Raw genomic sequence first — 72,089 nt, forward strand, 5'->3', positions numbered from 1 at the left:
TGGCCTTTGTTACTCTATCAATAGTGCTGGTCACCAAACCCAGTGCCAAACTAGCCTTAGGCCAGAAACCCACTAGGAGCGATTTCTAATCACTAGTGATTTGAAAAAGCTCTTGCTAATGCAATGCGGGATTTTTATAAAATTACATCGCTCAAGTGGGATCATAGCCATAGCATTACATTAGCAAGAGTTTTTAAATTTCAAAGCGCTCAGAAAATCGCCTAGTGGGTTTCTGGCTTTATCCTCCTTTCAACCTACCACCCTTTTCTTAACCACTTCACATCCAGACCTTGTTTCCCCTTTATGGACCAGAGCAGTTTAGCTATGTCCCTATTTAATCAGCAATAATGATGATATCCCTACTTAGGACACTTAAAGGGACTCCCAGCAGTGCCTGTGGGTATGCCTTTAAGCATACCCACAACTAATTAATTATATCCTCACACCTACCGGCATGATGTTTGTAATTATATCCCCCTGGGTTCCTTGTATTTCATTGCATTGTGCTGAATGGAGCAGTCAACACTGGGGAAAGTGTCGTCCTGTGTAATACAATGCTGGACTCCAAAAAGTGCAGTAACTATGGAAAGATGCATATCATTAACCGCCGTCCTACGCCTTTTAGTTTTCGCGATTTCGGCGTAGCACGATGGTTTATATATCATTGGAAAGAGGAGAAAGAGAGCTTCAAAATGATATGCATCTTTCCATAAGTACTGCACTACTCGGAGTCCCTTTAAATGAAATATATATATATGTTTTCAAGACTAAGTAGGCTTTTATATGGCATTTTTTCCCTCAAGCAATTTTGTTTTCTATGTAGCTTAACAGGAAAAAGAGGACAAAAATAGAAAAAACACATTATTTCTCAGTTGTACCAATTCCAGTTTAAATATAAAATGCGCTATTGTACATAAAAAAAACACAAATTTTGTTTGGCTGTTTCTACAGTTTATCACAAAACTTAAATTACGTTCCTGTCACAATTTATGGTGAAGATATCATGAAATAGTGCTACAGTTTGTATTTTTCACCATGAACTGAGAATATAAAATAATTTGTAATGGTAAAAATCAATCTTATTGACTCAGGAAACATATTTTCGCTTTCACCAATTACTGCTGCAGCAGATAGTGCCGGAGGTTTTGCACGGGAGCAAGCCCAATTGTGCTTCAGCTACATGACTTATATCTACATCCTCGTGGCTTAGATGAAGTCACAGAGGATAAAGATATACTGTAGTGGTGGAAAAAGTGGTTAAAAAAACAATTTGCCAAAGCTTTTTTAAGGAAGAGCCTTCAACTTTCTCTGCCCGAGGCCCCACTAATATTTAAGGATTACACCCCTAAGGGCCTTCTGCCTCCACTTTAAGTGTTGTTGAATGGCAAGATAGCTCCTTCATCCTTGCTTTATGGTAATTAGTTACAGTATGTCTGCCAAGCAAATGGGGTGTCACATGGTACTAAACTCAAATCCCAATTTCTTAAAGCAGTGTTTCTCAAACCTGACCTCGTGACTCCCCAATGGTGAATGTTTTGCAGGCAACCTCATCTATGCACAGGTGGGGTAATTAGTGTCTCAGCTATGTGGAGACAGCTGAGACACTAATTACCCCACCTGTGCATAGGTGAGGCTGCCTGCAAAACATGTACCATTGGGGAGTCATGAGGACAGGTTTAACCTATTTTGGTTCCTGGACGTAGAAACTACGTCCAGGAACCATGCGCGCTACCGCGCGCTCCCGCGGCCGATCGCGCACGTGCACGCGCACTCCCGGCTGCGGATTCGGTAGCCACGGAATCAATGTATTGGGCTATGGTGCCCGATCACTAATTCCTCTCCCCCGCTGAAAAAGCGACAGCTTCTCTCGGAAGCTGTGCTTTTTCTGGCTGTTCCCTCCCCGATGCATCACTCTAAGCGTGTGTTACGCTTAAAGTGACGTCATGTAAACAAACTCATGGCCGCCATCTTGTGGCCAAAAAGTAATACTACACCTGAAAATAAAAAAAATAATAATTAACACACATTTACATTATAAATCTATTGTTTACCTCCCACCCTCCCAAAACTACCCAAATAAAATGTTTACTATAAAAAAAAAAACATTACAATAAAAACAAACAAACATGTAAATATTTACCTAAGGGTCTAAACTTTTTAAATATCAATGTAAAGATAAAATATTTCTATATTTTTTTTATTTTAAACTGGTAAATAGTGATAGATGCAAAATGGAAAAAATGCACCTTTATTTCCAAATAAAATATTGTCGCCATACATTGTGATAGGGACATAATTTTAACAGTGTAATAACCGGGACATATGGGCAAATACAATACATGAGTTTTAATTATGGAGGCATGTATTATTTTAAAACTATAATGGCTGAAAACTGAGAAATAATGAATTTTTCCATTTTTTTCTTATTCTTCCTGTTAAAATGCATTTACAGTAAAGTGGCTCTTAGCAAAATGTACCCCCCAAAGAAAGCCTAATTGGTGGCGGAAAAAAACAAGATATAGATCAGTGCATTGTGATAAGTAGTGATAAAGTTATAAGCTAATGAATGGGAGGTGAACATTTCTCACGTGAAAACGACGGAACGCGAATGGGTTAAGAAACACTGCAATAAACCCCTTTAATCACTTGAAGACCGTGGTCTTATACCCCCTTAGTGACCAAGCCATTTTTTACAAAATAGTCCACTGCAGCTTTAAGGAGACTCAGAAATGAGTCTTTCTGCCTTTTTTTTACTTACCCGGGGCTTCCTCCAGCTCCATAAGCATGGCTGTGTCCCTCGCCATCCTCCTACGATGTCCCGTCCCGTTCAGCCGCGGTGAGCCTCGGTAAGTGGCTCAGTGACGTCAGCGACGGACGCAAGCACAGAAGGCCCCGGCTGACATCACTCAGTCAGACTGAGTCAGACTGAGCTGCGTACCGGGAGTTGATGGCAGCTGAACAGGACGATGGCAAGGGGCACAGCCATGCTTATGGGGCTGGAGGAAGCCCCGGGTAAGTAAAAAAAAAAAAGGCATCTCTGAGCCTCTTTAAGGGCTTGCTGCAGGGCCGTACAACTCAGCACACAAGTGATTCCCCAACTTTTCTGCCCCCCAGAGCTTTCTGTTGGTGGGCTGTGATCACTCCTCCAATGTTTTTTTTTTGTTTTTTTTTTGCAAATATGTATTTGTTTAATTTTATATTACATTTCACCTTTTTTTATTATTTTTTTCCCTTACACTCCCACCCTACCCCCCCCCCCCCCCAGCCAATCAGCATGATCGGCTGTTTTAGGCTTTAGCCTATGACAGGGGATCACTTCCCTGCCACTCAGGGGGACAGCCGTGTCTGGCGTGGAGTGGTCCTGGGGCTGCTGCTCCGAATTTAAATACTAGACCCTTTCACCAGCGATAAGGTCCTTCTATGTATCTATACCTATTATTGTATGTTTTGCACTATGTACAGTGTTATAGAAGATGTTGGTGCAATCTAAATAAAAAATAATAACAAACACAAACTGTTGTTGCTTGTAATGTGCAGTAATTGTCACATGACAGTTGTGTAAATACATATCCACTTTAAAGTGGTCTAACACCCAGCATTTCAACTTTGCTTTAAAAGATTGCTTACAGCTTATAAACTATTATGCCAGATTTTTTTTTTAGCAGAAATTCACTGAATGGATTAAACATGACATTTTAGTGCTGCATTTAGCTAGAAATGCTCCTCGTGCTTGCTTGTTTAGTTACAAATGTATCTACCTACAATGTAACAAACAAACACTGCTCTAAGAGAACAAAGAGGGCTTCCCCGGCAGGCTTTTCAAAGGTCTATTTGTATTCCAAATAAAGATACATTTGTAACTACAGATAAGAACGGATGCGGATTCCTAGTTAAATCCAACACTAAAATGTCATGTTTAACCCATTCAGTGAATTTCTGCTTAAAAAAAAATCTGCCATAATAGTTTGTAAGCTGTAAGCAATCTTTTAAAGCAAAGTTGTAATACTGGGTGTTAAACCGCTTTAAGGAAAAACTTAATGTTTATAGTATTGTCATGTTAATGGTCTTTCCTTTGAGCTTTGCCATTTTTTTCCCAGTGACATCACAACAGCACTTTGAAACAGGAGACCAGGGTTTGAATCCTGTCTAGAGCCAGTTACCTATGCAGTAAGGAGTCCTTGGGTAAAATTCCCTAACCCTATGTAACGATTGTGGAATTCTCTCCGTGATCAGCGCACAGGATGTGCGCTGACACTGCGGAGATCCTCCACAAACGTATAATTTGCGGGAACCCAGCAGAAGGTGCAATGCACCTGTAGAGGGAAATTCCTGTCGGCAGGTGGAGCTGTGGAGTGCAGAGGAACAGCTCCTCTGCCCTACCACACACGCCAGACAGGAATTGTACAAAGGGAAGAAACGCAATCGCAAGAGAGGCGATTGAGAATGAGCACAGAGACAGATTGTATGTGTGTGCACCAAACTAGTCGCCAACCCACGACGGTGCACACACCATAGCAGATATTAAGTAGGAACGCGATCGCGAGAGGTGCGATCGCCAGACGTGAAACAAGGATACAGCAAGGCGGAGCACGAGAGTAGCAAAGGCACAGCAAATCATACAATGAGGAGATAAGGAAAATAAACGCTAACTGAACGCGAACACCGCGCTCATTCGCAACAGTGCACGCGTTCATGCGCAGTCTCCACGTGATAAGCACAATAGAGACAAGCACGCCTAACTAACCACCGACAGACAAACATGAAACAGAAGACGCGAGCACTTGCTTAATGGTTACATCACCGAGCCTCCAGCAAGCGTTCGTAGCAGACAAGACAGACACACGAAAACAGGGACAAGCGAGAGATAGGATCCACAGCACTAGCGAAAAGAGGCCAGTGCGATCCAGGGAGACAGAGAGATGGAGATCAGATGGACCCACAGCACTAGCGCTAGGCGAGTGCGATCCAGGCAAGACAGATAGAGGAGATAGCTGGTAGCAACCGCTGCTCCAGCTATACTCCAAGAACAAAGATCAGAATGACCTCCTGTCGACCACCGCAGGGACAGGACAATCGCCACAGACAGACAAAACAGATATGCAACCCTAACTGCACTAGGGAACCTGCCGAGTACAGTCCCAGCAATTACTCTTAAGCTAAACTTTCAAACAATGAGCAAGGCTGACACTCTCCAGAGTGTTTCACAGGAAGAATCCTTATGACCAGCCATTTACTGTGGGAAACATAGCTCCTTATAAAGCAAGCCCACAGGGGATGTGGCTAGGCAATCTGCATGACCAACATATGCAAATTCCTCAGCAGCAAGCTGCACAACTGACAAAAAGTCTCTCTTCCAGAGACCTGCAGAATGCAGACCTGAACAGTGATCAAAAGGCTGCCTGCCTGCGCAGGCAGCCACACGGATCCTCACACCCTACTGTTCAAGTGTGGCCTACTGATATTGAGTCCTTAATTGGCTGCAGCTCTCAAGTGCTTTGAGTCCAACAGGAGAAAAGCACATTCACATTTTAATATTATAGTTATCTTACAAGATGCTGGCTGCATTCTTGAACATTGTTGTCACTGCAAAATAACAAAAGGCCAATAACTTCTTACTCTTCATATATGCTATCTACTGTGGTTTCAGTAATGTATGGTGCTGTTCTTTACTTCTTTTAAGACACTTATGTGAAAAATATTTCAAAACCATGAAAAAATAAAGAAAGTTGGGATGAAGACAACAAACATTTTTTTTTTCTTAAGCAAAAGTACAAACAACAGTTTGACTATTTGGCTCAATTATAGAAGGAGTAATATTTCATTAAATGGTCTATTAACATAGCATGTAGCACAATGTTACCAGTTAGCAGTGAGTCACATATAATGGAACCAGTAATGTGTGACGTTACAACTCATAGGAATTAGGCTTCAGATGCTTTTTCATTGCCAACTCTAAATAGGTTCAGTGTGAGAACATAATTTTGTAATCTGATTGCAGTTCTTAGAGGGCGTCAGTATTAAGATAGCTTGTGAGTTAGTTCAGTTTTAACCACTTAAGTACCAGAAATCTCTGGCCCCTTAAGGATCAGAGACTTTCTGGTACAAAAAACGGGACTCACACACGTCCTGCCACATGGACCCGTCTCTCTCGCTGTTCACGCCACTCTCTTTCACTGAAGCCTACTTGCTCTGCTGTCCCTAAGACAGCAGAGCTTCATGAGGTGGTCAGGAGACAATTTCATTGGTTCCTGACCCTGTGATCACTGTGAGCCAATCACAGCCAATCACAGTCGTCACAGGGTCAGGAGCAATGAAATTGGCTCCTGAACGGCTCATGGAGCTCTGCTATCATACTGACAGCAGAACAAGTGGACTGTACTGCAGCGACGGGAGAGTGGCACGATCAGTGGTAGCGGCAGGACAGTGTGGCATGATAATTGAACTCTATGCCCTGGCAGGGATAACGGTTTCCAAATTTAATTTCAATTACCTGTGTCCAGAAGCGGCTAACAATGTCTAGTCCTTAAAGAGACCCAGAGATCAATAAAAAGACTATTGTTTACTTACCCGGGGCTTCCTCCAGCCCCATAAGCATGGATGCGTCCCTCGCCGTCATCACGTGTGCTTCCGCCAGGAATTCTCCATGTAGCCACAATGAAACCCCAGTAGACGGCTCAGTCGGGCTCAGTCTGACTGAGTGTTGTCAGTCGGGGCCAACTGTGCTTGCGTAGAAGGTCCGCGCATGCGCTGAAGGCCCCCTGCTGACGTCACACTCAGCAGTTTCTAGGCAGACATCACCTCAGCTGGTAAGGCATGGGAAACTTGGAATTCATGCCGTTAAAGGATACCCGAGTTGACATGTGACATGATGAGATAGACATGGTTATGTACAGTGCCTAGCACACAAATAACTATGCTGTGTTCCTTTTTTTTTCTTTCTCTGCTTGAAAGAGTTAAACATCAGGTATGTAAGTGGCAGTTCCTATTTGAGTCAAGACTGGGTCAGACTACAGTGTGATCCGCACTGATAAGAAATTACACCTATAAAACACTTTCCTAGCAGAAAATGACTTCCGAGAGCAGGAAAGGGCCAATAGTTCAGAGATAAAAGGGCCAATAGTTCATAGATTTTAGCTCTAGCATACTTCAATGAATGTGTCATTGACAGGGTTGCTCATCAGGATTCCGGATATCCGGGTAACCCGGATATCCGACCATTTTTACGCTATCCGGATCAGATTCCGGATTCCGGATTTCTCTAGAAATCCGGTTAGCTATCTGTGGATATTTGGCCGCATAACGTGGATATCCAGATCTGAAATACTATAACTAAGTAGCTGACGTCGTGGAGCCAATCAGAGGGCTCCCAGCAGAAGCCCTAGCAACCAATCACAGAGGGTAACCCTGGCCAGCCCCACCTGACCTCATTGAGCCAATCAGAGGGCTCCCATCCTAAACCCTGGCACCCAATCACAGAAAGGAACACTGGCCAGCCCCCCTGTATAATAAGGAGGGCTGCCATGATGAGACATATCGTATTAGCTTGCTGAATGCTCACTAAGAGACATGCTCCAGTGCTGGTGGCCTAGCAAGTGGGCTGTACACAGTTATAAACCTAAAGCTGTTCAGTGATTAACCCCTTCACTACTATCACTACACTATTGTTAATTCGTTAATTAGCTTAATTGATGTCATAGTGTGACAGTCAGTGTTTGCTCCAGTGCTGCTGGGCCAAGGGCTGTACACAGGGATAAGCTGTTCAGTGATTAACCCCTTCACTACTATCACTACACTATTGTTAAATCGTTAATTAGCTTGATTGATGTCATTGTATGACAGTCAGAGTGTGTGCTCCAGTGCTGCTGGCCTAGCAATGATAAACCGAAAGCTGTTCAGTGATTAAACCCTTTATTATCACTACACTATTGTTAAATCATTAATTAGCTTGATGTCATTTGTGTGACAATCAGAGTGTGTGCTGCAGGCAGCTGCTATGTGTCTGTGTGTATGCTGTGCACAGACCAGGCCAGCTGCTGCCTGCTGGCCAGCTATTAGCCTTAGGTATAGGTTAGGTTAGGGATTAGAGAATAGGATTACTGTGTTATTGTGTAGTTAGTACTGTAGTACTGCAATCAGTGTGCTAGTAGTAGTTAGAGTAGTAGTACTACAGAACTGCTGTGCTGTGAGCAGTGGCAGTGTGACAGTTAGTGTGCACTAGTGTCTTCTCCTCTGCTGTCTGACTGTCACTCGGCACTTGGCACGTGTCACACGGCACTTGGCACGTGTCACGCGGCACTTGCCACGTGTCACGCGGCACTTGCCAAGATTTTAAGTGTTAGTGTTCCCCTTTACAAAATAATGATGCTACATTGCTCATATACCCTAAAAAACATTTATAAAGCAATTTAAAGTCCACTTCCGGTTTTTCTATCCAGATATCTGAATTTGCCTGGATATCTCGGATAGTAGGGTCAGATATCCGATTCGGATTGGAAAATTTTGAACTTGAATATCCGACCCGGATCGGATATCTGGGTATCCGGATTCGGATCCAATCCAGATTTTGAAAAGGGGTATCCGAGCAGCACTGGTCATTGAGCAGGAACAATAAACACAGTTAAAAAGTAGATTGAAATATAAAATAAAACTGTGGAATATTTTAAAAAGTCATTTTTAGGAGAAGTAGGATAGATAAAATTGTTTATTTTCACCTCGGGTGTCCTTTAAGTTTAGCGTGAGCAGACACAACAGAAAGTGAAGTCATAACAGCAGTAATTTTGGACACTAAGATCAGGACAAAATGAGTCTTACCAATGGGAACAAGGCTATAGGAACATCAAGTCAATGTTCTACAGCTTGATAATATAATCTAGGTGCACAAACTTATTAGGAGAATTATGGCCAAGGATATTTGGCAACAATCAGTATGTGGGACCTTAGTAAGGAGATGGAATACAGGTCTACAGCTGCAAAGTAAAGGGACATGATCCTGCATCAGAATCAAGGTGCAAGGCCACAGCAGGAGAGCCAGAGTGTGTTACATTGGTTTAAGCAGGATCAGAATCTGGCCCAGCTTCTAAAATAAAGCAAGTCGGAACATAAGGTAAAAATATAAACTGGATAAACCAGGTTCCTTGTAGAACCTTAGAAACATAATCAAGCCAGGTAAAGATAAGTTGAAGACAGAGATAAAAAGTTTGAGATGTATGCAGTCTGGCAGACAACAAGAAAGGCTTTTTGGGGAAAGTTCTGGACTGGCCTGACAACTGAAATAGTGCAAATAACAGCACAGGTCACTGGATTAAATCCAGCCAGGTTCTTTAAAATGGCAAAATTCTATGCCTTTTGTTAGGAATTTATTTAGACACAAGAAATTGAACGCATATGGTTTAACACATCTTGCACTGATTAATAATGGACAAATATTTTTCATGGAAAAATATCAACATGGATTTGGCAACAACGGTGAAGACATTTCAATCAAATCCATCATATGAAAGCACTGTAACAGAAGTTGAAAGCTTTGAAAACAAAAGCAGAGATATATGTACAATTTAACAGTATAAACTTAGCCCCTAGATTTTAGTTTGCAAAGCCATCTTCATTAGCGTATTTTCTTATTGTAATTTACTTAATTTACATTAAATACTCTGTTTAAAGCCTTTAGATTTTGAAACTAATGAAGTTGCCTACCACTTCCCCTATGCCAATTAACCAAATTAACCACATTTTTATAAAACAGTTATGCTATGGGAGCTTTTTGCTTTTGAGGTGCACATAAACATCACTTAAAGAGGCCCAAGGGACTGCGACCCTGATGACACGGAGGATCCCGGTGACAAAGCGCTATTGACTAACCTAACGGTGGTCATCTAACTTTGGTGAGTTTGTTCCCCAAAGGGTGCCCTGGTGTTGTTGGATACTCATCCCATTGCATTGAAGTATCACTGACTGCATATTAAGAACTGGAGCTGATTCAGAATACTGTGATTTGCGCTTTTACAAATTGGGAACATATCACCTAGGAGAAAACTCAAGAGAAACTCAGGACAAAAAATGTATTGCATTTGGGCCACTCTGTTAAGCCTTAACTGTTTGTCTACAAAGGTTATGATGGAGTGGTTAATTTCTTAGGGCGGGGAAGACATTTTTTACTTTAGTTCCTCTTTAAGATTGACCCTATTGTGAATTGTGTAACAGAAATCAAGAAGGTCTTTTGACAAATATTTTGTCCAAATATTCATATACAATTTCTCATGTTTTCATGGAAACTGGATTGATCTTCTAATGTAGAAGGACAACAATAAAGCCCTGATAAAACCTTCTAACGTTTTCAAATAAGTCAAATAGAAGCTAAAGATTTCAGCTTATATTTCAGAATCAGTTTCAGTGAAAATAATAAAACTTTTCCCATCGATGCTTTCAAAGGTTTGTAGTTCCCATATGGGAAATAACCGAATAACAGATGTTCTTCTTCCATCACAAACTCATATTTAGCTATATACTTTACCCAAAGCATTGACTTATTCAAGGATTTTTCTACTCTAACAAAGGTGTCATTTTATTTATCAGACTTGAGCTCCATTGAGAAATTTCCAAACATATTATATTTTTTCCTTATAGCAGACATGCTGCCGCTGCTGATGAATGGCGTGCCTTTATAAATTAGTTTTGAATCATATTCCTAACAGAAAATAAGGCAGTTTATACTGAAAATTTTCTGTTTCTTTTTAGTATTTTACTACTTGTTGATGATTAAGTTCTTCAGATGTAGGAACAAAGCCGGTTATGGAACCTCCATGCCTGGACAAGCTTCAACAACATAACGCAGTGGCATTTTAACATCATTACCTAGGAAAAGCTAAGCAAAAATTCACGCCTCTGGCTATGTAGCTTGACCAATTAACAACTGCATGATGTACCTCATGCTCCTCAAATAAAGTTTATGAATTAACTAGACCTAAGTTCCATTACAATAACAGCACTAGGCCTCTGCCGCTACACCCCTCTTCCCTGCAGCCTGTCACCGCCTCTGCATCGCCTGCCGGTAAATGTGCAGCATTGCCTTCTGAGTGGAGCAGCTGCAGTGTAGTGCTGGCTGTTATATGCCGGGAAAAGTGCTGTTAAACTACAGTTCCCATGATGCCTGCAGCTTTGACATCATGAGTAACTGAAGCACTTCTCCGACTGCTGTTCAATCCTAGCTAGGCTAAGGATGATGCATGTCAACTGACACGCTGGGTCCAATAGTGAGGTTCCCAGGAAGCGGTCAGCTGACTCCCTGCGCCCAATCACATGCCACCAATGCGCCCAATCATGCGCCCCTCAATGTAGTTTATATGGGGTCCTCTGCCGCTACATCCCTCTTCCCTCCTGTCCCTGTCACCGCCACTGCCACCACATCGCCTACAGGTCAGCACACATGCGCGTGCACGGTCGTGACGCATACCCACGTATGCATCGTGGCACATATCCATGTGCGCACACACCCATGCACCACACGCGCAGGGCCTCATCATCTTGTACAGCCCATTGTCCGGCCGTGTGCCGCGCATGCACGCTGGGCAAAAAGCATGGACACAGGAGTCCACAGGGACACAGGGGTTTTATTATAGAGGATAACAAAATGTTTCACATCTCTATGTAACTCAGTTTAGGTGCAGCCAGGCATCAGTGTCTGCATGTGATTTAATTACCAAAGTACCATAAAAGTAAATTTCTGTGTATTCATACATCTTATTTGAACCGAGAAAGCCACTTGGATGTTTTCTTGAATACTGTACATAAAAGTAACTTAATTAAATGATGAACATTGTGTTAAGTAGGTTGTTATTATCATCATCATCATCATCATCATCATCATCATCATCATCATCATCATCATCATCATCATTTTAACAGCAGTTGGAAAAAGTTGTATATCTAATGTAATAAAATAAACCCCAAAGCACATATCAGTGATGATGATTATGATGATGATGAAAATTATAATCATAAGTTAAAAGTAGTTTCGGCTCTATGCACACAAACAGCAGTGCTGCTCTGTATCCAGTGTAATATGCTGCAATTTCAATTCTAGTAGAATAAGTAGCTCACCAAAGGTGAAAGCAATAACGAGGATGGTGAATAGTTAAACGTTGTTAGGCTTATAGAATACAAACAAGAAACAATGGCGCTCAATGCTTGGTTTACTGTGCTGCAGTAGCAAATCAAGTACGATAATTCCCCCAGACGCATAGTGTAATTAAGATGCCAGGTAACTTACACTAATGCAAGAGTTTCAAACAAACGTAGCAAAAACTCCTTGCGCTCCTCTCCGGAGGCTGCAGACACTCATACACAATGGTGAGTCTTCCTTGTTGAAAAGGGTAATGTACTGTGCTGCTCCAGACGGTAGGGTAAGGCAAGATGTCTATGAAGAGAAACGGAGCGCACAATAGTGCATTACCTGTGTTTATTTATAGTGGTGAATTAAAAGTTATACTCACAAGGTATCAAAAGTTAAAACGCTTCTCAGCGGTAAAGCCAACCGCTTATTATCCTAGGCAGGGCGGCAGCAGCGCACTGTGGCCAGCAGCGCGGGACCCGGTGGTTGGGAAGAGCCGAAACACTATGCGTGCAGCGTCATTACGCGTTTCGGCGCTCTGCGCCTTCGTCAGATGACGCATGCACGCTACATGGAAGGTTATAAGCCAACCTCCGTGTGTTACCATGGTGAGAATACACCATGGAATCAATAGGAAAGAAAAACTTTATTCAGCCGTGGCTGGGGCGGACAAAAACCCGTGTAGCAATGTTAAAAATGCCTTGTATCAAGATAAAAAAACACCTCGTCATTGGCGGTGTAAAACGACATAAAAATAAACACAGGTAATGCACTATTGTGCGCTCCGTTTCTCTTCATAGACTAATGCAAGAGTCCCTGCCAGCAGTATGTTTTAAAACATTACTCCTCTGGTATTAAATTCAAAATTAGTATATGTTTCTTTAAAAATCATTTAAATCTAATTTTTAACATTTGACATGTTGTCATCATGTTCTTTTCAATAATAATGTAGGGTTTACATGATTTGCAAACCTTTGCAAACAGTTTTTTTATTTATAGTACATACAGCATCACAACATTTATAGAACAATAGAAATAAAAAAGAGTGGGAAAAAATACTGTTTTGCTTTAACAAATCTTATTAGTTAAACTATACTTTAACAAGTATGTTATAATATGAGTATGATTTTAGAATAAACTCTTAGCATATTATTTGATACCTCCCAGTTGCTCCTTTACACTGCCAGAGGAAGTGGATTACAAACCTATGAAAAGCGCCGCTGTTTCCTGAATAGGAAACATTGAGTCATCTATGGGGAGGTAAGTCCACCACTACCTCTCATTTCTAAACAGTTTAGCGTGTTTTATCCTTCCTGGCGCCTCTATTTTTGTTGCATTAACAGCTACAGAATCAAAATGGTGCTGATTTAGGATATCTGCTATTTGTATAACTATATAATTTATTTTATGATATAGCCCCCAGCCTTTGAATTGTGCCAGAAAAGGTAGTCAGTCTTGGTATGATATCAAATCAAATTACTGATATCAAACAAAATCTGATCTTTTTGAATCAGACCGACTAGCAACACTACACAAAATACACCACTTTTAACAGGATACTAAGGGAGTAAATGCTAATATTCTGCTGACATTTCTGGCTATCAGAACAAACAAAATTAACATTTTTAACAAAACAAACAAAACATCAGAACAAACAAAATTAACAAAATTAACATTTTTGAAATGTATTATATTGATTATATATTATTATTGTTAGTCAATCCTTGCTTACACCCTGCAATACATTTTCTAAATTAGAGACATTGGGTTTGATTCACTAAAGCGTGCAAAGTGTTAGCATGCCAGTGAAAAGTCACTTTGCACGTGCTAACATGCGCGTAAGAGTTTGCGCGTGTAAAGTTTTGCGCGCAAACACTTTGCGTGCAAAGTACAGTGAACTGCACTGACTTCACGTTATAATGACAGTTAGCATGCAAAGTCAGTGCAGATCAAGTGAGTGCAATGTAAAACATTGATTATTACTGTATATACTTCATTATGCGACGCACATGTTAATGTAACCACCATTCATATTTACATTAACATACTCTATTTTACTGTGGCATAGGTAGAGAAATAGGTAGGCACTTGCAAAAGATTCAGCATAAAATTAGCTGTAACGATCGGTGTAACACAGAGAGGGTCTGATTACCGGTGAATTGAAGTCTCACCAGGAATACAGAATATACCCGATTATTGGTGATCTGCAGTATCACCAATAATCAGATATATCTACTAACCTCTGGACACCAGGGAGAACAAGAGAGTGTATATGCAACAGTATACTTTGAGCACTTCTCAGAAGAGTGTTCCTTCCTATGGCCTAGACTCTCCAGGAGGAAGGGGCTAGGCAGAGGATAGGAAGGTCAGAGCGTGAGTGACACCCAAGAGGGAGGGTGTCACTAACAGGTCTGGGAACTGCCTCTAACAGTAAGGCCAGTTCTCGTGGTCGGCAAGCCAGGTCGTTAACACACAGACAGATAAAGTACAGAATCAGGATGCAAATACAGAGTCAGGAACGAGCAGAGTTTGGCAACAGGATATCAGAAATAGCAAGGTACAAGATCAGAGTTCAGAGGGATCGTCAGACAGGCGGAAGGTCATAACAAATAATACAATGCAATGTTCCTAATGCTAAGGTGTGAACGCCTTGATGTCAACACCTTTGGAAACTATGCTAGAACACAGATACAAACAAGGTCTGAGTGCTACCACGTTGTGATCGCAACGGCAGACAACCAGAGAATGCCCAGCACCCAGTATATATAGTAAGGTGCTCTCCGGCGCCTCCTCTAAGTGCTAGACCAATGGCAAGTGGTGAAATTGTCAGCTGACCAGCCTGGTCAGCTGACCCTTTTCTGGCTGTCATATAAGCTCTGCCTCTCAGCGCGCGCGCGTGTCCTTCTGAATCTGTGTGGACTAGCAGTCCCAGCCACACCAGACATGTCTTGCAAAGTAATCCCTGATTCAAGCGCGGGGAGCGCCGCCCCGCTCTCCAAGGGAGCGGCGGTTTCCCCGCATCCGGCTGCACTGTCAGTCGCTCTGCTATCTGTGCAATCTGCCGCCTCCAACGCGGAATCCGCCGCTCTGTCCATGCGGCATGCGGCGGTTTCTCCGCATTGTGCCGCCTTGTTGGACGCGAAAACAGCCGCCTCACTCTGAGCCCTTGCGGCGGTTTTTCTGTGTTTCCTCACATTAGCTTTATTTTTCTGGCTAATAATAATAATAATTTATTAATAATAATAAAATAATAATAATTTGAACTGTTTTGTCTCTAAGGCCAGAGCACGCAACATTTCAGCTTATATACCAGATATTTCCTCCCTGAAAGTATCTTAATGCTGGTGACACTCTTACACTGAGCTCTGCAGTGCCGGTTCTTTGTATCTACTTTGTGATTGACTCTATTTTACTGTGTGGGCGAAGCTCCATTGATTTCAAGGCTTTGCACGTGCAAACTAGGGTGCTAAGTAGTTTACACGTGCAAAGTAGGGAGCTAAGTAGTTTGCATGTGCAAACTACTTAGCACCCTAGTTTGCACGTGCAAAGCTTTTAGGCGTGATAACTGAGTTATCACACTTTTGTGAATCAAGCCCATTGCGTGTGCTTCAGATTTAACTTTTAAACCATTCAGCAAGTGTCCAGCATAAGAAACAAATCTTTCTAACATGCATATGTATTTCAGTTGCACCTGTTCCCTGCAAACTGGCAAACAGGAAAATAAACGGAAACTTTCATGATGTGTGAAAAGCAGCCAATGAAATTTTATTTTACTCATGTCCCTAATAGATGCGTTCATTTTTGCACATTCATTTTGGACTCACTGTATATACTTATTTGTGTTGTAGCTGATTATGCAGAGCTAAAAACAAGTCAGGTTTGGTTTAAGTAATGTATATTAATTATACACAATAATACAAAACACATTAGTTCACTTAATAAACATTTAAAATGTCAGCTGGAATAACTAACAATACATAAAGCAGGATATTCACCATTGTGGGAGGGTTTAGGCTTGAGAAGATTTAGGGGAGATTTTCATGCCATTACTGCAAAGTCTTCGTTATCCGGAACTCAGGCGATCGGAAATCTCAACTAACTGGCATGCCTGAGTGGGATAATGGGGCTGAGCTTTGGGGAATTTGGAGGCGGTTTGAATGCAGGAACTACTCACCGATCATCTGGCTGCCTTCTTCAATGCATCCTGCACCTTCCCGCGGCTTTCCAATATCCATGCTCTACTTCCTGCCTGTCCCATGACCCAATGTGGGTATGGAGATATACGCCGGGAGCTGTACACTGAGGACACAGGAAAGCCACTGGGAGCTGCATGATACATAGAAGAGGGCGTCTGGACAATCGGTAAGTAGTTCCTGTTGCTCCAGGGGGATGGAGGGGAAGGTAGTGCTTTTAGCAGCAGTTCAAGCAACTGGCAAGCACATGTATCTGGTATCAGGCAATCCTCGCCTTGCCAAACCGCTGTATTTTAATGCATTTAGTTGGCTGGAAAAGAAATTGTGTAATTTAAAAAAGCCAATGAAGTAGTGAAAAGTCATAAACCACTAACAGTTGGAGAGGCCAAGAACACCACACAAATAAATTTAAAGTTTTTCTCAAAGAAGCACAAAGGAGGGAATGCCCCAGGTGACAGTCGAGGTGAGTAGAGTGCACTCTGCTGCAACTACTCTGCAGGAGCACCGCTAGCAGTTTTTACTGAGGGGATACCTGCAGATGGCTCTAGGCCCCAGGCATAGATGCCATTGCACCCCCTTTGCTCCCGAGTCCTTCCCGATATGTAATTTCATCAACTTCAAGCAGAAATCAATTGGACAACGATTTTGGGGCATCTTCTTTAGATTTGATCACAGTGATCAAATCTGCTGCCAAAATTACATAGTGTTTTAAAGGGCAGCAGTTTCTTACATAATTGTTATACAGCTTGTTGCTGTTTGTTACTTTCTTGTTTTATCGTACCTGTCATTATTACTCACTTTGAGGAAAGTGAATTGCTTAATTCTATCAACATAATACCAGACATGTAACAACTTTCTGTAGTGAAAATGCTATCATATGCTTGATATGTATATTGTTGTCTAATTGCAAAACATAATTGTATCAAGGTGTTAATTACTGTTTCAATAAAAATTTTAAGGTTAGGGTTAGGTGAAAGAACAGGGTTAGTTCTTCTGCACAGAGTTACATCACAGGTATCTTAGTGATTTAGGATCCCTCTCTCATGCATAGCGGCTATGAGATTGTTGTGCTTGTACACCTCCACCTTCTTCAAACCATGTGGACAGCCCGAGTCCTCCAGGCTTTCTCAAGGCTTGCACAATGGCAAGGGTGAGTGGGTGAGGGGTGTTTTTTTTTTTTTGAAATTTTTTTTATTGAGTTTTCAGTATACAACCAGAGGTAAATATAAAAGATACATAAATTTATGACCAGGTCTAGTACAAGAGAATTATACAAAGTGAGGATCAAGAGGACCTTTCAGATATCAGTAGAGCTCAGGTCTTAGCTAGATGCACATTCCAGTCTCAACTACACAGTGGAAGCAGATCCAATTTAAGAGAAGAATAGAAAAGGAGACAGTGCTCCTAGTAGCTTAACAGCCCTGGGATCTACTCTATCCTGAGCAATTGAAGGCCTTTCAAGCCCTCTCTGATAGTTGAGGTAGCATACTTCGAAGCTTGTACTATAGATTGTTTTTGTTTTATACATACAACCTCATATCTCCCTTAGATAACTACCCATAAGGGGTCTAACCCATGTCCCTCCCGCCCCCTCTCTTTGCTCTCCCCCAGGTCCCAAGGCATATAAATTAAGATGTTACATTGGCTTTAGCTGGAATCAGGTCTGACCACGGTTGGAAGTGATTTCCAAAGTCCCAAGTGTCCCCAATAGTTGGTTGTAGGCGTACCATTCTGAGTACTTGAAAGGTTCCATAAAATTATTGAGATCCTTCGAAGGGACTACATGGAGAATGTATGGTTTCCACATCTTGAAAAAGCGTTTCGTGCCTTTCGATATATTTAAGATGGCATCTAGTCTCTCCAGTTTCATTAAGTAAGAAAGTTCATCATGAACGTCCTGTATGGAGGGGGGAGTTGGATAGATCCATCGATTGAATATGGATTTTCTTGCCGCCAGTATGATTAGGTGTGCAATGTCCGGTACTGAAGTTCTAGGGCATCCTTGTTGAGAGACATCGACATAGTTAAATAATAAAAGTGCTGGTTGTTGTGGTATTGATTTTTTGCAGATGATTTTTAAGAGAGAGTCTACCTCCTTCCAGAAAAGTTGGATCATGGGACATGTCCATATGCAGTGAAACAGTCCAGCATTTTTTTCCAAGCACTTGGGGCACTGGTTTTTATAATGGGCTGGAGGTTTGGCATACTTGATATCAAAAGCATATTTGGCTCTAAACATAAATAATAGATGTGATTCTCTCCATTTTTCGCTAGTCATGATGTTTCTGATCGTGTTATTGCCCTCTACTATTTTAGATGCGATTTGCTCCTCTTCCATATTGGCCGCCCAGCTTTTAAAATTCAGTTCTATTCTGGCCTCTATTTTTATTTGTGCTAGCGCTTTTTGAAGTTCTGAGAGGGATAGTTTAGTGCCTCCCGGTTTTAAGAATGAGTCAAAAGGTGTCAGTTTGGCTATATGGGACACATTTTGCAAGAGTGATTTGGCATATGATCTAACTTGTGTATACATGAAGTGGTGGTGATTAGGGAGCTGATGCTCTCGTTGTAATTCTCTGAAAGTATACCACCTGTGCTCTGTAAGGTTTAAGAAATTTCCCAGCTTTACTAAGCCCTTGTCCTCCCAGTTGTTATAAGTTTCATGCATCATGCCTGGTGTAAAACCGGGGTGTCCCCACAGGGGCATATATTTCGAAAGTGACCAGGGAAGACCAAAGAGCTTGCGTATTTCTTTCCATGCAGTGATTGTGTCTCTTAGTAATTGGCTATGCTTGATTCTGGTTGGTAATGCTGACCAAGGGGAATGGAGAAGGCCTCTGAGATGCCAAGGTTCTGCCATGGCGCTTTCTAGATTATAGTTTGAAAAGGAGCTGGACTCCGACACCCAATCTCGGACATGTCTTGTTAGGCAAGCTAAGTTGTATCTCCTAATGTCTGGGAGGTTTAAACCGCCTGAGTCTTTGGGGAGCTGTAACCTGTTAAGTTTTATTCTTACTTTTTTGCCCGCCCATAGAAAGAATGAAAATGCTTTATTTAATTTGCTTAAATCCTTATGTTTGAAGAGTAGCGGGAGGACCTGCATTGGATAAAGCAGTTTGCCAAAGCTTATCATCTTGATCAATGCAGCTCTTCCCGCCAGTCCTAGAGGAATGGCCGCCCAACCTTCTAATTGAGCCATCACTTTGTTGATCACTGGGGTTATATTATCTGAGTATAGTTGAAAGGGGTTTTTATTTATTTTAAGGCCTAGATAGGTGATGTAATTATGAGCTACCTTTACTCCCAAGGTGTGCGCTTGAGTAGTATCTGCTTTATGAGAAAGAAAGAGGAGTTCACTTTTATGAGCGTTGATCTTAAATCCTGACTCCCTACCTACTTTTTCTATTACACTTAGGACAGTAGAGACTTGCTGGTGGGGATCATCCAAGAATAAGAGTATATCATCTGCGAATAGTGCAGAGGATACTGTTTGATTATTTATTTTTATGCCCCTGATAGTTTTATCTAGCAATCTAGCTAGTGGTTCTAATGCAATGTTGAAGAGCAGCGGCGACAAAGGACAGCCTTGCCTTGTTCCTCGGCACAAGGGGAATGGTTTGGAGAGAAAGCCCGGGGTGGCAACTCTGGCTCTTGGATGTTCATATAGAAGATGGTAAAATTTCATAAAGGAATCACTAAAGCCCATTTTAATTAGGACCTGTTCGAGCCAGTTCCACTGCACTGCGTCAAAGGCCTTCTCAGCGTCTAACGCCAGTATGGCCGCATTTTTGTTTGTAATGGGATATGCTTTAACATGCTCTAATACTGCTAAAAGGCGCCTGACATTCGTCACCGCCGCTCTTCCCCTCACAAACCCCACCTGGTTGGGATGAATTAGGGACGGAATTACCTGTGATAATCTATCTGCCATTAGTTTGGTAAGGATCTTCAGGTCTTGATTAATGAGCGAAATTGGGCGATAGGAATCCGGTAAGAGAGGGTCTTTTCCCTTTTTCCCAATTAATTTAATGTGTGCTTCGTTTGCGGAATCAGGAAAATTTTTACCTGTTAGAATTTGGTTATATATCTCAGTGAGTGTTGGGGCTATGTCTTGCTTAAGAATTTTAAAAAACTCTGCAGTTAAGCCATCTGGCCCTGGGGCTTTGCTGTTATGCAGGTTTGTTATCGTTGTCCTCACCTCCTCTACTGTTACTGGGGCATTCAGAAGGTCTGTTTGCTCCTCTGTAAGCTTTGGGAGATTTATGGTAGAAAGAATGGAGGTTGTAGCAGTGGGGTCAGGCGTTAGCGGGTTTTTATAAAATTTGCTGTAGTAATCAGCAAACAGTTTATTTATATCTTTAGGGTGGTGTACAATTTCTCCACTTTCACCTTTAAGCCTGTATATGCGTGAGGGGTTAAGATCCCCACCAGCAAGTCTCGCTAGAAGTCTACCTGATTTACTTCCATGCTTATACATGAATAAATCCCTATATGACTTTGTATGTAGTTCCCTCGTTTTTGCCCACATGTCCATAGATTTTTTTGCTTCCAACCAATTTTTTCTATTTATATTTGAAGGGGATGCATTGTATAATGTGTATGCTATTCTGACGCTGTTCAGTGCCTGTTTGTATTGCGCTTCTGTCTTTCTTTTTTTCCCTTTAACATAGGATATTATTTTTCCCCGGAGGACCGCCTTCGCAGTTTCCCATATCAGAGTAGGGTTGGTTGCATGGGCTCTATTGTCGTAGGTGTATTCTCCCCACCAATTAGATAGGAGTTGGTGGAATCCTTCATCTCCATAAAGAAATTGTGGGAAACGCCAAATAATGTCTGTGCCATGTGGTATTACATCTGTTAAGGTTATGGACACAGGGGCGTGATCAGATATAACTAGGTCGTATATTTCGGCTTCCTGAAGTCTGGTAGTCATGGGAGCCGGGAGGAATAGGTAGTCTATACGCGATTGTGATTGATGAGCATGGGAATAAAAGGAAAATTCCCTGTCATAGGGGTGAAGGTATCGCCATGTATCAACAAGAGCCAGGGTCTCAACCATTTCTGATAGGGGGTGCCCGTGTGTGAAGCCTGCAAAGGCCGTGCTCCCTGCATGGACCTGTCTTCAGCAGGTGATATGACCTCGTTCCAATCACCACCTACTATCACATTGTCTCCTGTCAGATTAGCAACTTTCCATTGTATTGTTTTAAGGAAAGAACGGATTTCTGTATTTGGACCATAGACATTCAGTATGCATAGGGATTCCCCCGGTAATTGTATGGTTATGTACACCCATCGACCCTCATCATCATGCACAATATCAAGCATCTCAGCCCCTATGGATTTATTGACTAATATTACTACTCCTGCTTTTTTCCCCTTTGCTGGGGACCCCACACAATGAGCCACCCACTTTTTTTTCATAAATTGAATTTCATTTTGGCCCAAATGGGTTTCCTGGAGCATTGCTATGTCAGTATGCAGTTTTTTGAGATGTCTGAGGACTTGACCCCTTTTAACTGGTGACCTGAGTCCTTTGACGTTCTAGGATACTACCTTTATTGGCATGATGATTTAGGTCTAGATGCTTTGTAAGGTAATCTCCTAAATACAGTCAGCACAATGATAGCCCGGCGAGCAAATGTCAGATCCCTGAGAGAGAGCAAAGAGAGACCCCAAAAACTATTCCCACTTAAACTATAAAAGCATAACCAAGTATATAACAGTTTAAAACTTAACCAGAAGCTTTGTGAGGAGCGTGGACAGCATTTGTCCCAAACACATCTAGGGACATACTCACTGCCCTGGGAATAGGAACCTTCCCTCGGTGATGACTTCACTTCTTCCCGGTAGGAAATTATCTTCTCTCCCCCCTCCATAGCTTCTTCTTTGGTTTAACTTTTGCCACATAGAATCGCCTGTTCAGGCACAATATACCTAAAAGGTAAATCGGACAGATTATGCATGTAAGTAGAGATAAGGGCCCGGATCAGATCCAGATGGTGTCTGGGCTGTATCTTTATGTCGGGTCTGTTGATCTTGATCCCGATATCTTGAAGTGTTTCTTCGCTTCCGAGGGTTCCTTAAAGAGAAGCACCTCGTTTTCTTCTGTTGTCACACGAAGGGTGGCCGGGTACAGTAAGGCGAATCTGACGTTTCTATGGTATAGTTCTGTGCACACCACGCTGAATAACTTGCGCTTCTTTGTGACTTCCACCGAATAGTCATTGAAAATCCTGACTTCCACATCTTGCAGCCGTAGCGGTTCTTTACGTGCTTTAAAGGCATTAATGACTTTAAGTTTGTCATTGTAGTCCAGGTATCTTGCCATAACAACCCTCGGTAAGGACGTGTTGGTTTTGGGTGGGCCTACTCTGTGCGCGCGTTCAACTCTGAACGGGCCTTGGAGGCCTAGTAGGTCTGGAATGATGGACTCACATATTTCCTGTAGGTGCTCCGGCTTGTGCGATTCCGAAAGGCCCACCATCCGAAGGTTGTTACGCCTAGTGCGGTTCTCGATGTCGTCTATTTTTTCCTTTAGCTCCTTGTTTTCTTGAAGGATCGTGGTCAGTTTGTCACTGGTTTGCTTGGTGTCCGTCTCGCAGGCTTTAATGCGCGTTTCCGTCTCGTCCAGGCGGACAGCGTGCGCTTGTAGCGTTTGTGTAATGGCGGAAAGTGAGCTGGTGACTGCTGTTTCCACGATCCCTTTCAGGTCAGGGGCAATCTGCGTGGCTACTTCTTTAGCTATCTTACGGTAGTCTGCCGCTGTGAGGTGTACCCGAGGCCTCTCCTCGTATTCATCGGGGTCTGTCTCCCACCCTCTTGCTTCAGGGTCTTGCTGCGAAGCCCTTGTCAGCCTTTTGTCTGGCGGCGCCATTTTGTTCTTAGGTCCTTCGGGACGGAGGCTCTTCCGTGCCGAGCCGGTGATGAATTTGTCCATTAATTGGTAGCGATGCGTTCTGTGTGCTGTGGGCCACCCTCCGGGGTAATCGGTGGGCGTGTGATTGCGGTTGTTAGCCGCGGTTTAGACGAAGCTGCACGGAGCTCTTCTGCTTCTCAGCCTTCCATGCCGGCGCCGGAACCGGAAGTCGTGAGGGGTGTTTTGCACAACACAGTCGATCATGTTTGAAAAAATAAAGCACTTTACTCATACTGTTTGAAAGCTACCTGCCTTACTGTTTTACGTACTGGCTTGAGCAGCGATTCAAACCCTGGTCAAAGGCTCAAACCCTACCTAAAAAACAACAGTTTTAACCAGTACGCTATCTAGCTGACCCTATATAAAGTGTGTTCAGAAAGATCGTATTCTGAAAAACATAAGATAGCCATAAGTTCTAATTTGTTTTTCAACATAGTACTCTCCTACTTCAACTCAACACTATTTTCTCAGCATTTCTCCAGGTCCTTTATTTATACCTTTGGAACAATGTGTAATTACTGGAAGCAAAAATCAGTTGAATAGGGCATATGCTTGATCAGCTGTAACCCAGTAGAATGGATGGTGGCCATAGCCTAGCAAGTGTGATTGGGTACCTTGTGCTTATCTTTATCCACATTTCATCTTCATATCAGCTTTTAGGAAATATTTGACTTTGTTGGTGCACTATGAAAATCTGACTTTACTCCAAATAGTTCACCACCTAGAAACCCTTTACATCCCAAAAGCAATCACCATTATTTCTCCTACTGAAGCAACAGCATGAGAAAATAAGCATATTTCCAAAGTTATCTTTCCTACAGTAATAATCAGATACCAGAAGTTTTTTGGAATGTTGTGTAAAGAAGTCAAATTACTTTAATAGATTATTTCTAACATACCTTTTGCTCATCTCATCTAAATGCCAATCAAGGAACAACTTTCTTTATCTTTAAAGAATCAGCTAAGATTGTCTCAATGCTGTGACTGTCCTCAGCACTTTGCTCATCCACTGGCTACAAGTCATATCATTATTGAATTTGCGGATCCCCATTACCCAGTGTTCACATAGTGGCTAGGGAACTAGGAGCCATAAATATTGGCATAAATGGCCTGAACGGTTCGCCAGCGAATGGTTCCCGGCGAGCTTCGGTGGTTCGTGTTCGCTAGCGAACGCAAACTTTTCCGGAAGTTCGATTCGCCCCCATAGTGCATTATTAGGGTCAACTTTGACCCTCTACATCACAGTCAGCAGGCACATTGTAGCCAATCAGGCTACATTCCCTCCTGGAGCCCCACCCCCCTTATAAAAGGTAGGCAGCATCAGGCATTGGACTCACTCGTGTGCCTGCAGTAATTAGAGAAGGGAGAGCTGCTGTGCAGAGACCTATAGGGAAAGCTTAGTTAGGCTCTTGTAGGCTTCTTAGCTTGCTCCTTGCTTATTCTTATTGCTAAAAAAGCACCCCTCAAAAGCTCTTTTGAGAGCTAATCTTGTTCTTGTGATCTATTGTTTTTTGTGTGTGGCCCACTTGCATTATATACAGCCCTGTCAGTCAGTCGCAACTGGCCTTTGGCCCATTGGTTGTATAATTACTATTGTGCTAGGTGCACATTGTAATACCCATCACTGCATATACCTACCTGTTGTTCACTTCAGTGCACCCATCTACCTATGTGAGTGCGTGCAGTGTCACTGTGCCTGTCCGGTACCTGTCTGTGTGTGACAGGTGCACATTGTAATACCCATCACTGCATATACTTACCTGTTGTCTTCAGTGCACCCACCTACCTACATGAGTGCATGCAGTGTGATATACCACTCCGTGCATACTTGTTAACTGCACCTGTGTGACTGCACATTGTATTAGTCAAGTCAGTGCATACCTTTCACTTCATCCCCCCCAATATGGACAAAACAAAAGGCAGAGGCTGGCCACCTGGCAGGTCTGTTCAAGGTCGTGCTGTCGTGATTTCTTGCGGCCCTCGACCAAAGTACAGTGTTCAGAAGAAGACACGTGCCATCAACCCCCAATATTGTCAGGACGTAGTTGACTATTTAACACAGAACACCTTATCTTTCTCAGCTTCCGCACGGAAGTGTGACATATCTTCCTCCTCCTGCTCCGATTCTGGCACTCCACTTAACACTCAGTCGGTCGCCACCACCAAAGTGCCATCACTCCAGGGCTCAGCGGTGTGGAAATTTTTGTGTGAGCCTACCTCAGATGAGAGAAATGCCATCTGTACTCTGTGCCAACGAAAATTGAGCCGTGGAAAGACCAAGACCCGCGTAGGGATAACTACCTTACAAAGGCACATGATTACAAAGCACAAACTGCAATAGGATGACCACCTGAGGAAAAGCAGCACACAAAAGCAAAGCCACACACCGCAGTGGATGATACCAGGCCACAATTTTTTCTCAAAAAAGGCGATACTTAAACTGTTCCGTGATGTTGAAAGGCAAGTCGTGACATCTCTGGCACACAGCGTTGGGTCAAGGGTCCATCTGACCACGGATGCCTGGTCTGCAAAGCATGCTCAGGCCTGCCCGAAGACTAAGTCAGTCCCCACACACAGCATCTCTGCTTGCAGGCCGATTGACTGCCTTCTCCGCCACCACCAACAGGGTCCAGGACTCCAGGTGGATTCCTAAATTTTTAAGGCCGCTACTATACTACTACTACTACTACTACTAAACTATACTACTACTTTTTCTGGTGCGTGTACATGCCTGCCTAATTTTTCTGGCTGCACTGCAGCTGCAACAACAAAACAAAAGGCATGTACATGTGCCAATTCCCCTTCGTGATCATTACCTTGCCGCAGTGAAGGGGCTTGCGTATCACAATGAAGCAATGCCCGACGGCTATATGAGTGTCTCGGGGGGGGGGGGGGCACACCCAAGATAATAAGGTTGTTGCTTCATTGTGGATAGACCAAATTAGATCAGCTGGACTGTCACTGTTGTTCTATCATTGAGCTGCCACAGCCCGGCGACCATATGGGCTTGAAAACTGCCACGGCCTGCACTCTCGCCATGGTGCACACCAGTCCAGCACGATCGTCACTACGCAAACAGCTGTTTTCGGTGCGTTACACAGTAAGGTTGGCATGTCAGTGTGAAGCAGTACTCTAATTACACTCCCTGATTGATGTATACACATGCAAGATGTTTTAAAGCACTTTAGGCCTGCAATTTAGCGTTCAATGTGATTTCTGCCCTTAAAACGCTGCTTTACATCAAATCCAGATTTTTCCCCGGGAATTTTGGCGTCTCTCCCACTCATCCATGCAAAAATTCAGATGTTAGACCCCTTGAAACATCTTTTCCATCACTTTTGTAGCCAGCATAAGTGTTTCTAGTTTTCAAAGTTCGCCTCCCTATTGAAGTCTATTGCGGTTTGCGAAAGCTCGCGCAAACCGAACTTTTGTGGAAGTTCGCGAACCCGGTTCGCAAACCAAAAATTGGAGGTTTGGGCCATCTCTAAAGATTGGTAGAGTGGCCATGCACAGAGAGTTCAAAGCAATTTTACCATTGCTTATGCTGACTATCTAGCACGGGTTGCACAATTACCATGCATTGTGCACTGTAACTTTACCGATCTATAGTGAGTTTGGTGCAAATACTTTTTTTATAGTATATTCCTTTTTAATTGCAACAGCAGCCAGTGCAGGAGATCTGGATTTATGTCTTCCTCAAGGGCAATATGTGCAATTTGTACTTACTTGTTTAACCTCCCTGGCGGTATGATTATTTCCGGAGTTTTAGGGTCTAAAAGGGGTGCAATTTTTTTCATGAGCTTTTAGACCATAAAAGCAGGAAAACATCATACCACAGAGCTATGCGGCAGCCCCTGCACAGACTGACCTCCTTGTCATCCAGCGCTGCAATTCTCAATCTGTTCTCTGGGTGGTGCTGTAACCTTATAGTGTGATCGTCGTCTATCGTCATGATGACAAAGGGCGATCTCACCAGAGGGATCGAGAGCCTCCGAGGACCAGAAGAAGAATGGCAGCCAGCGTCTGGATCACGGGGTAGGTGAGTTAGAAACAACGACACACTGTTTTATCTCCTGGCGGCTACCCTGAGGCTTGGGATTACCACTCCTGGCTTCTTTTTTCCTTACCATGCCTGACTCGTGGTTACCACCAAGGAGGTTAACAAAGCTTGGTAAGTGGCATGTTGGGTAGCACTATCAACTTGCAGTACAAGGGTTCCAGGGTTGATTCTCAGTCAGGATGCTATCTGTATGGAATTTCTATGTTCTTTCCATGTACTGCTTTGGTCCATCCAGATCCCAGCACTTACTAGATACTTAAAGAGAATCTGTACTCTAAAATTCTTACAATAAAAAGCATACCATTCTAATCATGTTCTCCTGGGCCCCTCTTTGCTTTTTCTGCCACTCCCTGCTGAGATCCTAGCTTGTAATTGCCAGTTTTAGGCAGCGATTACAAACAAAAAATATGGCTGCTAACCAGCATGTGACAGGCTCAGAGAAGCTCAGTCTGTGACTCATACAGAGCCTGCAGGGGGCGTGGAGAGGGTGTGCATAACTTCTATCCTATCACAGCAGAGCAGCACATTCCTGCCTGAGTCGACAAAGCCGGCAAAGGAAAGAAGATTAGATTAGATAACAGAGATAATACAGCTACTGGGCAACTAGGAAAGGCTGCAGTAAGACAGACCACATTAAACCAGGTATAGGAACTTATAGGATAGAAGAAATAAGGCTGAAATTTTTGTTACAGAGTCTCTTTAATAATAATATTCATGCACACTACCAGCATGAATATATTATGTTGACATTCCTGTCAGGAAGACATACTCTTGTAAGTTGTTAGCGGTATCTTATAAAAAAAAACAACATAAATGTGTCTCATTTTATGCAGTGTAATAAAATGGCACACAATGGGCATCATAGCATAAGTGAAAAGTATCAAAGTTATCTAGAGATGGGCCAGAATGTGACCTTTCTGAATGTCCCTCATACATACGTGGCATGTATACAATACATACTGTAGAACAATCCTTTTCTGCAATATTAAACTGAATAAGGCTATAGCTGACAAAATTATATCACGCTTAAAAATAGTGGTGTTTATGCTGGCAAACTGTGATCCTCCCTACATAAATGTTGACATTAACTACAATAGCGCTGGGTCTCAAGGGTAGTTGCGCATACTGCATTTAATCAGCATTTTGGAAATATGCAGAATTAATTTGCACTTCACAGTGAGCTGCTATGCTGAACACTCTGACAGAAAAAGGTGCGAGGTACAAGATATTATTCTTGTTCCTCCAATTTTACATCCAACCCATTTCTAGTGATGCTCAGCTTTTCCATGAGCTGCTCTCTCAAACATGCTTAGCTCAAGCGTGAAACTGTATGTTCCTGACATATCTTTCATCTGCTCCTCATAATCCAAGATGATGCTATTACTAGCCTCTGTTCTCTGATGAAACGAGATCTCTGCAGCACATAAGTTACAGGGCTGGAAAGTAATTGTCCCAAACTAAAACACTGTCTATTTAAAGGTCTTTTTTTTTTAACCGTTCAGTAAACAGAAAAAACATGGAACGTGTAGAATGACTCCAACGTTTAAATGTAATTTCATTTATGAAAGCATTGTCCTAGTAAGCATAATTTGGCTATGGAAATGACCAATAAACAACCTATGTTTTAATGAGAAACTGTATTTTAAGTGGAACTCCAGCTGTAGCTTGTCTGCAGGCAAATAGGCTACAAAGTTTTAGGGTTCTGACCCTGTACAGCCTCCAGCCGGGCAAATGCCTTGTAGGACAATGGTGCAGATCTGTTGGTAGCCCTTTGTCTTGGACATCTAACAAATATACCTTCCCTTTTCAATGGGATAGGCCTACTAGGTCAACACTTTTTAACAGACTAACCAGGATTACATATGCTACTGGAAAAGACAAGGAAAGTCTCAGCTCATTTCCAATGACCTTTCACAGCGTCTGCTCACTTAGCAGAAATACAGCAACAGTACAACATTCCTCCTAACAGGCTGTCATATCCCTGCATTCTGGAATTCTACTCTTTTTATGTTGCAGTGCCTGTGCCAGCAACAGAGAGCTGTCCAGACTGTGAACCAGGGCCTAAAGGATGACAAATGACCCCTCAAACCCCGGTAGTAACTACTTCAACCTTCTCCCATCTGGCCACCTCTTCAGGTCCATCCCAACCAAAACCTCCAGGCACAAAAAAACCTTCTTCCCCCAAGCTGTCCTTCACCTGAACACAGGACCACCTTCCACCCAGTCTCTCTAGCCATCCATATCTATACAAGACATACTACCTTCCCTTCTCACTTCTTTCCTTCTAGCTGTTTGTAAATAATACTTGCATTACCTGTACTACTGAACCCTTATTTTGCACTGCTGAATCTTTTTTGTTGTTGTTGTACCATATGCCTGTTAAATTGTACTAGGTCTGTTTACTGCACTATAATAGGCCTCAATTCACTAAGCTTTTTGAACACTTTATCGAACGTTTGATAATTTACCTCATGAGTAAAATCTAATTTTGAATTCACTAAGGTGCTATAGATTTATCTAATGTTTTATCGATAAAATGTTCAATAAATCTATAACACCTTAGTGAATTCAAAATTCGATTTTACTCATGAGGTAAATTATCAAACATTCGATAAAGTGTTTGATAAAGCTTAGTGAATTGAGGCCAATGTATGTTAAACTGTACTATGCCAAGTCTGTGTGTACCAAAAACAATTCCAGGTGCCACTCCAGTTGTACTAGGCAAACTAAACTGATTCTGATTCTTAGAGTATGTGACCAAATATATGTGTATGAAATGGTCTGTCGAATTGGTATATTTCACACATGGGAGTGGCTAGAAAGCCAGTATGTGTGTACCATTTTAGCCCCTTTGAAGAAGCACCTGAAGTGTCAATTGTGATTAGGAAGTTATCAATGACACCATCCCAATTGTTTTCCTGCTGATACAGATACCAAAGGAACTCACTGGCATGGATGTGTAGTCACAGGAGGAGGAGGAAAAGCTGCCATTTTCTCAACATCAGTTTTCCCTGAGCAGTAGTCAATGGAATAGAGGAAGGGACTGTCTCTAATAAAGAGAGGAGAAACCTGTCAAGTCGTCATCTCTTTTATGTATCTCCATCCACAGATTACAGAGGAAGGAAGGAAAAGGGGACTGTAGGCAAAAGAGAAGAGGCGGTAAAAGGGCACACTTCTCAAGTGACATTACATCTTTTTTGTAACATCAGTCATTGTTCATGGATGGATGAAGCAGTTAATGACTCTGTAGTACTGTGTTACCCACAGGAATATAGGTGCTCCTCATCATGAACAGGCACTTTGAGTTACATGAACGTCTTCAAGTTTCAGTGATTCAAGAATGACCCACGCATACAGACATCAATATACTAATAAATACTGGGTTGCCACACTGTTAGATAACATGCTACAAGGCCAATATGAAACTCCTCACAACAGAGAAAACAGAAGGCAAAATTTATTACTACAAGGAGGCACATTTAATGTGTTTGTGTAGAGCCCTGTCGGACTGCAACAGGGACGTATGGGTTACAGAGCACTGCTACCCATGCTAGCCAAGCCGGAAGCAGCAGCAGTATGAACATTGACCACCACCAGCAGGATTGTCAAACAAAAGCATCTGAAAGTTGTTTCCAGCCACAGCATTTAGGCCTGGCCTCAGGTATCTCCCACAGGTAGTGCTCTTCCACAATTCTTACCGAGTACATCAGCTTCAGATCTGACATCTACAACCACCAAAGTGAATACCTAGTGAACTGTCCAAGACTGATCAATGGTCAAAACAGGTGCTTGCCTGTATTCCTGCAAGTAGTGTCTTATCAGAAAGAGCAAGGCAATGTGGATTTGCTAACACTTATTAAAATTAACCAGACTAAGATGTGTGAGGGCTGCATTTTTTTAAATATTTTTTTTTTAAACAACTCCAAGAATATCCTGCCCATTTTTTGAAATGCAATTTTTAGAAGGACCTCTCCAAAGGTACAGATGCCCTCTGCCTTTACACACACACACACACACACACACACACACACACACACACACACACACACACACACTCTCACACACACACACACACACACACACACACACACACACACACACACACACACACACACACACACACACACACACACACACACACACACACACACACACACACACACACACACACACACACACACACACACACACACACACTAGGTAGATAGATAGATAGATAGATAGATAGATAGATAGATAGATACATATATATGTGTGTGTATGTATATATACAGTATATATATGTATGTAATTATATATGTATATAATTTTAGACTAAAGTCAATTAACTTAATGGTATGTTTTTGGGATGTGGTAGGGAACTGGGGTTCCCATAGGAAACCCAGGCAGACACTAGAAGAACAGATAAACTCCTTGCAATTAGTGACCTGGCTGGGACTCAAACCGGGGACTCGGCGCTGCAAGGTGAGAGTGCTATCCACTACGCCAATACCACCATACTACCCATGAACAATAATGAATGGCCACCTAGTTTGTCTTCTTCAGTCTGGTGATCCATGCCTCATCCTACACTCCCAGTGAGACTAGTGTTCCACGCCAAGATCTCCTTCCATAGGACTTCGTTAGATGAGTGGATGCGTGGATGTTTATGTTATCCCTCCCATATCTTGGAATAATGCCTGGGCCTTGATGTCCCCGACTCCAAACACACCTCCTGTACATTTATGTCAGCTAGCATGGTCAAAATATACCTGCTTCCAAGGTGTTTACACCATGCAGATATATGCAAGCTCTACATTACGAACTTCATAAAAGTGTTTTAGTGCTGCATTAATAGAAAACTAAAACCTGCCAGTGGTACCTGATAGTGGCTCTTGTCAACAGCATGGAGAATGGGAGACCCTAACCACAAACTATGCTTAGTAGAAAAAGCAATATTCAGACAGCTGACATGACGTTCCTATGTTTGGCTTTAGACAAGAATCTAGATGCTCTCTGGGTGAGATCAATGCCTCTTTCAGGTAGATACGTTTCAATGTGTAGGGACCTCACAGAATGGATGGCCTTTTCAAATGCTCGCTGTCAGATTATTCCTGGAGTTCACACACAATAAATGTATTAAATGATACCATTCGTTCAAAGGACTCCACACTGTGACAGAGAAACTGGAAGCAGATGTGGAGAGTAAGGATCTTGCAATCCTTCGAAATGATAACTGTTATTTTAACCTACGCAATTTCTTAAATTTCATGTAACAAGGATTGTTTTATTTTTATATTATAAGAAAGAGCAGACCCAGACATGGAGCAAAATAACTGCAGGCTGTGATGTTTGAAAGGCATTTTCTGTAGGTGGAATGCTGTAGTGGTAATGGTGCCCCATAATAGTACCACAACTATTTTGTGGCATGGAACGGGGAGGGTAGACCTCAACAGTAGTACCCAGCAAATATGAAATGATACTTTAACATCTTTAGACAAAGTTGCACATTTGCAGCATCAGAGCTGTTAACCACAAATCAGCATATGTCAGTGGGGAAACCATTAAAAAAATGATGCCACAGCGTCAATGCCTGCCAAATCTTGCAGGCACTCTTACTTTTTTTTAGCTAAATGGAGAGACTACAAAACTGTATGACAGTGTTTAGCTACATGGCTCAATGCACTTTTTTTGATTTCACATCTGGGAAACGTTTGGCAGACTTGGCTCTCTGGTTATTGAGTCTTCCACAAATCAAGCAATACTGGTAACACATTTTATTCAGATTGTTTTATAATCCCGACACTACAATATTCAAGGCCAGAATTATACTTTTTACGCCCCAGGCCACATATACTGTGGCTCCCCTTCCATGTACAGTAGTGCACCTCCCATTCCATGTGCAGCCCCCTCTTCCATGTGTAACATCAATGTACTGCCACCAAGGAAGTCAACCACCTACTGCAGACTTCCCATACCACTACTTCCCCCCTTGACCCCATCCCTTCTGATTTACTCCAGCCTCACTTCACGGAATTGGCCCCAGTCCTCACTTCCCTGTTTAACCTCTCCCTATCCACAGGCACCTTCCCCTCAGACTTCAAGCAGGCCACTGTACTACCCCTGCTCAAGAAACCTTCCCTCGACCCCTCGCTACCCTCCAACTACCACCCTATCTCCCTCCTCCCCTTTGCCTCAAAACTCCTTGATCATCTGGTTCACAAACGCCTGACCCACTAACTCAATGCCAACTCACTGCTAGACCCACTGCAATCTGGATTTCGGCCTACCCACTCAACCGAAACTGCTCTCACCAAAGTGGTCAATGACCTTGCCTTAGCTAAAGCTGAAGGTAAATACTTCATTCTCCTCCTCTTTGACCTTTCAGCAGCTTTTGACACAGTAGATCATCCCCTACTCCTCCAGTCCCTCCAGTCCATGGGCATTCATGATCTCACCCTGTCCTGGCTTTCATCCTACCTCTCCAACCACTCCTTCACGACCGCCTTCAATGAGTCCTCGTCCACCCCCAACCACCTCTCGGTGGGAGCAGGGTCAGACTGGGACCCTGGGGGCCCACCAGAGAAATTTCAACCTGGGGCTCACACATCCCATGATCGCGTTGAAAAAGGGGCATGACCATGCACCCGAAGGTGGGTGTGGTCATGATGTATCATGGACAAGGCCAAATGTACATAGCAGCATTGTAATTGAGACACACGCTGCCCAGCAAATCTTTGCATAGTATTTATATAAAGTAATATTAATATGAAGTAATGCCCTAGTTACCATACATATGAAATTGATTACATTGTGAGCTCCTCTGAGGACAGTCAGTGACATGACTATGTACTCTGTAAAGTGCTGCAGAAGATGTCAGTGCTATATCTATATATATATAAAATCGGATGTGTGTATGTGTGTGTGTGTGTATGTATGTGCCGCGATCACTCGAAAACGGCTTGACCGATTTGAACGAAACTTGGTACACAGATCCCTTACTACCTGGGATGATATGTTCTGGGGGTCTCGCGGCCCCCCTGCACACCTGGGCGGAGCTACAAACAGCAAATCAGATTTAATCCATTCAAGTCAATGAAAAAAATGTAAAAGGCTGCCATTCTCACAGTAATCAAGCCAGAGTCCCCACACTTGGCACAGTTGGTCACTTGGTGACCGAGGTTACAAATCCAGGAAAAGTGGGCGGGGCATAAAACAGCCAATTAAATTTCAGCCGTTCATTTTAAATGGGAAAATGTAAACTGCAGCCATTCTTACACTGTTAATCGCAGGGTTCTCAAACTTGGCACATTTGGTCACTGGGTGAATGCGATTAAGATTCAAGAAAATGGGTGGACTCTACAACAGCCAATCAAAATTCACCTATTGATTTTCAAGGGGAATATTTCAACTGCTGCTATTCTTACACTTTTAATGGCAGAGGCTTCAAACTTGCTACAGTCGGTCATTGGGTGACTGGGGTCCAAATTCACTAAAGGGGCGGGGCCACATACAGCCAATCAGATTTCCTTGGTGGACAAACTGCTTCCATTCACACATTTTTGATGCCAGGAACCTGAAAGCTCACACACTTGGCCATTGAGTGACTGTGTGTCAATGTTACAAAAAGTGGGCGGAGCCAAAACAACTTTTACTGGGAAAATATAAACTGCAGCCATTCTTACACCGTTAATGGCAGGGTTCTCAAACTTTGCACAGTTGGTCATTGGGTGACTGAGATTAAGATTTTGGAAGGTGGGTGGAGCCTACAACAGCCAATAAAAATTCACCTTTTGATTTTCAAAGGGAATATTTCATCTGCTACCATTCTCTTATACTGTTAAAAGCAGACTCCTCAAACCTGGTACAGTTGGTCACTGGGTGATTAGGGTCCAAATTCAGAAAGGGGGCGAAGCCACAAACAGCCAGATTTGTTTATTTTTCAATGGGAATATACAAAGTATTGATACCAAGGACCCCAAAGCTGATAAACTTCATAATTGAGTGACTGTATGTCAAGGTTTGAAAAAGTGGGCGGTGCCAACAACTACATTTTTAACATGGCAGGGTTCCCAAACTTTACACAATTGGCCACTGGGTGACTGGGATGAATATTCAGAAATGTGGGTTGAGCCTACAACAGCCAATCAAAATGTACCTATTGATTTTCAAGGGGAATATTCACACTGCTACCATTTTTACACTGTTAGTGTCAGAGGCCTCAAACCTAATACAGTCAGTCACTGGGTAACTGGGGTCCAAATTCACTAAAGGGGTGGAGCCACAAACAGCCAATCAGATTTGTTAGATTGATTTCAGCCATTCTGTTATTGGCAGGGTTCTCAAACGTGACACAGTTGGCCACTGGGTGACTGGGACTAATATTCAGAAAAGTGGGTGGAGCCTACAGCAGCCAATCAAAATTCACCTTTTGATTTTCAAGGGGAATATTTACATTGCTGCCATTCATGCACTTTTAATGGCAGAGGCCTAAAATCTGCTACAGTCAGTCACTGGGAGACTGGGGTTTAAATTCTGAAGGAAGCGGGCCAAAAACAGCCAATCAGATTTGTTTAATTTCAGTGGTAAAATGCAACTTATTGATGCCAAGGACACCAAAGCTCATAAAGTTGGTCATTAAGTGACTGTATGTCAAGATTAGAAATAGTGGGCGGAGCCAAAAACAACTAACTTTTTACATGGGAAAATGTAAACTGCAGCTTTTTTTACACTGTTAATGGCAGGGTTCTCAAACTTCACACAGTTGGTCACTAGGTGACTAGGATTGATATTCGGAAAAGTAGGTGGAGCCTACAAGAGCCAATCAAAATTCACCTATTGATTTTCAAGGGGAATATTGAAACTGCAGCCATTCTCACACTGTTAATAGCAGAGGCCTCAAACCTGCTGCAGTCGGTCGTTAAGTGTCTGGGGTTCAAATTCAGAAAAGGGGCGGAGCCAAAAACAGCCAGATTTATTTGCTGTATAAACTGCTTCCATTAGCACAATTTTGATGCCAGGAACCCAAAAGCTCACAAACTTGGTCATTGAGTAGTGACTGTGTGTCCAGGTTACAAAAAGTGGGTGGAGTTAAAAACAGATTTTTCTGGGAAATTGTAAACTGCAGCCCTTCTTCACTGTTAATGGCAGGGTTCTCAAACTTAGCTGGTTACTGGGTGACTGGGATTAATATTCAGAAAAGTGTGTGGAGCCTAAAAATGCCAATCAAAAAACACATGTCACTTTTCAAGGAGAATATTAAAATTGCTGCCATTCTTGCACTGTTAATGGCACAAGCCTCAAACCTGGTACAGTTGGTCATTGGGTCACTGGCGTTTAAATTCAGAAAAGGGGACAGAGCCACAAACAGTGAATCAGATTTGTTTCATGGGAAAATACAAATTATTGTTGCCAAGGACCCCAAAGCTCACAAACTTGGGCATTGAGTAGTGACTTTGTTTCCAGGTTGCAAAAAGTGGGCGGAGCCAAAAACAAATTTCACTGGGAAAGTGTAAACTGCAGCCCTTCTTACACTGTTTATGGCAGGGTTCTCAAACTTTGCCCAGATGGTCACTGAGTGACTGAGATTAATATTCAGGGAAGTGGGTGGAGCCTATAATAGCCAATCAAAATGCACCTGTTGATTTTCAAGTGGAATATTTAAATTGCTGCCATTTTTACACTGTTAATAGCAGACCTGCTACAGTTGGTCATTGGGTGACTGGGGTTCAAATGCTGGAGAGGGGCAGAGCCACAAACAGCGTATCTGATTTAATTTCTATGGGAATATACAAATTATTGATGCCAAGGACCCCAAAGCTCACAAACTTGGTCATTGAGTGTGCGTTAGTGTTAGAAAGTGGGCGGAGCCAACACCAGTCAAATACATATCCGGGCAACGCCGGGTCATCAGTGGGTGGAGACAAATACAAATTTCACTGGGAAAATGTAAACTGCAGCCATTCTTACACTGTTAATGGCAGGGTTTTTAAACTTTGCGCAGTTGGTCACTGGGTGACTGGGATTAATATTCAGAAAAGTGGGTGGAGCCTACAAAAGTGAATCAAACTTCACCTATTGCTTTTCAAGGGCACGGGCCTCAAACTTGGTACAGTTGGTTATTGGGTCACTGGGGTTCAAATTCAGAAATGGGGTGGAGCCACAAACAGCCAATCAGATTTGTTTCATTTCAATGCAAATTACTGATGCCAAAGACCCCAAAAGCTCACAAACTTGGTCATTGAGTAATTGTATGTTAGGGTTAGAAAAAGTGGGCGGAGCCAACACCAGCCAAATACATTCCCGGGCAACGCCGGGCAATCAGCTAGTAAATACATAATAATGATATGGTAGGACATTAGACTATGACTATGGTAGGGATTAGACTGTGAGCTCCTCTGAGGACAGTCAGTGACATGACTATGTACTCTGTAAAGTGCTACAGAAGATGTCAGTGCTATATAAATACATTATAATAATATGGTAGGACATTACACTATGACTATGGTAGGATTAGATTGTGAGCTCCTCTGAGGACCGTCAGTGACATGACTTTGTACTCTGTAAAGTGCAGCAGAAGATGTCAGTGCTATATAAATATATTATAATATGGTAGGGCATTAGACTGACAGAATTAGATTGTGAGCTCCTCTGAGGGCAGTCAGTGACATGAATATGAACTCTGTAAAGTGTTGCAAGAGATGTCAGTGCTATACAAATACGTAATTGTAATATGGTAGGACATTAGATTATGACTATGGTAGGATTATATTGTGAGCACCTCTGAGAATAGGCAGGGACACGAATATGTACTCTGTAAAGTGCTGCCAAAGCATAGTCCACTATGACCATCCCCCACACACAGTCTGGTCACCCCCCAAACACACACCATCTCACCCATCCCCTACTCACCCACAACAACTCCCTGTTCCTGGGGGCCTCCTTTTGCATCATTTGCTGCCAGCACTACACCAACCCCCCACAACACACAGCTGGCCCTGGGGCCTCATCCCCCTCCCTGTGTGTATGCAATTGCCGTCAACCAGCCTCAGGCCAACTCACCACTAACACACTGCATTGTGTGCCACTGGGACTGCCATCATCCACCCATCATGATGACCATATGCTGGCCTGGCTTGCAGGCCTGCCTCACAGCAGGCAGGCCACAGCTGGACACCAGAGGCATCAACTCCCCAGTTCCCACACATCTCCTGCCTCTTCACCAGCCAGACCACTAGGGTGGCCACTTGCCAAACCCTAAAAAGGAGGACATCACACCCTGAAAAGGAGGACATCGTACTGAGGACAGTGGCGCACAATAGTCCACATGGTGGAGGGCCATCCGACCACAAAATGCAATCAGAATCGCAGCAGATTTCCCCACAAATGCAATCTTATTGGCAGCAGATTTCCCCACAAATGCTATGAGATTGGCAGCACATTTCCCCACAAATGCAATGATATTGGCAGCAGACTTCCCCACAAATGCTAGGAGATTGGCAGCAGATTTCACCACAAATGCAATGAGATTGGCAGCACATTTCCCCACAAATGCAATGAGATTGGCAGCACATTTCCCCACAAATGCAATGAGATTGGCAGCACATTTCCCCACAAATGCATTGAGATTGGCAGCAGATGTCCCCACAAATGCTAGGAGATTGGCAGCAGATTTCCCCACAAATGCAATGATATTGGCAGCACATTTCCCCACAACCTGGAAGCTGGGCTGGCAGAGGTCCATCCCGGCCAGGCGCCGCGGCGTCAGACACTGTGTGGCTGTGCCCCTCAGGCAGGCAGCAGCCAGCAGGGCTCAGTCAGAGGCCTCAGGCCAGCGGTCCCCAGCGTGCAGCTGTGGGCGGCGTCTCCTCCACTCTCCATCAGCCAGGCTTGTGTCCCCGAGTCGACTCCGTCCGTCTGGCGCCAGGCGCAGTGACGTCTTTATAATGCACAAGCGGTGCGGACGGAGCATGTCACTGATGATCATCTTTTTATAGGCCTCCGCCTCCTCCACACCGCACGGCTTGCATCACTACTCGGCGCCTGCAAATTTCACCTGTGCTGCCGCTGGCCCATGGGAGTTGGGAGAAAGATGAGAGGGGCCCTCTGGTCATGTAACCTGTGACGTCACACATTCTTAAAACAGCCCACCGGATTTTTGAACGCTGATCCGCTGGGTCAGTCCGAGCCTGGGTGGGAGTCCCCAAGGCTCGGTCCTTGGCCCCCTACTGTTCACCCTATACACGTCCTCCATTGGCAAGGTTATCTCCTCCATGGGTTTTAACTATCATCTGTATGCAGATGACGCCCAGATCTACCTCCACACCCCTGACATATCCACCACTACCATGGACAAGGTCTCCTCCTGCCTATCTGCCATCTCCTCCTGGATGTCTGCTAGGTTCCTGAAACTAAATCTAGACAAAACGGAATTTATGATCTTCCCAGCGGCCATCCATGAACCTCCCAGATGTGCATGTCACTGTTAACCACACTACCATTCGCCCTACCTCTCAAGCCCGCTGTCTGGGTGTCACCCTGGACTCCGCACTCTCCTTCACTCCCCACATCCAAAACCTCACAAATTCCTGCAATTTCCATATTCGTAAAATCTGTAAGATTCGCACTTTCCTGACCTCGGCCACCACCGAACTCCTTATCCATGCCCTCATAATTTCCCTCCTTTTGACTATTGCAATGCCCTTCTGTCTGGTCTCCCTATGACCCGAATAGCCCCACTGCAGTCCATCATGAATGCGGCAGCCAGAATTATCCACTCCTCCCATTGCTCTACCATGGTGGATCCCCTCCTTGAATCTCTCCACTGGCTTCCTATCCAGTCCAGAATCAGATTCAAGATACTGTGTCTGACCTACAAATCTGTCCACAAAACCTGTCCAACCTACATTTCCGATCTTACTCAGAGGTACACACCTGCTCACTCTGCTTTTCCAATGAACTTCGCCTGACCGCCCCCCGCATCACCTAGTCCCATGCACGCCTCCAGGACTGTTGAAGAGCTGTTTCAACACTATGGAACTCCCTACCTCCACCCATTAGGGCAGCCCCCTCCTTCAACATCTTCAAGAAGGCCCTCAAAACTCACCTTTTCACTCTGGCCTACTACCCCTCACAAGTGCTCTAAACCCACTGAACTCTGGTCCACCACCTTTTGTGTCCTTACCTTTCCCTCTAGATTGTAAGTCTTTGGGCAGGGTCCTCCTCCTTTTGTGTCCTACCTGATCATGCACCTCCATTACTGTGAACCCATGCTATGCATCTGAGTGAACCTAACTTGCTTAATCTCCATGCTCCCATCCAGTGACTGACTAAGCATTACCTTGTACTCATACTGTGCTGTGTGATCTGGTCTTTCTTGTATTCCTGTATTGTCATATTGCTGTATGTCACCCCTAAATATTGTCTGTAACCTAAATTAATGTCCAGCACTGCGTAATATGTTGGCGCTTTATAAATACAATAAATAAATACTGTAGCCCCTCGCTTTCTCGTACAGCTCCCTTGAGCATTAGCTTCAATTTTCATGTGTTGTTCCCCATTTTTAGCCTTCCCTTTTATATGTAGTAACCCCTAATTCATGTCCAGGTGCCCCTTGGCTGCAAGGCCTGGGCATTTGTGGCCTCTCCAGAAATCCTGCCCTAACCATATTCCCAATCAAATCTAAGAAACACCATGCAAAATGAATGCATGTGTAATCAATATGCTATTCTATATTGTGATAGGTGACTTAACAATAGAGCCACCCCTCTGAAGGCAGGGCTGTTTTATGCTGGGAATACACCATCTTTTTTTGGCAGATAGATGGCTCGATGGATAATTTCCAACAGGTCCAATCAGATTTTGATTTTTTTTTCTGATCAATTTTCTACTAGAAGTGAATAGAAATCAATCAGAAAAACGATCGGAGAATAGCCAGTAAATCTGCCGCAAAAACTCATCGTGTATTTCCAGCATTAGGCACAGGCTTACCAGCAGGCCAAGATTTACATCAGAAGAGCCTATAGGCACATATATTCCAGCACCCTAGACTTCACGCTCCATGAACCAACAAGCCCCCACCAAACTGCACGGCAAGTGTGCTGGCTGGCCAGATTTCACCTCCACCCTACTTCCTCTGCTCGGCGGAGGTAGCCACAGGTGCGCCTTAGTATTTGGTAACAAGAAGTACCCTCAATATTAACCCATTCACGTTCCGTCGTTTTCACTTGAGCAATGTTCACCTCCCATTGATTAGCCTATAACTTTATCACTACTTATCACAATGAACTGATCTGTATCTTGTTTTTTCCGCCACCACTTAGGCTTTCTTTGGGGGGGTGGGGGGGGATACATTTTGCTAAGAGCCACTTTACTGTAAATGCATTTTAACAGGAAGAATAAGAAAAAAACTGAAAAAATTCATTATTTCTCAGTTTTCAGCCATTATAGTTTTAAAATAATACATGCCTCCATAATTAAAACTCACGTATTGTATTTGCCCATATGTCCCGGTTATTACACCGTTAAAATTATGTCCCTATCACAATGTATGTCGACAATATTTTATTTGGAAATAAAGGTGCATTTTTTTCCGTTTTGCATCTATCACTATTTACAAGTTTAAAATAAAAAATATATAGAAATATTTCATCTTTACATTTATATTTAAAAAGTTTACACCCTTAGGTAAATATTTACATGTTTTTTTATTGTAATGTTTTTGTTTTTTTTATATTAAACATTTTATTTGGGTATTTTTGGGAGGGTGGGATGTAAACAATAGTTTTATAATGTAAATGTGTCTTGAGTTTTATTTTTTTTACTTTTAGTTGTAGTTTTACTTTTTGGCCACAAGATGGTGGCCATAAGTTTGTTTACATGATGTCACTCTAAGCGTAACATATGCTTAGAGAGACGCATGGGGGAGGCAACAGCCAGAAAAAGCTAAGCTTCCGAGAGAAACTGTTGCTTTTTCAGCAGGGGAGAGGAATCAGTGATCGGGCACCATAGCCCGATTCACTGATTGCCTGGCCAACGAACCGCAGGCCAGGATCACGCGTGCACGCGCACGATCGTCCGCGTGAGCGCGCGGGAGCGCACATGGTTCCTGGACATAGTTTCTACGTCCAGGAACTAAAATAGGTTAAGTAGCTTGAGGTAAGAATTAGATAGCTAGAGTTGCCCCTGACTGAAGGGAGATCTGGTCAGTGGAATGCAGAGAGCCAGGTGAGTAGCCTCTGCTACTTACGCAGTTTATGCTCTGCTCAGGTCTCTGCATATAGAAGGAAGGAGGCACTGGAGGAGGGGAGTGAGCTGCCTTTCCATCATCAGGTGCCTGTAGTCACATGCCTACAGTGCCTTATGGTAAATCTGGCCCTGCTTACCAGGCAAAGATCTGTAGTGCTGTGTCTATTTTAAGTAGTACAGTATGTTGGTATTGAGCGGGGTGAGCCAGGTAGTGCACTGTTTACTGGTGGATTAATACTGGTAACTGAATGTGGCTGCCCACCTTTCTCAGCTAGAATGTGTAAAGGAACATGCTAAAGACTCAACTCAGACTGACACTCATACACAGCTGAAAATCTATCTCGCACATGTACAGGTGTACCAAAACATTGTTTAGCAATCTAGTATGCCGGATTACTAATAGAGATGGGCCGAACGGTTCGCCTGCGAACGGTTCCAGGCGAACTTTGGTGGTTTGCGTTCGCGTGGACCAGGCGAACTTTTGCGGAAGTTCGATTTGCCCCGTAATGCACTATGAGGGTCAACTTTGACCCTCTGCATCACAGTCAGCAGGCACATTGTAGCCATTCAGGCTACACTAAGCCTTGGAGCCCCCCCCCCTTACATAAGGCAGGCTCCGGCGGCCATTACACTGACTCGTGTGCCTGCTAGAGACAGACTAGGGACAGCTGCTGCAGACTTGTTCTCCTAGGGACAGATTAGTTAGGTTCTTGGCTGCTTAGCTTGCTCCTGGCTGATTATTATTGCTTTTATAGCACCCCTCAACAGCTCTTTTCAGAGCTAACCCTGTACTTTTTTTTTCTGTGTGTCAAACTGACACTTTTGTTGCATGCACAGCCTTGCTAATTCATAGTGTGTGTGCCACTGTCAGCAGCCCAGCACATTCAGTGACTACCTGTGTGTGTGACAGGGAGCTGCACATTGTACTACCCAGTACTGCATATACCCAGTACCTGTTGTGTTTACTTAACTCACCTCATTACTGCATATACCTAGCTTTGTGTTGAGTGAACCAAGCTCACTGCATCTAACTACTTGTTGTGTTGTGTGAACCCAGCTCACTGCATTTAACTACCTGTTGTGTTGAGTGAACCCAGCTCACTGCATCTAACTACCTGTTGTGTTGAGTGAACCCAGCTCACTGCATCTAACTACCTGTTGTGTTCAGTGAACCCAGCTCACTGCATCTAACTACCTGTTGTGTTCAGTGAACCCAGCTCACTGCATCTAACTACCTGTTGTGTTCAGTGAACCCAGCTCACTGCATCAAACTACCTGTTGTGTTCAGTGAACCCACCTCACTGCATATAACTACCTTTACTGTTGAGTGAACCCACCTCACTGCATCTATCTACCTGTTGTGTTCAGTGAACCCAGCTCAATGCATCTAACTACCTGTTGTGTTCAGTGAACCCACCTCACTGCATATACCTAGCTGTTGTGTTGAGTGAACCCACCTCACTGCATATACCTGGCTGTTCTGTTGAGTGAACCCACCTCACTGCATCTAACTACCTGTTGTGTTCAGTGAACCCAGCTCACTGCATCTAACTACCTTTACTGTTCAGTGAACCCACCTCACTGCATCTAACTACCTTTACTGTTCAGTGAACCCACCTCACTGCATCTAACTACCTGTTGTGTTGAGTGAACCCAGCTCACTGCATATACCTAGCATCCCCCCGAGATGGACAAAATGGACAAACCAGGTAGAGGAAGAGGTAGAGGCAGACCCAGAGGAAGGCCACCAGGCACCGGCAGGTCTGTGCGAGATGGTGTTGCTGTGATTTCGTGCAGACCTGGCCCAAAATACAGTGCTCAGAAGAAGGCACGTGCCATCACTTCCCAAAATTGTGAGGACGTGCTTGAGTATTTAACACAGAACACCTCGTCTCCCGCAGCCACCAGCGCTACAACAAGCACCACATCCGCTGCATTTGACACTTCGCAGGAGTTATTTGGTGGTGGTGAAATCACTAATTCCCAGCCACCACTGCAACAACAAGAAGAAGGCGCATGTACACCACCTCATACGTCTGAGTTAGGTGGCGATAGTATGGACGTAACGTGCGAGGAGGGGGATGATGAACCACCTGAAGTTGGTGCAGTTGAGGAGGTGTCTGAGGAAAGCGAAGCTGGGCAGGAGGATTATGATGACGATTATACGGATGCCACGTATGTTCCCAGTAGAGGAGATGACCAGGGGGACAGTTCAGAGGGGGAGTCAGAGAGGAGTAGGAGGAGACGACTCTGTGATAGAAGCAGAGGGAGCTCGTCCTCAGAAACAGCTGGGGGCAGTGTCCGGCGCCATGTATCGCCAGCTATGGCCAGCCAGCCAACATGCCCTTCAACGTCAGCTGCTGATGCCACCGTAGCACCATCACCAAAGGGGGGCTCAGCGGTTTGGAAATTTTTTAACATGTGTGTCTCAGATCAGAGCAAAGCCATCTGTTCTCTCTGCCAGCAAAAATTGAGCCGTGGAAAGGCCAACACTCACATAGGGACAAGTGCCTTACGAAGGCACCTGGAGAAAAGGCACAAACAGCTATGGCAAGAACACCTGAGGAAAAGCAGCACCCTTCAAAAGACAAGCCACCCTCCTTCTCCTCTTACTCCTTCAGGTGCATCGTCTTCATCCGCTTTCTCCCTTGCACCTTCACAGCCACCCTCCTCCACACCGCCTCTTCCCTTCAGCGGTTCCTTCTCTTCTGCCCACAGCAGTACCCAGCTGTACGTAAAGGAAGTATTTGAGCGTAAGAAGCAAATGTCTGCCAGTCACCCTCTTGCCCGGCGTCTGACAGCTGGCGTGGCGGAACTATTAGCTCTCCAGCTATTACCATACAAGCTGGTGGAGTCAGAGGCTTTCCGTAAATTTGTGGCCATTGGGACACCGCAGTGGAAGATACCAGGCAGCACTTATTTTTCACGAAAGGCCATACCCAAACTGCACCGTGCAGTTGAGAGTCAAGTGGTATCATCTATTGCGAAGAGCGTTGGGTCAAGGGTCTACCTGACCACGGATGCCTGGTCTGCCAAGCACGGGCAGGGCCGCTACATTACGTACACAGCCCATTGGGTCAAGCTGGTGACCGATAGATGATGGTGTTGGGGTGCTCAGGGTTCGGGTGACCAGGGGGGTGGATGGACGGACGGCACTACAGCCGTTTCACGCCAAGCGAGCGCTTGCTTACGTGCTTGTGTCCTTTACAATGACAGCGCCGTGCGGCTTCCTAGATGAAACTCGCAAGCCGCACCCCTGGCGCTTGTCATTGGTTCAAGGAGTTGGTGTCAGAAGGTTCGGGGTGAGGGGGCGGAGAATCGCCATCCAGCGGCAAGAAACTAAAAAAGTGCTGCATTATACTTTTCATACAAGCATATGCTGCATGAAAACTCCACAAACTTGTTACATTTTAGTGCATGGTGAATGTTCTCTCTGGTTATCTATCTATGGACATGTGAAATAATGGTCTGCTATCATTTGTGATGAATCATGGCTGTGTAGAAAAAGAACCTGAGAAAGCCTAAAAGACATTTCAGTGCGCTGTGTGAAATAATTTTAAACAAAACTTAATTTCCAGATTCTAGCATCTGCTACAAAACTTTTAACGTTTCCATCTGGAGCAGTCACAGTTTTCAGATTCATCCAACTATAGGGTTGAATTAATATTTAATCACATTAATTCTAATCTCGGCAGAGACAATAAGAAAACAGAGGCCACATGCTGAACTAGAATGGAACAGGGAGGCCAGTAACTTATCTGTTAAATAAAATACGAAACATTAATAAATCACATGTTTTTATCTCTTGGGGGAATGCTTCTATTGCAAAGCAATTCCAGTAAGATTGTATGAGCCAAGGCAAATACTAGTAATAATGGGGAAAAAATGCATTCTAATTCCACTGTCTGAAGTCGTTGATATAATACCCCTCCTGCTCCCTCAGAAAGCTGATGTTGTATTTTCACAAAGGATGGAATTAACAGGACACACAAGCTCACGGGTGTGTGCATGCGCACAAATGCACTCATATCCAATTCATTATGCTTATGTTAGCTCAGTAGAGTTTTTCACATGCTGTAAAACTCACTGCTACAAGTGACCTGGTATAAGTGTCTTCAGTTTCTATAAATTTCACACCTGAGGATTCATCATTTTTTCCCAAAAATTTAAAAGCAGGTATAGCTCTTCAAATGTATTAAGAGTTACAGATTGCCCAGCAAGCTCATGGTGATACAGAACTCCTAGGAGTGTGTAATGTCTAGTACACACAGATTTCCTGCCGGATTGATTATTTCCAATATGTCCGATCTGATTTCCGATCGATTTTCCAATTAAATTTTCCATGGAAGTGAAAGGACAATCGATCTGAAAATCGATCGGAAATAAGATCGGACATGTTGGAAATAATCTGGCAGCAAATCTGCCAGAAAATCTCATTGTGTGTATGTAAGGCTTGGTGGTGTATTCTCCACAGTCAGCATGCAACGCATGAGCTGGCGTGGAGGAGGTACACACAACAGCACAAGGAAACAGGCTATCCCTAGTATAGTGGAGGGGAGGACTGACTCCAATAGGAGATTGTGGTGCACAGAGCCGGTGCAGATCCGAACAGCCACAAACAACACTTTCGTAATAACGTCTCAGCGCAAAGTAGCGCTGAGCGCATAAACCAGGACTGAGGAGATCAGGACAGGTAGACAGAATGAACGCTTGCTTAACTAGCCACTACTTAGTGACAGCAAGCGTCCACAATAAAACAGACTGGAATGAGGTAGCCAATGCGTTTGCAGCAATGGCGTGCCTCACCAAAACAGGACAGTCAGGAAATAGCAGGATCAAGATAGATGAACGTAACACAGATAAATATACAATAAGTATGATTTCCTAGCGTATTACAATTACAGCTATCAATGAAACTATTTGTAACGTCTGACTAACATATGTATATATCGGCAATGAACCGATATATGACATAAGCAGGAACTCTGACTAAGACTGGAGTAATACAGGGAACAGGACTCAGAAGGATTCGCTATCTCCTCGCAGAGATTAACGCAATCCACAAACGGTAACAGGACAGGATTCAGAAGGATTCATTATCTCCTCGCAGAGATGAACGCAATCCACGAACAGGACCAGGAGCAGGATACTAGCTCAGCACGGGTGCTCACGATACGCGCAAACTACCAAAACGTGCTGGAAAGCTGACTAACTGCACACAGGATATAAACAGTTCGTGTACGTATACATCAGCGACACTGATGTATCAACGTAACACGAATACAGGAAAATAATAAACGTGCTGGTATGCATATATATGGGCAATGAACCAATATATGATGCAAAACCAGCAAAGTATCTTTTAGAACAAGAAACACGATCGGGGGCTGAAGCGACAGCAAGACAGGCTTAAACTGAAGCTATGAAAACCCGAGGAGTCCTGCAGGAAGCAGATCTTTATACTGAGGTCATCCAATGGGAGCAGACATGCAGATTCCCACACAGGTGAATGATAATCAGTCACAAGCTGACAGCAGGGAAAGACAGACAAAGCTATGCAGCTTGCATGGAAAGAGATCAGAACTGCCTGAGCTGCAGCACTACTATTTCCAGCAATACCTGCTGCAGCAGCGATCATGACAGTACCCCCGCCCTTAAAAGCGGATTCCAGACGCTTTTCAAAACTGAAATTCCCAACAAAACAGTCTGACTGATAATTCATGATGACCGGGACAGCCCGGCAAGACCGAATTCCAGAATCAGTCCCCACAAGACTGGACCCATCAGAACCAGAACCTACAGAACCATGCCCATCAGTACAACAAGCCCCAGTGTGACACCCATCAGAACCATGATTTCCAGAAGAAAGCCCTCCGAAACTCCCTGAGCGATACCCACCGCCTTCCAGGAACCGTTCAAAAACGCCAAAGCCTTTGCAATGCCCACCGGGACTGTCTTTACCAACACAAAACCCACTGTTGAACCAGTCCAAGGCACCAGGACAAGTTTTCTCAGAGACCTCCCAGAACACCTTGAAGCTCCAAAGAGATCCCCATAGGTCAGAACGCCCCTTAGGCTCACATGGAGAACTATCAAGAACCCCTATGGAACCTAGGGCAATTCCTGAGTCAGGGCCACAAGGACAAACATCAAGATCAGGGCTTTCAGGGACCAGAACCATCTCTGGGCATGCAGGCAGACTGGCAACATCAGAACATGTTCCCACTAAGGAAGCATCAGAGCACGCTAACACCTTAGACACACTTGGGCATTCTGGCACACAAAGAACATCTGGGCACACTGGCACAAGAGAAACCTCTGGGCATGTCAAGGAACTGTGAGCCTCAGAGTCAGCCAAGACAGGACCAAAACCAGGACTGGCCAAAAAAAAATCATCATGACTAGACTTCGCAACTACTGGACTTTTACACGAGAATGCAGGATCAGACTTAGATGTCGCTGATTCCAGCAAAGTCAGTAACAAATCAGATTCAGGGGCACTAACAAGACAGGACAAATCTTCTGATGTATGCACTGAACCAGATAGGGACTCCACAACTACCTCTGGACTGGACAGAGACTCATCTAATACACTGGATTGGAGCTCATGAGGCGCTGCAGAACAAGTCAGTATTGCAGCAGCCCCCACTGGACTAGGCAAAACTGAGGAATTTCCTGGACAGGAAGGGGACTCTGGAACCTCTGCCACAGCGGCCAGAGAACCAGAATCTTTCAGGATACAGGGCTGGGTTTCAGGAACACTCATCAGACCGGACTGAAATTCTGAGATTTCTATTATTTTGACCAGAGAATCAGAATTATCCATGTTACAGGGCAAGACTTCTGAAACATTCAGAGGACAGGGCTGGAGTTCCTCGGCTGTTACAACACTGGAGAGGGACTCAACAACATTGGTTAAATCAGACTGTGTACAGGGCAAGGTATCTAACACATTTGCTGACGAGGACAATATTTCAATGGCTTCTGCTTTGCTGGGCAGAAATTCATCAAGTTTTATTAGAGCAGACTGTAATTCCAAAACAGCTGCTAGACAAGTGAATATTACTGCAACACCAACTGAAGTAAGCAGTGCCTCAGACTCCTCTGCTAGAGGGTTTGAAGTATCCAAAGTACTGGGTGAAGCATAAGACTCTGCGATCACAGCTTCACTGGACAGGATCACTGAACAGTCCATATTGCAGGGCAAAACCATGGAAGCACCTGCTGGACAGCATAATGATTCTGTGACCTGAGTTTCATTGGAGAGATCTACTGCACAATTCATGGTACAGGGCAAATTTACTGGAACATTTTCTGAACAAGGTAATAATTCTGCGATTTCAGGTTCACATAGCAGATGCTCTGAGCTATTCACGAAACTAGAGCGAGGTGTAGAAACAGGAAGATCAAGACACAATGTTTGCGCATCTGAATCACCATTCATTTGTAAAATTGGAAAATTCAGATGCTGGGGTTCTGAGGTTTCTAGACAGGATTGCTGGGACTCGGAAACTGATGTAGTGCATCTATTGGCATCTGCTGGATCAGACAGGAGTTGAACTTTATTAACACAGGTAATTTCTGCAGAAGTGTTTGCAGAGGCAGGCAAGATTTTTCTGGTGTCTGTTTCACTGAACATGAGAAGAGTCATGAGTACTGGCTAGGCTGGACTCGGAAGTCAGCAGGACCTCTGGATTCTCTGCTGAGAAATTTGCGCAGGGCAAGGTTAAGAATGTATCAGTGGCTTCTGTTTTACTGGTAAGTAACACTGAGTTATCCATGGTACAGGGTGGAATTGCAGGAACTTCAATTTCACACAAAAAGAGCTCCGAATCACCTGCTGAATCAGCCAAAGGTGCTGAAGCAGGCGGGTCAGAACGCCAAATTTGCGAATTCGGAGTCACATAAAAATCATCCAAAATCAGTTCCCACACATCAATCAATGGAGCCACAAAGTCATACCCACACACACCAGTTTTTATTAGGTTATAGGCAGACTTAATGCATGCATTCAATACTAATTCACTTTTTGCACTGTAAAATTGACAAAATGAACTTGAATCATTCTTCCATTCATTGACCAGAGCTTCCATCTCTCCTTTCTCAAATGGAGGATTCCAAGCATACTTAACAGGCAGATCCAGGGCCGGATTTGTACTTTTTGCCGCCCAAGGCCCATTGTCACCACCCGCCCCCTGACCAACAGCATCCCAGGTACTGGTGTTCCTAATGCCTCAGAACAGAGCTTAAATTGAAACTGTTGCGCACGGGGGTGGGGGAATGGCTGTTCACTCACCCTTCACTGCTTTCGTGCCCTCTCCAGCTACTTTCTCTATCCCCCAGAAGGAGGTAATGGAGAAAGAAGCTGGAGAGCTGAAACACAAAATAAAGGGCAGGGCACAGAGGTAGCGATAAGGGTGAGTTAAACCCTTCTTGCTGCCATGCGCAACAATTTCAAATTGAAATCTGTTAAGAAGCATTCGGAACACCAGTACCAATCGGCACACTGATCCATACTTCCAACAAAGTAAAACTGTCACCTCCTGCAGTTAGTGAGATTTTAAAGAATACCCGATACCTGGGGCTTCTCCCCCCAATCCTTACAGGTCCCTCTGTTTCCTCCTGGTCCCCTCTGTTGTGTCACCATCCCCCTCTTAAGGCTCGCCAGTCATGGGCTACCATGCAAGGACCTCCTCGATTGTGCTCCCATGGCTTTCTACTCATGTACAGAATGTTCCTGGCCACCACAGCCTGGGCCACATGCACAGTTACCCACAACTGTCTAGTGGGCAAGCTTTTGGAGGGTGACATGGGACAAAGTAATGGACTGAAAGGGAAACCAAGGGGACCTATAAGGCAAAGGGGGGCTGGAAGAAGCGGCAGCCCCAGGTAAGTAAAATATAATTTTTTTCCATTTCAGGACAAAAAAGCAACTACCCCATTCACAACTACCCCATTCACACCTAAAAATGAAACCACGAACGTTTTCATGCGCTGGTTTTTTCCCCCTCCTGGCGCTCCACTGAGCACTGTTTTTGTAAAATCCGATTTTCTAAGCGCATTTTGAAAGCGGTTTTGTAATTCACTCCCTGACGCAAGTTAGGAAGTGAACTCTTTGACCCAGAAAAGAATAAATACTATGGGCTTGATTCACAAAAGGGTGATAACTGAGTTATCACGCCTAAAAGCTTTGCACGTGCAAACCAGGGTGCTAAGTAGTTTGCACTCTAGTTTGCACATGTAAACTATGGTGCAAATTACTTAGCACCCTGGTTTGCACGTGCAAAGCTTTTAGGCGTTATAACCGAGTTATCACGCTTTTGTGAATCAAGCCCATAGTATTTATTCTTAAAAACGCAAACGCAATTGCTGCACAAAGCGATTTTGTGAGCGTTTTGTGTTTTTCCTATACCTTCCATTATAGCAAAAAGCCTCAAAAATCGTACAGGCACCGCTTTGCTGAGTGGATCAGAAACGAACCACTCAGAACTCTCTCATAGGGAATCATTGCACAAGCGTTGCGCTTAAAAAAAGGCGGAAAAGGCCCCTAGCGTGAACGAGCCCTGACAGCGCTCACACACGCGATGCATGGAGTCCATGCAGCTAAAAGGGTGTGTACAGCAGCTGCATCCAGGAGTGTTCAAAGCATGTGCAGTTTGGATGCTCTTGGCCATGGCAGCTGTGCACAGCTGAGTAGGAGCATGGAGTGGATACAGCATTATGGGGCCATAGCAGATCAAGGCAAATCTGAGTATGGGGACTAGTAAGATGCTTCCAGGCATGGCTACCTTTTAAAATTTACAAAGAGACATTTGTTTTGTTAGGTGGAGGGGGGATGGGCACTGAAAATTGAAAAAGAACGTCATTGAGAGTAATTAAACAGAATAGTAAGTAGTTTCCACGTACTTACTGATAACATGCATTATCTGTCTGCAGCTCATAATTCAGCACTTTTTCTCCCCTTCATTCTTCACCACCACACACAGGCAGGAGCAGAGCTTCTGGAATACATTGCATCAGGGGGATCTCGATCTGTGCCTGGGGCTCTGATTCATATCAGACCCAGCAGCACCACGAGACCTCCTCATCAGCACTGTCCTGGCCGGGCTGCCTCTGACATCACTGACTTCAGCTTCAGGGGATCTCGATCTGTGCCTGGGGCAATGATTCATATCAGACCCAGCAGCACCAGGAGACCTCCCCATCAGCACTGTCCTGGCTGGGCTGCCTCTGCCATCACTGACTTGCATTTATAGACAGTGGGTTCTGCAGCCGCGGCTCTGCCCACTGACTGTAGAGGCAGCGCTGACAGAGGGGATGATATGCCTGGCAATAGGGAGATCATAGTGGCGCAGTGCAAGCGCACATTTGCTCGCTGCCTCCACCACGTCACTTGTTGTAGCCGCCAGCCGGAAGTCGCTCCTGCTAGCTGCACACAGACACAGGATCAGTGCTGAGCACAGCGGGGCGGCTAGGGTCGGCTATCGATCTTCTGCAGCAAGGCAATGACTGGTGACAGGTGCAGTCAACCTGTCATCCGCCCCATGGTTAAAATTCGCCCTAGTCCTGGGCTTTGGGGGCCTTTCCCTAAATCCGGCCCTGGGCAGATCATGGTTTGCAGATATGATTGTAGCAGGGACATATATTGGGTTAATTAGCAGGTGATTGGCAGATTCCTTATTCCTAAGAATCTCCAATACCTGTAGCAAGTGCTGAACTGTAGTGTATGCAAACTTCCCTTGCTTCACAAATAAGTTGATTTGTTCAATACTCTGTAATATCTCCTCATAATCATACTCAGATAATTCTTTTAAACAAAAATCTTTATTTTCCATAGCCAGGGAGGAAAGTTCATTAGTAGTTTCATAAGTCCATTTAACTCCCCTGAAAGACAATTGCATTTCATTATCTGTTAATGGCAGAATCTCATTATAGGTCTCAGTCGCTAAGGATAACGACTCTGCAGATCGGACACGTTTCTTAGAACGTTTGCGTTTTGCCTTAGACCCTGCTGTTTTTGGTGATTTATTCAAGGCTGCAGGAAAATTATCAGTAACACTTTCTGCTTGCTGAACATTTTTGCAAGCAATTGAAGGAGAAGCTGATTGGCCTGCTGCCAGGAGTTCATTAAGAGGAAAAGGCAATGGATCTATGCGCAACCAGTTATGGATCACAAACGCTAGAAATTCCAGCGGTCTCTCTTTCAAATCGGAATGATTGAGAACATCAAATGCCCACTGGAATAATTCCCCTTTAAAGAGACACTGAAGCGAAAAAAAATATATGATATAATGAATTGGTTATGTACTATGAATAATTACTAGAAGATTAGCAGCAAAGAAAATATTCTCATATTTTTATTTTCAGGTATATTGTGTTTTTTTTTAACATTGCATCATTCTATAATATGTTCAGATTACACAACACTCAGCCTTCAAAATGATTCTTTCAGAGCAGTCTGTGAACTAATGACCTCTCCTCTAGCAGAGGAAAAGTAAAAAATTAACTAACAGTTGAGATAATAAAAGTCAGAAAACAGCCCTCTCCACGACTTTGAAAGTCGTAGAGCTTAATGGCTTTTTTGTATAGAGATAAAAACTGGAGTTTCTTAAATCTTCCTGCACTGGAAACAATTAGACTGATGTATCTGATCTTAATGTTTTATTTCTTAGCTGTACTACACATACAAGTCATAATATCATAATTTTTTTTCCGCTTCAGTGTCTCTTTAAACAAAATATAACTTAGTTGGAGTGCCCAGGTTGAAACAGGAGTCGCTTGGAGATCGGGATTGGCCAGGAACCTGGCACATTCAGAGAAAAACTCATTTTCTGTTTCAGAGTTAAGTTCTTCAAATTTCTTAAAGGAACAGGAACCATAATTAACAGTGTCATACTTTCTGGGAATCCCCCCCACAATGGGGATTGGTAATGGGGTTTTCATAATGTAAGGCTTGGTGGTGTATTCTCCACAGTCAGCATGCAACGCATGAGCTGGCGTGGAGGAGGTACACACAACAGCACAAGGAAACAGGCTATCCCTAGTATAGTGGAGGGGAGGACTGACTCCAATAGGAGATTGTGGTGCACAGAGCCGGTGCAGATCCGAACAGCCACAAACAACACTTTCGTAATAACGTCTCAGCGCAAAGTAGCGCTGAGCGCATAAACCAGGACTGAGGAGATCAGGACAGGTAGACAGAATGAACGCTTGCTTAACTAGCCACTACTTAGTGACAGCAAGCGTCCACAATAAAACAGACTGGAATGAGGTAGCCAATGCGTTTGCAGCAATGGCGTGCCTCACCAAGACAGGACAGGATAGTCAGGAAATAGCAGGATCAAGATAGATGAACGTAACACAGATAAATATACAATAAGTATGATTTCCTAGCGTATTGCAATTACAGCTATCAATGAAACTATTTGTAACGTCTGACTAACATATGTATATATCGGCAATGAACCGATATATGACATAAGCAGGAACTCTGACTAAGACTGGAGTAATACAGGGAACAGGACTCAGAAGGATTCGCTATCTCCTCGCAGAGATGAACGCAATCCACAAACGGTAACATGACAGGATTCAGAAGGATTCGTTATCTCCTCGCAGAGATGAACGCAATCCACGAACAGGACCAGGAGCAGGATACTAGCTCAGCACGGGTGCTCACGATACGCGCAAACTACCAAAACGTGCTGGAAAGCTGACTAACTGCACACAGGATATAAACAGTTCGTGTACGTATACATCAGCGACACTGATGTATCAACGTAACACGAATACAGGAAAATAATAAACGTGCTGGTATGCATATATATGGGCAATGAACCAATATATGATGCAAAACCAGCAAAGTATCTTTTAGAACAAGAAACACGATCGGTGGCTGAAGCGACAGCAAGACAGGCTTAAACTGAAGCTATGAAAACCCGAGGAGTCCTGCAGGAAGCAGATCTTTATACTGAGGTCATCTAATGGGAGCAGACATGCAGATTCCCACACAGGTGAATGATAATCAGTCACAAGCTGACAGCAGGGAAAGACAGACAAAGCTATGCAGCTTGCATGGAAAGAGATCAGAACTGCCTGAGCTGCAGCACTACTATTTCCAGCAATACCTGCTGCAGCAGCGATCATGACAGTGTACCTACCATAAGGGGCTAAAAAGGACCAAAAAGACCTTTTACTAAAATGCTATGCAAAACAGACTTTTGTCTTCTTAAAACAGAAGGGATTTGTGACTATTTAGGTTTGGAGTGAGCATATGAGGTGTTGCACAATACATCATTGATGAATATGCAAATCATCCCTTTGATGTTCCTGAAAGCTACACAGCTCCAGAACTGCTGGAATGCAATGATGCATCAGATTCAGTGGCATAGCAATAGGGGGTGCAGAGGTTGTGACCACACCGGGCCTAGACCAGAGGGGCCCTCCTTCAGTCACTGTTTTAGCTTTTCATGGGTGTTATGTTAGCAATTATCACTTCTATATGTGCTTTAAATAGTGCTAATCATTAACAAACTGTTCTCCCCTGATTATACCTCTTTGACACTGCAGCTGTAAAGAATACAGTTTTGGGCATCGCACAATAGGAAGGACAAAAATCAAGGTTTTTTATTGCAAGTTTTTATTGGTACTCTAATCTGCGCAAGTGTCAGCGTTTATAATGAACTCCATTTGTTTTTTAACCCTCCTGGCGGTTAATTTTTTCTGCCACTTAGGCAGAAATCCATTTTTTTTTATTTTTTGTTTTTTTTGTTTCATGTAAAGCTACCAGAGTGGTAGCTACATGAAACACCACTAGAGGGCGCATGTGTCCCTCTAGTGCGATCGTCGCCGGCATCACTAGCAAACAGGGGAACGCGTATATAACGTGTTCCCCTGTTTGGCTTCTCCTGTCGCCATGGCGACGATCGGAATGACATCATGGATGTCAGCTGACGTCCTGACGTCAGACGCCTCCGATCCAGCCCATAGCGCTGCCTGGAACTCATTGGTCCGGGCAGCACAGGGCTCTGGCGGGGGCCCTCTTCAGCCGCTGCGTGCGGGCGATCGCCGCAGAGCGGCAGCAATCAAGCTGTGCGCGGCTAGCAAAGTGCTAGCTGTGCGCACAGCACTTTAAATGGAGCAAATCGCCCCACCAGGGGCAGAGATATCCTCCTGCGCGGCATAGCCCGAGCTCAGCTCGGGCTTGGGTTGGCAAATAAACACTGCCCAGACCATGGTGTAGCTCTGGACAGCACTAAATGACCAGTAGCCCTGGTCAGTCAAGAAACGAAACTACATGATACTGTTTACAAACATGGTGCAGCACTGACGATAGACTGGTCATCCTTTTATAGCTAGTCATTTCTCTACTGTTTCATTTCACTATAAAGAAAAATAAGGGTTAACAGATGTGTGTGAATGCATGTTTAAGAGAACAATTTCTGTAATTGCAATAGCATAATGCTGAGCAGAACACTTAGGGCCTGGGCACACTGATATGCTGTGTTGCAGACGAAGGTGGCCAAGCATTATAAAAAAAAACGCCTAGCATCTGCATAGCAGCCCAGTCAGTCCCATTTATTATATTTAATGGGACGGTTCTGTGTTGTGCTTATAATGCGTACAGCATTGGGTTGTGACAACACACAGCTGCACAACACAGTGTGTGTGCACATTAGACACTGCTGTCTATACACTATCTGATGTCTTTGCATATCACACACATACATGAGTTGCTGAAATCAGCAACACAACGCATTATTGTGCCCACCCAGGCTCTAACAAAACATAGTGTGCTGGATAATGCAGTATAACAAAGTGCTCTCACTATGGGCATGGGGCAGTTATAAATGGAGAGGTGATAAACCGGGTTGCTGTCTCTCTGGTGAATAAGGCTGTTGGACTTGTCATGACCACTACTTCTGGCTTTAACATTGTGCACCTTTGTCATAAGAGAGACAATGAGTCTACCGAGGGGATTCTGCAAATTGTATGTATCTTTGGAACCGTATAGAATACTGGAGTTGTGGGATGATTTTTAATTATATATCTAGCTACAATATCATCAATTATTCCCATATCCAGTGCGTCTTTTATGACTCCACCTATCTCCTGTGTAATATTAGGCAATGGGTCTCCTCTCAATCTTTTGTAGGTAGATTGATCTTCCAAAAGTAACTTAGCTGATCTAACATAATGTTCTCGAGCCATTACCACTAACACTCCCCCTTTGTCCGCCGGTTTGATAATGATCTTCTCAAAGAACATTAGGGTTTTGAAGGCATGTCTCTCATTCTTAGTTAAGTTATCACTGTAACCATGGGCTTTGTTCTATGTTAAGTTGTTCTCCAGGACCTTGATGTCATCCTTTACCTAGGAAATGAAACCATCAATTACCGTGTTTTAGGGTGATGTAAAGTTACTTTGATTCCTAAGGCCAAAGTCTTTAATAGACAAAGTACCCTTCGAAGAGGAGTCCCTTGGTTCTCCGACGTAAGGGATGCCAGCAAAGTAATTCTTCAATTTAATGTTACTGTAAAATCTGGTGAGTTCCATGTCCAATTCAAACAAATTGGGTGTAAATGTTGGACAAAAAGACAGACCTCTACTCACCTCTGTAAGTTCCCGTGAGGAAATATTAATCACCAACAGATCATCCATTATTTCTTCATAAAAACAATGGGCCACATTTATTATCGTTGCTCACTTCACACATTCCCACATCCTACTGTCTTCTGCTTAACCAAAACACTCTGCAATATTTGCTCACGGGTAGACTGGGACGGGGTAAGGCCAGCGTGGTGGTGAGTTTAGTTACCTTGAAACCTGCATACACAAACTATTGTTAAAAAAATTGTAGCACTGTGGCTGCTCAGTTTTCAGCCCAACCACAAGCCCAAACCACTAATGGATGTGCCGCTATCCTGTATGGCCAGAATACAGGGCATTGGCTGAGCTCCTGCCTCCAGTCATGCTCCATCTTGTGGAAAACTATAGGCTGAAAAGCTTCCTTGGCTGCAGCTGTTGCCATGCTGTGGTGGACTACTCAAAATCCACTTCCCAATCTGAACCCTTTAGACTGGCAGTGCAAAAGACAGCGTACTATGCCTAACGCACTCTAGGAAAGCACACTGTTCCAGTTCTGAGTGAGGGGACCCTGGCTTGCTGCACCTGATAATACCACACTGAACAGAGGTAGAGCAGTAATCTACTAATCTGCTAGATTGTCACAGCTGTCAATATGTGTGTGTGTGTGTGTGTGTGTGTGTGTGTGTGTGTGTGTGTGTGTGTGTGTGTGTGTAGGGGGGAGGGCACAGACGGCAGCAAAGGGTACATAAGAAGATATTGGGGAGCAGTAGATGCATTACAAGGTGGGGCACACGCTGCATTTAGTCCCACTGAGTTCCAAAGGCTTGGGGCAATGGCTGCACCATTGTGGGTACTTCCTGTCTGATGAATGGGAGCCTTGCTGCTTTTGACACCACTCCAAACACAGCTGATTAGGAAGCTACTTGACCAGTAATCCGCTACTCTGCCAGGTTATCACAGCTGTCAGTTTGTAGAGGTCCCCAGGGGGAGAGGGGAGGGGGATGCAAGCTGTAGCAGAGAGGGCATAGTGAAATAATGGGGGAGACAGTAGATGCATTTGGGGGAGTGGGCACATATTGCACTTAGCCCCACAAAATACCAATGACTTAGGAGGCAGTGGCTGCCCTACTGAGGGTACTTGCTGCATGGGGATCAGTTTTCTGGTGGCAGACAAAAAATGCTGAATTTGATATGTGGGGAAATGTTTCCTGCATATGGAGGGTAGCATTAGCTGCATTTCATATATGCTGTAATGCTGGCAGTATTTAACATGTGGGTAACATTTGCTGCATGTCATAAGTAGCCAGGGCCAGTTCAAAACTTTTTGCTGCCTATTTTCCTCATAAGTGTCGATCGGAGCCTGGAAGAAGCATGGGGATCCCTATTGGATTGTAAAAACAAATCAACTGGAGTTCTTCCTAGCAAGAGGTATGATTCTCATGGATCCACCATGAACCAATGTGAATTTACCCTGTTGAAGCATGATTAGTTTTTTGTAAACCATGCTTTTGCTGGGCTCCAATCTGCTTCTTCTCTATAGTCGAATGGCGGGTTTAAATGGCAGATGAACTGAAAGCCCTAATAAAGGTAAAGGTAAAAGTAAACCAGACCTGATACACTAAAAGTAACAGCACAAGTAGCTTAGTAAAGGAGGTTGGTGAACACTACCTATAAGCGTGTATGAAATAGAGGCGCAAGGAAAATGGGCATGGGGTGAAGCCGAAATCTTTCTAAATGATAAATAGTGTTTTAAACTGAGTGTAGGCTGAAGACACCCCCCCCCCCCCGGTGGTGCCTAACTCTAAGACCCTCCCCCGGTGGTGCCTAACCCTAACAACCCCACCCACCCCCACACAAACAGCCTTCCTGATGCCTAATCCTAACCATTCCCCCCTGCACAAGTACCCTTACAAATGTAAAATTTGTTCATACAAGCGATAAAATATTTGATAACTTAAAATTTGTACATACAAATGAAATACTATTACAAAAACTATAACATTGCAAGTTTCAAAACAATAACTTATTTCAAGAAGTTTAATATTCTAATGTTGAAAACAATATTTATTTGATCCCTAGGGCAACAGTTGTGGCCATGAGTTCATACAGATGCATCCCTTGGCCACAGCCAAGTGACCCCTACTATTGCTATGGGGAGAGGAGGAGAGATGGTGATACAGTGCATGATAGAGTGCATACAGCTCATTTGACCTTTTTGGTGACCAGTGACCACAGGTGAAAGTATACAAAAAACCCTCATGACTTATGGAGCCAATGGTACTTCGTAAATGGAAACCGGGGTCTCATTCATGCATAAGCTGCATGAGCTGGATATATTCTATTGCAGATTTGACAACAAAAGCCTCCCACATGCAGCCCCCTCACAAGATTTGCATCTCTACCAAAAGGCAGACATTTCCTAGATCTGAGAACACCAGACAGTCAATGTCTCCACTCCCTGCCATGCCTCAGTACCCTCTATCAATATGCATACTAGGGGTAAGCAAACTTTTTAAAAGTCAAAACATTATAGGGGCACTATAGTAAAAAACTCTAAAATGTAAAATATGTGCAAACATATTCAAATAAGAAGCATGTTTTTTTTCTGAGTAAAATGAGCCATACATTACTTTTCTCCTATGTTGCTGTCATCTGACAAAAGCGACAGGTTTTGGACTAGTCTATCTCTTCATGGGGGATTCTCAGCAAGGCTTCTATTCTTTATAAAGATATTCCCTAAAAAGGATTTAAACAATGCTGTGGGCCAGCTTCCCTGCTCGCTACACATTTTTTTGGCAGTTGGACAGAGCAATTGCCATTCACTAACTGATTTTGAAAATAAACAAATCCCTGAGAATCCCCATGAAGAGATAGACTAGTTCAAAACCTGTCTATAAGGAACTTGCCTGTCATTTAGAGTGTTTCCACCGAGACCCGGGCAGAATTCGTTGTTTCCCGGTCTCTGCGCTTGTTCCCTGCTGATGACGCTGCTGCTGGAACGCAGGCCACAATAGATTGGGGCATAGAGATTGATTGGGGACTAACCTGTTAGGCCTTACAGTATCACAGGCCTACATCCCCAAAATCCTGCAAGATGGACGCTAACGGGGGGCGTTCACAAATGGAAATCCTGTGTGAACTAGTTGCTCAATTACGTGGAATCTGTGGAAGAAGTCCAGAAAAAATATACCCAGATTCATCAACAACTCACTAATCCTGTTCCTGCTCTTGTTGATGCAAATAGTATTCAAGTTGAAGAGACTACTGCAGCTTCTACTCATGTTCATAGTAACTCTGTTCCTGAGCCTAAACTTCCGTTGCCAGGAAGATTCTCTGGAGACAAAGCTTAATTCAAATTGTCTCGAAGTGCTTGTTATTTACTTTTCTTTGTTGCCCCAGACATTTGCTAATGAAAGTATTCGAGTTGTAGCAATTATATCCTTGTTACAAGGTGAACCTCAACTTGGGCTCTACGTTTATTAGATCAACAACACCCTGCCCTTGTCAATGCTACCACCTTCTTTGAAGCCTTGTCTGATCTGTATGAAGATAAGGGTAAAAGGGCTTATGCAGAAAATGCACTCCAAAACCTACCTCAAGGGAAAAGGCCTGCTGAAGAGTATGCTATTGAATTTAGACAATGGGCCGGAGATACTTTGTGGAACGTTACTGCTTTAAAACATCAATTCAGACTTGGCCTATCTGAACAATTAAAAGATGAGTTAGCCAGAGTGGGGGTACCTGATACCCTGAAAGAGTTAGTCCATCTTGCCATTTAGATTGATCGACATCTGAGGAAAAGACGTCAAGAGAAATCATCTTCATTGTAACCAGTCTGGTCCTCTTCAGTTCCACCAACTCCATCTGTTCCTCCAGTTTCTACAGTTGACAATCCTGAACCTATGCATTTAGGTGTCTCTAAGTTATCAGTAGCTGAAAAATGTAAAAGAAGAAATCAGGGGTTGTGTTTCTATTGTGGGGGTACAGGACACTTTGCGCTTGCTTGTCCAAATAAGAAAAAGAAGCCGGAAAACGTCTGCGCTTAGATGAGTTCGAGGAAACTCATCTAAGCGGGTAGGTTTTTCCTCTTAAATCTGAATTATCATGTTTCCAGTCTCCATTAACCCTCTGGCAGATAATCCCGACACTGTATCGGGGTGAAAAAAGATGCCCATTTAGATAATCCCGATACAGTGTCGGGGTAAAAAAAAAAAGTTTCCCAGCACTTTACCATGGGTTGCCCTGGTACAGGGTGCACAGTCCCCTTTCTCCGGACGGTCCCCAGTGTCTCTGATGCCTTCTGGTCAGGACGAGCCTTCAGATCCCGCCCTCCGATCCCGTCCTCTGGTCCCCTCCGGTTCGCATCTCTTTCCGCATCTCTTTCCGCGTCCCTCCACCCTCTTGTGCCCTCCGATCCTCTCCTCTGGGCCTTCCGATCACGTCCTCTGGGCCACCGATCCTGTCCTCTGGGCCACCGATCCCGTCCTCTGGTCCCCTCCGGTCCCTCCGGTCCCTCCTCCTTTCGCGTCTCCTTCCTCCTCTCCTTTAGCCACACGCAATGACGTCGCATGTGAAGTCGACGCTAGGGGGCGCGGCGGTAAATTTGAATTTGTATTGGATTGAATACACATGTATCCAATCCAATACTCAGTAAAAAATAACAAGTTTGAAACAGTGTAAATAAAATGACACATAGGAAAAAAAAAACACCATTTGCTGTTTGGATTTTGCTGGTGACACTTGCACTGATATTTCTGCTGATTTTTCTGGTTTTGACCCTTGCTTGGACTATCGACTATTCTATCGACTGCCGCCTGGATTTGACCCTTGCTTTTTGATAACGACAACGCTTTGATTGCTGCCTGGATTTGACCCTTGCTTTTGGATAACGACGACGCTTTGATTGCCACCTGGATTGACCCTTGCTCCGAATAACGACTACGTTTTTTCTGCCGCCTGCCCTGTAATGGCTTCCAGCTCCCGTAGACGCCTCTCCCCGCGAACCCTGATGCAGGAGTTTGATGACAGCAAGGATGAGCAGCTGTTATTCTCAGACTCAAGTGACAGCTATGTGGCGAACATGTCATCATCTGACTCAGAGTCTGACAGCGATGACTTCACCGAAGAGGTTGAGAGCATCCGCACATGGATCGCTAAAGACCCTACCCAGAATAATCCTGCCCCCCCGCGATTCCCATTTACAGGCGAACCCGGCCAAAAAGTTCCCTGTGATCCTAGCCCCCTGGCCTATTTGAAACTTTTTTTGGACGAGGCCATAATCCAAATTATAGTGGAGGAGACCAACCGCTATGCGGAACAGCAGCCTGGTCCATTCAGGAGGTTTGCTAGGGGAAAAAGGTGGGAACCAGTCACCCAGGATGATATATGGCTATTCCTGGCCATCCTCATCCTCCAAGGGGTTGTGGGGAAACCCCGCCAGACATCATATTGGAGCACCAACCGACTGATTGCTACACCTTTTTTTGCGACTGTCATGTCAGAAAACAGATTTAGCCTCATCATGAAAAACCTGCATTTCATGAATAATGAGACCTTTGATGAGGCCACCCATCCTGCCCCCAAACTGTGGAAGATCTACGACCTATTTCAAATGGTCATACGCAAATTTCAGTCCGTGTATGTTCCAGAAAGAGACGTTAGCGTAGATGAAAGCCTAATGGCGTATAAGGGGAGACTTGCCTGGAAACAGTATATCTCTTCCAAGCGTGCCAGATTTGGGATAAAATCGTTTGTATTGTGCGAATCTAATTCCGGATATATTTGGAATGCCATTATATACACTGGTAAAGGCACACAATTTGACCCCAGCTACAGCCAGTTTGGCCTTGCATCTGCCTCTGTCCTCTCCCTCATTTCACCGCTTCTTGGTCAGGGATATTGCCTGACCACAGATAATTACTACACCTCCCCTGAACTATATGAACACCTCATCAGACACAAGACTGATTCATATGGCACTGTCCGGCCTAACCATCGCAATCTGCCATCAGCCTTTTCAGCTCAGAAGCTGAAGCCAGGGGAAATCACAGCATGGCAGAAGGGTAAACTGATGGCCCTCCGCTGGAAGGACAAAAAAGATGTTTCCGTTTTGTCAACAGTCCATAACACTGACACTGCTGCAGCCAAGAATCGTGCTGGGAAGACAATCCAGAAACCCCAGGTCATTCTGGATTATAATCAGACAATGGGTGGGGTGGACCGTGCTGACCAGTGCATAACATTCTACCCCGTTGTGCGCAAACAGCAGCGCAAATATTACAAAAAAATCTTTAGACATCTGGTGGAGCAGTGTCTTTGGAATTCTTATGTCCTCTACAAGAAACAAAATGACAGGCCTCTTCCTCACTTTGACTACATTTTGAAGGTTTGTGAGGAAATATGCTTACAACATCAGCAACCACAATCTGAGGTGAATAGACCAGGACGTCGTGCCTCCTATGTCGTAAATCCAGTGCGACTAACAGGACGTCATTTTGTAGAGCATGTGCCACCCACTGAGCGCAAAGCAACACCTACCCGCATGTGCGTGGTGTGCTGCTCTAAGAGGGGGCCGAATGGAAAAAAGGTGCGCAAGGAGACGCGCTTTTACTGCCCTAAATGTGATGTAGGACTTTGTGCTGTCCCTTGCTTTAAAATATTTCATACTCAGGAAGTGTATTGATGTTTCAATACTTTTTGTGCTGCAACTGCTGCTTGATCTGAATTAAGATGTTTTGTTTACGTATTGTTACTATTAAATGTTTTTTTTTGCCATGATTTTCATGTTTTATTATTTTATTATGCTTAGGATAAGCACTAGAACCTTGTTTGCTAATGATTTGGTAAGTTACAGGCCTGAAATATTAAAAAAAAAATTCATTGGAAAATTCCATAGACTTTTTTGGACAGAAATTAAGGGAGAATTGAAACGCCCAGGAGGTTAAGGTTGTTGAAACAGTCCACAATTGTCTTGCTTTTGTTGATTGTGGAGCAGTAGGTAATTTCATGAATAAATCGCTAGCTTTGCAAATTGCATATTCCTACTGTTGCAGAATCTGAAGCTATTTGTATTACTGCTATTGATGATTCTGTTTTACAAAAGGGTAAATCTCTGTCATAAACCTCAGAAGTTACAGTATTGGTGGGAGCTAGACATGTTGAAAAAATGAAATTTTATTGTCTTGATATGCCTTCCTATGATGTAGTGTTGGGTATGCCCTGGCTCAAACAACACAATCCTGTGTTTGATTGGCAGTCAGGTCAATTGATAAAATGGTCTAAACACTGTGAAGATTCTTGTCTCGAAAAAATTACTCTTGCTCAGACCAGTATTGAGCTTGAGAAATTACACACTGTTTATCAGGATTTTGCTGATGCTTTTTCTCCACAGGCAGCTGATAAACTTCCACCACATAGGTGTTATGATTGTGCCATTGAACTTCATTCTGGAACTATGCCCCCTCGTGACCGTCTTTATAATTTGACCAGTCCTGAAGACAAGGCCATGAGGGAGTATACTCAAGAGAATGTACAAAAAAACTATGGTTCTTTTTTGTAGAGAAAAAAGATGGCGGACTGAGACCCTGCATTGATTATAGAGGATTGAATAAGGTCATGGTAAAAAATTGTTATCCTTTGCCATTAATTGATGATCTATTCTCTCAAGTAGTGGTAGCCAATTTAGTGGATTTAAGAGGTGCGTACAATCTCATCCATATCACAGAAGGAGATGAGTGAAAAACCGCTTTTAACACTAAAGATGGTCATTATGAGTATCTGGTCATGCCATTTTGGGTTATGTAATGCTTGAGCAGTATTTCAAGATTTTGTTAATTACATTTTTTGTGAATTCTTGGGAATATTTATGGTTGTTTATCTAGATGACATATTAATTTACTCCTCTTTTTTGATTGAACATCGTGATCACATGAGGAAGGTACTGTCTAAACTCAAAGAAAATCATTTGTATGCCAAACTTGAGAAATGTGTTTTTGAAACCAATCAGGTTGACTTTCCTGGTTATGTAATTTCTGATACTGTTCTAACCATGGATGATAAAAAGGTTATGGCTGTCATAGATTGGCCTCAGCCAAACAATTTGAAAGCCCTGCAACATTTCTTAGGGTTTGCTAATTTTTACAGAAAGTTATTTAAAAACTTTTCATCCAAGGTAGCAACCCTTACTGACCTTACCAAAAAAAGGAGCAGATCCTGCCCAGTGGGACTCATCTGCTACTTTAGCCTTTCAGGAGCTGAAGGAGGCCTTCTGTTCAGCTCCTGTAATGGTTCATCCTGACATTCTTTGTGGAGGTAGATTCATCCGAGATTAGTGTAGGAGCAGTATTGTCTCAGTATTCTGGTAATCCAGAGAAGTTACACCCATGTGCATTTTTCTCTAATAAGTTTTCCCAAGGAAAGAGAAATTATGATATTGGGAATAGAGAACTTCTAGGGGTTAAACTTGCTCTGGAGGAATGGAGACACTGGTTGGATGGGGCTGAAAATCCAGTAACGGTTTACACAGACCATAAGAACCTTGACTATATTGAAAATGATAAACGTTTGAATTCCAGACAAGCTCTTTGGGCTCTGTTCTTCTCTAGATTTAATTTTGTCACTACGTATAAACCTGGTTCAAAAAATGTTAAGGCAGATGCCTTATCTCGTTTTTTTGAAAAGGAGGTCTGGTAATGATCTGGGTCCATTGATTCCTAACAGATGTATCATTGCTGCTTGTGAGTTATCGCCTGATCTATGCTCTCAGTTGTCTGAAACACAAGAACAGGCACCTCAAGGAAAGCCACTTGAAAAGCTTTTTGTTCCTATTAATCTGAGACTCCAAGTATTAAAACAATTTCATAAAGTTAACCTCCTTGCCGGTCTAAAAAATCCGGCAAGGAGGCAGCGCCGCACATTTTTTAATTTTTTTTTTTTAAATCATGTAGCGAGCCAAGGGCTCGCTACATGATAGCCGCTAAGCGGCGGCATCCCCCCACCCACTCCGATCGCCTTCGGCGATCAGAGTATGCAGGGAATCCCGTTGAGAACGGGATTTCCTGCAGGGCTTCCCCGGTCGCCATGGCGACGGGGCGGGATGACGTCACCGACGTCATGGACGTCGGGACGTCATAGGGAATCCCGATCCGCCCCTTAACGCTGCCTGGCACTGATTGGCCAGGCAGCACAGGGCTCTGAGGCGGGGGGGAGCGACTCGGCGCGGCGGATTGCGGCGGATCGGCGGCGAGCGGCGGCGATCGGAAGTTACAAGCAGCTAGCAAAGTGCTAGCTGCTTGTAACAAAAAAAAAATTATGCAAATCGGCCCAGCGGGGCCTGAGATATCCTCCTGCGCAGGTTACCCCGAGCTGAGCTCAGGATAACCGGCAAGGAGGTTAAGTCAGTGGGTCATTCCAGGGAAAAGAAAGCAATTGAATTAATAAAAAGACATGTTTGGTGGCCTTCCTTGAATAAAGATGTTGTGGCATTTGTTAAATCTTGTTCTGTCTGTGCTCTAAGAAAATCACTGCGCACTGCTCCTCAGGGTAATTTACTTCCACTACCCATTCCTGAGAAACCATGGACTCACATCTCCATGGATTTCATTGTGGATTTACCAAGTTCTCAAGGTAAAACAGTTATTTGGGTAGTTGTGGATAGATTTAGCAAAATGTCTCAATTTGTCTCTGCCCAAACTTTCTTCAGCTAAAGAACTAGCTAATGTTTTTGTTGAAAATATTTTCAAATTACATGGTATTCCTGAAAATGTGATTTCTAATAGAGAATTACAGTTTGTGTCCCAATTCTGGTGAGCTTTCTGTAATAGTTTGGGAATTTCTGTTTCTTCTCTTCAGGTTTCCATCCAGAGACCAATGGTTAAACTGAAAGAATTAATCAATTACTTGAACAATATCTGATCTGAGATGTTTTGTTGCTAGTTGTCAAGAGGATTGGGCTAAATTTTTGCCTTTTGCTGAGTTTGCCATTAATAATTAGGTTAACAGTTCAACTAAAATGTCACTATTCCAAGGTGTCACTGGGTTAATGCCCAAATTTAATTCTGTGTCAGGTACATCAAATCTTCCTGACTTGGAAGAATGGAATTCACGTTGTAATCAGGTATGGAAACAGGTACAGGAGAATATTAAGACTGCTGTCAGTAACCAAATTTTTTTTTTCAGATTTGCACTGATCTGTTGAGGAAGAATTCTCTCCTGTGGATTTAGTAAGGGTTTCCACTCAATTTTTCTCTGAGTCAACCATCTGCTAAATTGGGTCCTAAGTTTATTGGTCCATACCCCATCCTGAAGAAAATCAATAAGGTAACTTACAGACTAAAATTGCCCAGTACCATGAGAGGTGTTGACTCACTTTATGTTTCTTTGTTGAAATCTGCTGCCAATTTTGATCCCTCAGATACTCCCAGTGCTCCCAGTCATCGCCTGTGATAAGCATAGTTGTGGCTAGTTGCTGGGTGCGCACTCACATTATTGAATTACTGGATAAAGGCCTTGGCTTGAGTTTGACCATTCTTGTCTGCTGTTATTAAACCTTGCTTTGATTCCTGGATACTCCTGCCTGCTGCCTGGACTGACCTCTGTCTGCAGGGCCGCCATCAGAAATTTTGGGGCCCCTCACGAATCATCAGTCCGGGCCTCCCCCCCCCCCCCAACTGAGAAATGTGCGTAGCCATTACATGTTGGCAGAGCTAGTTGGAGGCTTGCTGTCCACAAATTAATCACAAATAACCACGGTGGATACTCGTGATTCAAGTTAGCTCTAATTGCCACAGCTGAGCGGCTAGATGCAGCGGGGTTAATTACCCAGAACGCCGCTCTCCGCCCAGCGTTTCAACGAGGTGCAAGTGTCCGAATGGACGCGTTGCAAGCCTCGATATCGAGCACTTCCTCCTTCAAGCCAGAAGGAGGAAGTGCTCCATCATTTTTTTAGAACCTCCCAGTTTTATTTTCTGTTTAAAAAAGCTAAAAAAGTAGGTTTAATGCTATTGTCTCATATGGTAATGATTCAGCTTTTCCCATAGTCTCGCAGTTAGCAATCATGTGACCCCCAACAAGACAAATTCAGCAATCATGAGGCCTCCAACAAACCATGAGGCCCCCAACAAGACAAATTCAGCAATCATGAGGCCCCCAACAAGACAAATTCAGCAATCATGAGGCCCCCAACAAGACAAATTCAGCAATCGTGAGACCCCCAACAAGACAAATTCAGCAATCATGAGGCCCCAACAAATCATGAGGCCCCCAACAAATCATGAGGCCCCCAACAAGACAAATTCAGCAATCTTGAGGCTCCCAACAAATCATGAGGCCCCCAACAAGTAAAAATTCAATCATTAGGCCCCCAACAAGACAAATTCAGCAGTCATGAGGCACATAAATAGACAGCATTTCACATAAATAGGCAGAATGCCCCCTTATTATGGTAGACACCTCTCACCTGGATTCTGACAGGGACCCCCAGGTTAGGTAGTGAGTGACATGGAGCCCTTTAGGCAGTGAGTGACAGGGAGCCCTTTTAGGTAGTGAGTGAGTGAAAGGGAGCCCCTTTAGGTAGTGAGTGAGTGACAGGGAGCCCCTTTAGGTAGTGAGTGAGTGACAGGGAGCCCCTTTAGGTAGTGAGTGAGTGACAGGGAGCCCCTTTAGGTAGTGAGTGAGTGACCGGGAGCCCCTTTAGCTAGTGAGTGAGTGCCAGGGAGCCCCTTTAGGGAGTGAGTGACAGGGAGCCCCTTTAGGTAGTGAGTGAGTGACAGGGAGCCCCTTTAGGTAGTGAGTGAGTGACAGGGATCCCCTTTAGCTAGTGAGTGAGTGCCAGAGAGCCCCTTTAGGCAGAGAGTGAGTGACAGGGAGCCAGTTTAGCTAGTGAGTGAGTGCCAGGGAGCCCCTTTAGGTAGTGAGTGAGTGACAGGGAGCCCCTTTAGGTAGTGAGTGAGTGACAGGGAGCCCCTTTAGCGAGTGAGTGCCAGAGAGCCCCTTTAGGCAGTGAGTGAGTGACAGGGAGCCCGTTTAGCTAGTGAGTGAGTGCCAGGGAGCCCCTTTAGGCAGTGAGTGAGTGCCAGGGAGCCCCTTTAGGCAGTGAGTGCCAGGGAGCCCCTTTAGGGAGTGAGTGAGTGAGTGACAGTGAGGCCCTTTAGGTAGTGAGTGAGTGACAGGGAGGCCCTTTAAGCAGTGAGTGAGTGACAGGGAGCCCGTTTAGCTAGGGAATGAGTGCCATGGAGCCCCTTTAGGTAGTGAGTGAGTGAAAGGGAGCCCCTTTAGCTAGTGTGTAAGTGCCAGAGAGCCCCTTTAGGCAGTGAGTGAGTGACAGGGAGCCCGTTTAGCTAGTGAGTGAGTGCCAGGGAGCCCCTTTAGGCAGTGAGTGAGTGCCAGGGAGCCCCTTTAGGCAGTGAGTGAGTGCCAGGGAGCCCCTTTAGGCAGTGAGTGAGTGCCAGGGAGCCCCTTTAGGCAGTGAGTGAGTGCCAGTGAGGCCCTTTAGGGAGTGAGTGAGTGACAGTGAGGCCCTTTAGGGAGTGAGTGAGTGCCAGGGAGCCCCTTTAGGTAGTGAGTGAGTGCCAGGGAGCCCCTTTAGGCAGTGAGTGAGTGCCAGGGAGCCCCTTTAGGGAGGGAGTGAGTGAGTGAGTGACAGTGAGGCCCTTTAGGTAGTGAGTGAGTGACAGGGAGGCCCTTTAGGCAGTGAGTGAGTGACAGGGAGCCCCTTTAGCTAGTGAGTGAGTGACAGGGAGGCCCTTTAGGTAGTGAGTGAGTGACAGTGAGGCCCTTTAGGTAGTGAGTGAGTGACAGTGAGGCCCTTTAGGGAGTGAGTGAGTGACAGTGAGGCCCTTTAGGTAGTGAGTGAGTGCCAGGGAGCCCCTTTAGGGAGTGAGTGAGTGAGTGACAGTGAGGCCCTTTAGGTAGTGAGTGAGTGCCAGGGAGCCCCTTTAGGGAGTGAGTGAGTGACAGTGAGGCCCTTTAGGTAGTGAGTGAGTGACAGTGAGGCCCTTTAGGTAGTGAGTGAGTGACAGTGAGGCCCTTTCGGTAGTGAGTGAGTGACAGGGAGGCCCTTTAGGCAGTGAGTGAGTGACAGGGAGCCCCGATAGCTAGTGAGTGAGTGACAGGGAGGCCCTTTAGCTAGTGAGTGAGTGACAGTGAGGCCCTTTAGGTAGTGAGTGAGTGACAAGGAGGCCCTTTAGGAAGTGAGTGACAGGGAGGCCCTTTAGGTAGTGAGTGAGTGACAGTGAGGCCCTTTAGGTAGTGAGTGATTGACAGGGAACCCCTTTAGGGAGTGAGTGACAGTGAGGCCCTTTAGGTAGTGAGTGAGTGACAGGGAGGCCCTTTAGCTAGTGAGTGAGTGAGTGACAGGGAGCGCCCCCCCCCCCAGCCGCCGCCGCTGCTTCCCCTACCTTGCCAGCAGCCCAGTGTCAGACCTCAAGATCAGCGGCGACCCGACCAGTAAGAGCGGGCGCCGGATGCACCCGCTCTATATGCGAAAGTGATGTCACTTCCGCAAATCAGTGCGGGCGCTGGGTCCTAGCGCCCGCACTATTGTCGCCGCCTGATCGGGGTCTGACGCGGCGGAGGCGGCGGCGGCGGCTAGAGGGATGGAGGGAGGGAGCAGCGGCCAGAGGGGTTGAGTGGCGGCCGGGCGGGGCCCGGGCCTGTGACGGGAATCACGGATGTCCCCCCTCTGATGACGGGCCTGTCTGTCTGTTATTGGATACTCTTGCCTGCCACCTGGACCGACTTCTGCATGTTAACTGGATACGCTTGCCTGCCGCCTGGACTGACCTCTGCTCGTTTACTGGACACTCTTGTCTGCTGCCTGAACCAACCTCTGCCTGTTAACTCTATACTCTTGCATGCTACCTGGACCGACCATTGCTTGTTACTGGACACTCTAGCTATAACTAAGCTAATCCTTGCCTGTTGCTTGAATAACCTTGCATGTGGGCCTTGCATGAACTCTCTCATATATTGCCTGGATATATTGCCTGGATCATTCACTGCCTGTTG

At 44.2% G+C, this 72,089-nt stretch overlaps 1 protein-coding gene and 1 long non-coding RNA gene across 2 annotated transcripts; both read left to right on the plus strand.

Moving 5' to 3' along the window:
• The first annotated feature begins 11,296 nt into the window (after positions 1-11,296).
• Positions 11,297-31,136, plus strand: LOC137528357 (uncharacterized). The gene is made up of 3 exons (XR_011023373.1): positions 11,297-11,412; positions 13,274-13,366; positions 30,206-31,136. It is a non-coding gene; the product is annotated as an uncharacterized lncRNA (long non-coding RNA).
• A 31,915-nt stretch (positions 31,137-63,051) lies between these two features.
• Positions 63,052-67,997, plus strand: LOC137527413 (piggyBac transposable element-derived protein 4-like). Its single transcript, XM_068247925.1, has 3 exons — positions 63,052-64,470; positions 65,476-65,613; positions 67,935-67,997. Exons 1-3 carry the CDS (start codon positions 63,052-63,054, stop codon positions 67,995-67,997), a joined length of 1,620 nt encoding a protein of 539 aa, XP_068104026.1.
• The last annotated feature ends 4,092 nt before the right edge of the window (positions 67,998-72,089 follow it).

Source organism: Hyperolius riggenbachi, chromosome 8 (genome assembly GCF_040937935.1).
Source record: "Hyperolius riggenbachi isolate aHypRig1 chromosome 8, aHypRig1.pri, whole genome shotgun sequence".
Lineage (NCBI taxonomy): Eukaryota > Metazoa > Chordata > Amphibia > Anura > Hyperoliidae > Hyperolius > Hyperolius riggenbachi.

Bases quoted from the DNA above. Each gene is read 5' to 3' on its own strand.
- LOC137527413 (XM_068247925.1), top strand. From the start codon at position 63,052: ATGGCTTCCAGCTCCCGTAGACGCCTCTCCCCGCGAACCCTGATGCAG. The intron at 64,471-65,475 runs GTTTGTGAGGAA...TTTTCTCCACAG, and splicing joins ACTTTGACTACATTTTGAAG to GCAGCTGATAAACTTCCACC. The intron at 65,614-67,934 runs GTACAAAAAAAC...TCTTCTCTTCAG, and splicing joins GGGAGTATACTCAAGAGAAT to GTTTCCATCCAGAGACCAAT.